This window comes from Oculina patagonica, chromosome 1 (assembly GCF_052425735.1).
Source record: "Oculina patagonica isolate OP01 chromosome 1, crgOcupat, whole genome shotgun sequence".
NCBI classification, from domain to species: Eukaryota; Metazoa; Cnidaria; class Anthozoa; order Scleractinia; family Oculinidae; genus Oculina; species Oculina patagonica.
In genome coordinates this window covers 47023473-47095020 of record NC_135758.1, presented here as the reverse complement: position 1 = coordinate 47095020, position 71548 = coordinate 47023473, and the positions used below count along the sequence as shown (strand labels likewise).

General features: G+C 37.4%; 4 protein-coding genes across 10 annotated transcripts in view; 2 read left to right on the top strand and 2 right to left on the bottom strand.

Annotated features, from left to right (window-relative positions):
• Positions 1-1554: 1554 nt before the first annotated feature.
• On the top strand, positions 1555-27065 carry LOC144634572 (LIM homeobox transcription factor 1-beta-like). 6 transcript variants are annotated; one of them, XR_013567219.1, is made up of 9 exons: positions 13722-14214; positions 14307-14517; positions 21581-21822; positions 22402-22604; positions 23220-23297; positions 23448-23550; positions 24005-24328; positions 26098-26717; positions 26748-27065. XR_013567219.1 is itself a non-coding variant. In XM_078493585.1 (8 exons), the coding sequence occupies exons 1-8, from the start codon at positions 14169-14171 to the stop codon at positions 26139-26141; spliced, it is 1251 nt and encodes a 416-aa protein (XP_078349711.1). In that variant the 5' UTR covers positions 13722-14168; the 3' UTR covers positions 26142-27065. The 6 variants fall into 6 exon arrangements, 5 of the variants coding, with proteins under 5 accessions (XP_078349731.1, XP_078349739.1, XP_078349724.1 ...); XM_078493585.1 differs by having other exon boundaries at positions 26098-27065; XM_078493605.1 differs by lacking the exons at positions 13722-14214; positions 26098-26717; positions 26748-27065 and adding an exon at positions 1555-1837 and having other exon boundaries at positions 24005-24808.
• A 4622-nt stretch (positions 27066-31687) lies between these two features.
• LOC144634565 (serine/threonine-protein phosphatase 1 regulatory subunit 10-like) lies at positions 31688-54312 on the bottom strand. The gene is made up of 29 exons (XM_078493568.1): positions 54244-54312; positions 53950-54170; positions 51402-51460; positions 50309-50412; positions 49695-49805; positions 48599-48692; positions 48418-48459; positions 47990-48038; positions 47319-47390; positions 46452-46520; positions 45674-45719; positions 44991-45133; positions 44195-44292; positions 43724-43774; positions 43054-43169; positions 42667-42722; positions 42034-42068; positions 41591-41621; positions 41051-41206; positions 40427-40491; positions 39931-39984; positions 39642-39716; positions 39087-39136; positions 38661-38742; positions 37312-37417; positions 36063-36133; positions 34882-35080; positions 33790-34067; positions 31688-33062 (listed from the first exon to the last, which is right to left on the bottom strand). The coding sequence occupies exons 3-29, from the start codon at positions 51402-51404 to the stop codon at positions 32811-32813; spliced, it is 2508 nt and encodes an 835-aa protein (XP_078349694.1). The 5' UTR covers positions 51405-51460; positions 53950-54170; positions 54244-54312; the 3' UTR covers positions 31688-32810.
• A 111-nt stretch (positions 54313-54423) lies between these two features.
• On the top strand, positions 54424-60263 carry LOC144651001 (uncharacterized). Its single transcript, XM_078510853.1, has 10 exons — positions 54424-54621; positions 54698-54787; positions 55468-55561; positions 56275-56309; positions 56613-56671; positions 56810-56830; positions 57459-57536; positions 58394-58460; positions 59699-59758; positions 60140-60263. The coding sequence occupies exons 1-10, from the start codon at positions 54453-54455 to the stop codon at positions 60229-60231; spliced, it is 765 nt and encodes a 254-aa protein (XP_078366979.1). The 5' UTR covers positions 54424-54452; the 3' UTR covers positions 60232-60263.
• A 3675-nt stretch (positions 60264-63938) lies between these two features.
• Positions 63939-71548, bottom strand: part of LOC144634499 (uncharacterized) — a 14300-nt gene continuing 6690 nt past the window's right edge. Inside the window, exons 2-7 of one of the 2 annotated variants that reach the window (XM_078493468.1) lie at positions 68954-69142; positions 68136-68288; positions 67137-67415; positions 65556-65870; positions 64972-65286; positions 63939-64699 (exon numbers count right to left, since the gene is read on the bottom strand). In XM_078493468.1, the coding sequence (XP_078349594.1) occupies positions 64227-64699; positions 64972-65286; positions 65556-65870; positions 67137-67415; positions 68136-68288; positions 68954-69142 (1724 nt within the window). In that variant the 3' untranslated portion in view covers positions 63939-64226. The remainder of the gene's footprint in view (positions 64700-64971; positions 65287-65555; positions 65871-67136; positions 67416-68135; positions 68289-68953; positions 69143-71548) is intronic. The other variant, XM_078493475.1, reaches the window with a different exon arrangement.

Below are 71548 nucleotides of genomic sequence, written 5' to 3'. Positions count from 1 at the left end.
GTTATTAGCGAGAAGTCCTTATTTGCTGCCGTATTTACTTGCGTAATGTATCAAATAACTTATTATCTGTTGGACGGAGAGGGACTTGGTGGGGTGTCTGTCTGACAGATTGACGGACGTTTCTACTAAACACGATGTGATTTCGAGGTGTTTTGTAATGCAAAAGTTATAATTTTTTTTTAGAATAAACAGCTTTGGAGACACTTGATTGAATATTGTTTTTTTTTATATTTTATATAAAAGAGAACTTGGTTTATAAATGGCGCCATTCCATAAATAGAATGATTTATCGAATGTCCAGCTTTCATGGTTTGCATGATAAGGGTTTTGCTAATGTCATAGTATTTAAGTTAATATCATAATATGGTATGGTATTTTGAATGAAATGTCATGATGGCAGCTCTGTAGTCCTTATATTTGACAAAGTTTTTAAAACTTTTTTCCTAACTGTTTCAAATTTTTCATAACAAAGCCAAGTTACAACTAAAAGTCAGAGCTTGCAGGTAATGGGATTAAAAGAGCCTGATCATCAAGGATAAAACCGTTTCCATATATTGAGTAGTACTTAAAACTGGTTCCCAATACAAGGACAGGAGTTTATAACCCTAAAATGTTTACTGTGGATATTGCAGTCAAATTAACCCCCCACATTTCCAAATTTCAATTCGACCTGGGAAGAGAACCCGCATGAAAACCAGCTAGAGCTGACAAGGCTTCCTCTCTAAATATTATAATTTAAAGGGTATTAAAGAATATTTGAAGCTTTGGAACACAGAAGCAATCAGACGATGAGGAACTAGATGACAGCCCTTTTGAAAAAGCATTTTTGGCCATAGATGCGAAAGAACTACATAAAGAACAGTAAAAGGAAAACTGGTGAATTGCCTTCATTGTTGGCGAAGCAGTCTTGAATTGAATTTTTATGCAAAATGGTCAAAATGGGCTGGGTGTTCTTCCAGTTTCGCTAACAACAGTCTGGAGGTTTTAAAACGTTTCTTATTCACTGAAACATTTTGTTGATTTGTAAAATTGTCATTATTTTGACTCAAAAGCGAAATGAACAAAAGCCAGCCCGGTCGCTGCTAGCTGAACTGTCAGTTGCAATTTTGTTAATAAGTGATATGAATGAAATGAACGCGATGAACAATTTTTAAGAAACGTATTGTTGAAAATATTTCGTCGATAACACAAAGGAGCTGAACGATGAAACAAAACAGTGTTAATTTTTCGTTAGTAAACTACAATTGCAATAATTTGTAAACTTTTGTTCGCTGCTTTGCTCGTGGAAGGTGTTATCGCCAGCAGGTGCTCCAAGGTGACTTATTCTAAAACCCTGTCAATCACACACCAAAAATTTTATTGTCAAATATTGAAACAAAATTGGATCTGTGGTTGTGATATATTGAAAATTATAACCAAACTGCTAAATAAACCAAAGATGCAAATTATGCGGGACAATTCTTAAAGACAACTGCTAGAAATAAAATGAGAATTCTGTCTGTCAGTTGATTTTCCATCTGCAGTAAGAATGATGGTGACATCTTCAATAAAGGCAGGCTACCTGACCACCTGGAAGGATAATGGCGAAGCGAAGTTATTAAAGAAAAAAAACAGCGTTGGTTCCTTCCGGTTAAAGACAAATAACGTTCAACTAAACAAACGAATAAAAACACGTGTATCTAAGGCAACAGCATTCTCCGGACAAAAATAAAAAGCTCTCTTAAAGTTAAGACAAAAACACCAGCAAGTATTTTGGAAAACAACTGACCAACTGGCTAAGCGAAAATGAAAAATTCAACATCTTTTAAGACTGACATTTCTGCAACAACATGAATTGGTAAGAATGCCATACATTTAAATAGCTTTTTTTTCTTAAATTCTCAAAACAACTGCTTTTATACTTTCAAAATAGTCGATCTGGCGAACATTTACCCAGATATTTTAGCAACTAAGGTCTTCATCTTGCATTATTACTCGTTGGTTAAACGGAAATAACTGTTATTAACAGCAGGAAGCTGTTCAAGAGAGGTTCATGATTTTGAAAGTGTTAACCTACCTTGCTATTCCGTTGACAGATCGTTGTTGAATAGTGTCAGATAATTGGGTCGCGGCACTTAGCTGCGATGTAGATTCGTTCCTCTAAGCTTTCACCTCTAATTTCAAGGTTAATTGCATTGCTTGACTTGGTTGTCATTGAATTTTTAAAAGAAACAACAGTCTAATTCAAGCTCGTAGAATATGCCAGTTCATCAACTAGCTTCTTCTTTATCCTTTAGAATCATTAAAAATTTGAACTGGTGAAATTATCTTTACGTGCCATAAATATTTTCGTGAGGTAAAATTAGGGCACAAACGTACTTAGAAAGACTTATTCAGTTTTTGTATATCAATTGAATATAAAAGTTATCCTAGCTCAAGAAAAGCACTATTCGTAGTGGCTGCGTGTAAAAATATCAACCCTTCACCTGCCAACTCCTTACTGAAGAGTTGACAACACACGACTTTCAAGTTTTCAAACATGAAATACTTGGGGATCGGGAAACGGCAACGCAATAAAACATCGTTGTTAGAAAATTACTCCAAGCAAGGTCCATACCTCCTCTCCAACAACTGAAGCGAAGCTCAACGACTGACTACAAATTTTCCTAAATAACTCGGGCTAGAGACTTCAAAGCCTTGTTGTTAAATGAGATGATTATGTCCTTTTTCGATCGCGATTCTTGTTTGATTTTTCAATCAACTAACGCTTTGTGGTGATAAGCAAAAACCGTATATTAAGCAAAAGGGCTTTCCCTTTTATTTTTCTAGAGAATTTTGTTTTTAAAAAAATATGTAATAATGCGGATAAGTGATGCAAAATTGATCAGACATTAGCAGTGTCTAGCCTGGAACTCCTTTTCATAGCAGAAATAACAATTTGAAAGGAAAGCATCAGTAAAAGCAATCCTACTTAAAAATTTCATTTGAAGACACAGCACGTTGAAAACGAATAAATTATTAATGAAGTTTAAGGTGTGAAAAGGCTGGTTTGATCTCAAAATAGATTTCCTTTGAAAATAAGCGAGTTAAATGGAGGAATATATAAGCAAAATATAAATTTCACGGAGAAACAGTTTGAAAAAAAAATATTAAAGTCAGAACAACGAATCTTTCACTTAATTATGGAGCAAGCCGCGACTAGAATGTCAAGTATTGCGAAGACCTTTTCAGTCAGACAAAAATACATGCCAAAATCTTACAAAACACCTGCGCTTTCAATATTTCGCTTCTCGCACTTTCTTCTTATACCCATCAAGTTTATTGTCTTCTTCGTGATAAAAGGTGGCAACAACTTCTTGTACAAGTTAAGGACATCATCAGAGTAATAGAAATTTGACCATATACAAAACTACGCTCTCTTATTCCGGAAAATACAAACTGCTCTTGTTAAAATACAGTTGTTTTTACAACTGCAAATTAACGATAGCTTTCAAGCTACGATTTCTCGTAATATATATTCCTGTATAGCACCTCGGATTATTCTTTTTAACGACCACAAAAGTTTTGTATATCAACTGTGTTTCAAGTTGCGGAGTGACAAGGAGTTTTTCAGTTGCATGTCGTTGAATCTAGAAGGTGTCAGTTCGACCTGTATTTCGACAAAAGATGTAGTCGCTGCAAAGCAGTTCATAACTCCCATGTTAACTGAAAATCCTTCACTGATAGCCAGATGAAAACTGTCTGAATTTTAACCACAAGAGCGCTGAATAACGCTTTTTAATATTAAGTACATATCGATTTTTTTAAAAGCCATGCAGGCAAACTTAACATTAAGTTTTCTTGTTGTGTTTGTGGTCGCCGCGGCCCTTCAGTTTTTGACTTGTGCAGTTGCTAAATTCTCTCAGTAGTAAAGACAGAAAAACATTGTAAGAAAGAACAAAAAATTCAGAAATTGTGACTTTTTGAAAAGATTATACACAGTATACACTGTTTTTTATTCGAGACCCTTCGTAAGACATTCGAGGATGCTAAAATTATATACCGTGTCGAGAGTTTGGTATTCAACTTTACGTTTTACTAAAGATATTATCATTTGTCCCTGGGTTAGGATTTGATGTTTCAGACACCACAAATCATTTACTCTTCTTTCAAGCTGTCTTTCTCTAAGCTTTGAAGACGGTCAATTGGTTTCAGTTCATGTTTACTTGCTATACCCTTGGAAGTCCTTCATATCTGACACAAACTGCAATCAGCGAAACCCTTTTCTGACCTGACTTGTCAATGTGAGTAGCAATATTGTTTTCGTTTTGCCTTGCTTTAGTTACCCACTTCAAGCCGTCCATAGAAAAGAAACTTTTTTTCTTGAAGCTCGTTCTCAGCACTTAACTCCAAGTGGAAGAGAATAGCTCGAACGACCTTGGTATAAAAACAAAAAATCTTTAGCTTCCATCACCCTTAGTCTGCCATGTGTTATTCAGTACTGTCGAATGTGTTCAGCACGAATTTGTGTGCCTAGTTATGAACCTTGCTGAAGATTTAAAACGTTTGTGTCAAAGACATCCAGTTTTCATTTTAGAAGAAACACAATTTTAGCAAAATTGAAATCATGGAAGTGGGAAGTGTCTGATGTACAATTAATTCCACAAGCACATGCAAGCCGCCATGTTCAGTGCCTTGGTTTTTAAGGTATTTTCATTACCTAAATTTATTCAGTTGAAATTCAATACAAGACACGAATATCCTTGACTGAAACGGCTATTTATTGATAAACTACAAGAGTTGTTTTACATTCTTCGAACTAAAATCAGGGGAGATCTATTGATCGCAGTAAGTATGTAAAAAACATTATACACTTTGATGTCCTTAATGTTACAGAATGGAACTAACTTGGAACCGCTCGATATCTATTGATGTTTACAATTCTTGAGAATTCAAGTTCTGTAAAGCACTTGGAAGATATTCAGGCATATAACTGACTCAAGCAAACTCGTAAGATCTAGTTTAGGGTTACTCATACTGTGAAATCTCACATAAGTCGGATGATAAGATAGTGGTAAAGCAAAATGGCGGATTTACCGCAAAAAGTAGCAGCCGAACTTGATCTTGCCTTTCGTTTACACGTCGAATGAGAAGCCATTATCGCTTAAAAACAGAAAGCTTCACGAGTACTTTCAATATCTAAAATGTTTTCTGTACTTGAGAAAAGAAAGACGAATAAGTTCCGCCGTGTCACCGGCAGTAAACTGTCAGGACCTTCGGCAAGTCAACTATAAGACAAAAACAAGCCATCTATAGATCACACGCTCTCCTTGTGAAATCTGAAAATCTCGAGTAAGCAAGAAAATTAAGCGATAATTCCACGGTTTCCAAGGAAGATGGCAATTCCGCAAACCTTGGCAGGAAAATCAAAGCCAATTGACGTTTCTTGAAATTTTGAAACAAGACTAAAGCAGTCGCTTGTACACTTTTAAATTTGATAGTTCAAGATTCGAGAACTCGATTTTCAAAAAGCCACAAGCTTAATACTGTTTTCAACACGTGGTGTGAAAAGTGCTACTCAACCAAAACTACCTACCTGCGAGTTAAGGATCAATATTTCATCTTCTAGTGAATAAATTCAGTGTTCCATTAACACGTCTTTGGGGGTATTCATGAAAAGTTCAATAACAATTGAAAGCAAGGTTTTCTTCGCTTATCGCAATCAACAGCTCTGCGCTCACGAAAGGAAAACTATCCAAGCTTTAATGTTTTCAGTGGCTTGCTTCTCAACTAAGCAATGTTTGCTTCGCTAATTTGAATAAGTCGAATGAATATGAGAAGTGAATGTCACTCGCGTTTGACGTGGTAACCAAAACCCTTTTTTGAAAAGAAAGAAAACTCGCAATGTTTGCGAATTGTCGTGTCTAGTTAACACCTAACGGTTCCCCGTCAAATCTGTTTCCGCACGAACTCGCGGAAATCTGGCGAAATTTCACCACGGTGTTCAGCTGATAACAAAACTAACTTGGTGTGTTGATTGTGTGATACTACGAAAAAAAATAACGAGTATAGCGGAAATTTTTCATTTATTGTGAAGTCACTTTAGATTCAGCTTTTACATTTTCACGCCTTTTTCCAAATACAACTGTTTGGCAGAGGAAATAGTTCAGGTACTTTAGAACTTTGAAGGAAATTGTTAATTCAGTTTATTGTTAGGCGATCAACTGAAGAAGGCGGTTTTTTTTTCGCTGCAGAAATACAATCAGATCAATCTTTTGGTGGAAAAGAGAGGCAAAACTGGGCGTTTTTGCGGGTAAAAATTGCCTTCTGGTAGCCACATAATTGACAGCTTTTGAAGCGAAGCAGATATGAACGAGAATTAAAATGAGGCATGTCAAATCATTATTTAAGGTTGCTCTCCTAGTTTTTGACAAGTTGCACCACCGACCTACTTAACTATTAAAATATTCACGTAAGCGGCGCCTAAAATAGCTGCCCCTGTAAACAAACTTTCCGGTAACTAGTGAAAAGTGCACGGCGCTTCCTTGCAATTTATGTAATGTTTACTTTGTACAACTGCTGAGCTAGAATAATTTAATCCTTATAAAGGCCCAAGCTGTCACTTCGTGTGTGCTGATTATCCGGCAATGCAAACATCCGAAAGTTCTTTTCACACACAGAAAAATTTACATTCAATGTTTGCTTTTTCGGTTCTCTTTGAGACGTTGACAAGTTTGACTTGCTGTCATTTTCGCCCACACTCGTGGCTTCCCGCCCTGTCAAAACCTACCTTGTGTTCGCCGCCTGACATGGCGTATTTACAGAGCTGAGCGTGTGTTTAATGCTAATTGCCAAGTTACTACAACAAACTAGTTTTATAGCTAGCGGCGCGCGTACATGACGCTTCATCGCGCAAATATTCGAGCTTTTTGAAGTTAGGGCGATTTTAACTACGTCTTTTTCAAAAAACAATTTTCCTGATTTGCTTAATTTGACTCCGCCTTTCGGGAGAAATTGCAAATTTCAACTAGTTTTTTCAACATAATGTTTCCAAGAACGCAAATTTACCTCTTTAACCAGAATGTTTTATGCAGAGGTTATTGTTTATGATATATAATGTTTGTTAGACCAACTTGCTATTTAGTTTGAACTTTTACAAAAATGCCGAACTTTTAACGCTCGATTAAATATGCAGACTCAGTGATGACGCTGGGAATGAACTTGGTTAAAATGTCTGCGGTTAGAGCTAGTCACTGCGCCCTAAAAATACACCATGTACAACAGTGCCGTGAAATAGCGTTGATATAGGGTTTTACTTCATTATATGACTGAACGATTTTCACATCGGAGACTGTAAACTACAAAGTTACGTCAAAAAAATCTCGAGTACTCCTTAACCAGTGTTGGTGACCTCAACGAAAATACTGTCACCACGAAATCATAAACGGGGAATAAGTCTCGTTTCTTTAGTCTTGTGTTCCAGATTTAGAAATACTAGATTTTAATAAATCATCGGTCGTCTTTTTACTGGTTATTGCCGCGGCACCATGTTGCTCGTCAAATATACCCACCCGTACGGTTTATTAACATATGACCGTTATGCATGCTCGTCCAATGTTCGAATTTACTGCTTGCTGTGAATTATTTACTTGCTGGGCAAGATACGAGACCTACTTGCCTTGCTAAGTTCTACAGTTTAAATAACTCCAGGGCATATAATAAGTCGAGGTAGACATGCAATGAGAAACATACACTGATGTGTCGAAACCCGACAAAGACTAAAACAAATTTGGGTGATGAATATTCAAGCGACACAATTGTGGATGTTGGCAGATTTTGGGCCCGCCTCATACGGATATGAATGGCTAAGCTTCGGGGAACTGGACGCGAAGATCCGGTGAGTCTATTGACTCAATACGCTCAAAACTAGGAACTGTGTTCAGTACACAAATCTTTTAACGCTCCGGAAAATCTGGCTTGACCGCGAAACATGAACACGGCGTCCCCTGTAATAGGTACGATGTACTCCACTTTGTTGTTATTTGTACGTAAGGCTGAAAATATTCTCTCTGTTTACGCTGTTTATGATTTAATACAAAGATGAGTTTGGGATGGAATTATTCGTACCGCCGTTTACGTGACCAGAGGAACTTAAATCAGCGATCTTACTCCGAAGAAAACGCTAGCCAAGATTATCATTTAAATAATTTGTGAGTTAAGAGGTCTGGCTCCATGCCTGGCTTTATATCCAACCTTCGAGGTTTTTTTTTTTTGCCGGTTTCCTATATCGTGAGAACAACTTAATTCAAACAGAAGTGGTTACTAATGCCTAAATTGCAAGCGCTTAGAAGTTTTTTTAACCAAGTGTAAGCTTACGTTCTAAAAGGAAAATATTTCAGGCTTACAATTGGCGATGACAAGTGAATTGGAACTCAGACAAATTTACCACCGAAGATGTCAGGGCAAGACATGGAATTGGCACTATACGCCAGTTTAATGAGACCAATTTGTCAGTATGATTTCAGAGCGCTGTTTCTTATTGTTGATCAGCATATTTTGCCACCTTCAATTCGACTGTACCAAAACCCGTACATTTATAAAGAGATCGACTTAACCTTTTTTTCCCTTACCCCTTTATAACAAGCTAGTAATTAGTTTATGTCGTTAAACCGAAAACAAATGCTGTACTGTCGCGCTGTACTCGCCGTCAATTTGAGTCTCAGTTCTCCAGGAAGGCTCGCCGACTATCGCGATCTTAATAAGAACCGAAAAATCGAAGGAAAAATCAACTGTTACAAACGCTTGCAGAAATAGGCAAAGCAATCAATTGGTATATCGAGATACATTTCCTCTGAGAAAATGCTTCTTGCTGTTGTTTCATCAAAACAGTCTGCAGATGTCCCTGAGTTTGATTCATTTACAAGTCATCGACCATAGCTGTCAATCCCAAGAAAACTTTCTCTTTGTTTATTTCAAAAACTGTCTTGATACAATGTTCGGAAAAGGGTCGAAGTTTCTTTCGCGTTAAATGTAGAATCCTGTAAGAAATTTGCCCGCTCTACAGAGTCAATCCAACAGATTGCAACTAAAAAGTAAACAATTTATAACTGTGGCGAAATCTGTTTGAGGAGACGGCTTAAGTTTGTGGAGTTGATCTGATATACAGCTGGCAATATTTTCACCGTTTTCCAAATTTTCTCAGAAAGCGAGATAAAGTTTTGAAAGGTCCGAGATATCGACTCCGCAACTCTTAACCTTTTATCATTTTCACAGCTATAGCCAGGATGGAGAACAGCTAAATCTGTGTGGGGGTTAGCTTAAATATTTCATATAAGAAAACTGCTTTACAGCTTACCTAAAAGGAAAAAAACTTGAATGTCTTTTTCTGCAACTACGTGATGTGTCGAATATTTCAAAGAAAAAGGAAAAAAGTCTTTTGAGCTTTCTTAATTTTATTTCTTTGTTAATGGGGAGCAATGGTTGCAAGCGCCGCCACAAAGGAACACCGATTCATTTCAAAAATGGATTCAAGGAGCATACATACTTGAATTGCGTCTGGCTATTTGGTTGTTGTTTAGAAAGACCTCAGGCACGTGAAACGACCAAAATTAATCTCTTTGAATTTCAAAGAAAGCCTGACTTTCAAGCGGCATATTTGTGGTGAAGATGAATATACGTGTATTGAAAGAAAAGGAAGATGGCATATTAGCCAGCCTTGGGGCATATAGTCAGATTTGTGCACGGTAAAATTGATTTATACCTCAATTTTCCTAAGGGAATACGTTTGTATATGCGGAACTGATTTATTTACAAGCTTTACAGCTTATGAGAATCTCAGTAATGCTGACAAGATCACCCTGTAACATAAAATGCCTGCATATGGGTTTTATTGGAAAACAACCTTAGATTACTGTTACTTGACCTTAGAACACCTGTGAAGAAAGGGTAACTGTGCATTTAGGATAACTACAAGTTAAAAGTCTTCTAGAAATCATAGTTTCACTTGCATTTAGTCTTTATTATTATTCTGCAAAAGTTACAAAGCCTTGATTTGGCATTTTCAACTGACTACACAGAATTTTGTTTTCAGAACTATTAGGAATTAGTCGCACAGTAAGACAAGAATCAAAATATAGCCTTGCCGCATGTATTTTTAAAATTGGACTACTGATATAAGTTCTGTGCATTGAAGACTTGTATTGGAGGTAGCGTTCGCTGTTTCCTTGATCCTCACGTATACAAAAGCTTTTATATTTAGCGATTTTTACTTTAACCGGAATAATTGTATGAATACAGGAAACCACACTGCAACGAAAGACTGACTTCGGTTAGAAGTATGTTGAAAACTTCTGTCAGTAATGAAACAGAAGAATTTGACTTGGCTTGAACTTAGAAGAAAAACGAGAATTAAGCAAAATACACGACCCAAAGGCAGACCAGATGTTTCAAGTCTCAGAGTAAAACTAAACGGAACTTTCTGGCAGTTCACCTACCGAATTCAACGGTAAGGGTGCTCCAAGACCTTCGTCGGTCAAACACTCTTTGCGTACATCTTGCTATGAGAAGTGCTTTGATAAATATAGTATTTTCTATCATGATAGCGAAAAGTGTACTGAAAAACTGGCTAAAAATATTGCGAATATGCGTGTGAGCGAAACGAAGAAAAACTGCTGGCTTCAGCGAGGCCACTTAAGATGAGATATGTCAATAAACGTGTATTGCAAGAGGAAACGTTGAAATTCAATATACCACGAACTCTATTGCAAGGCTCTTTAGCGGTCCTTAGATATACAGTATGGTTTAGTTATGACACTGGTAAAAAATGCTAGTTTCGTTAACAAAAAACATTCTAAAATGAACACATTCTACATGTATCTCAAAACCAAAGTTTCAAATAGTTGTTCGGCATGTTAGGACGCAAATTAGATTTTTTGGGTCTCTGTAAAAGCAGTCAGTCTTATTTATAATTCAGTAATCGCTTAAACGAGAAAAATAGACAAATTCAATCCTACACAGACTTTTAAAAATGAACAACTTTCCACCATCCTTTAGAGTCACAGAGCTTTGGCTTCAAAAGTCTTCAAAAGCAGCTGCAATCGAAAGAGACCTTTTGAAAGATTTTAGCATAACATTACCCTTTGAGGCAGGACGACTTCCGACATCACAGAAAACAGCCTTCAACACATTATTTCCTTTAGCTTTGTGGGTTTGCAGGGTTATCAGGATCATGTAACTTCTGCGCGATTTTCTTTCTCGCAACCCGTTTATTTTACGGCAACAACTGTATGCGTAGTTGAGGAGAGTCAGCGGCGTACTCTTTCAGTGATCCAGTCTTTTTTTTCGGCAGGCGGGCGTTAATCTTCTAAAAGCACACAAAAGGCTTCTAGAATAAAACCTTCTTGAATACCGTCCGTCCTTCCCAGTTGGTAATTACACCCTTGCTGATTTCTCATTTCTTTCTCTCCAGCCTTTGATTTAAACACAAAACGATTTTCAATAATAAAGAGACGAAATAAAGAGAAGTCACGGCAATCCGTGCCTTCCGACACTAAACACAGGTATCACTTACACATTTTGCCTGAAGCGGTGAGCAAACAAATGCGTTTAGAATAGGTTAATAGTTATTTTATTTATTCAAGAAATATAGCTCCCTTAAAAAAGAGAGCATATTCGCTAAGAAATAAGATTGACTCTGAGAATCAGCGTGAAAAATAATAAATAGTGAAGTAGTAACATTTTACCCCCTTGATTATGTACCAACTGTTGGCGGTGACCCAGTTGAGAACTGACAGAGATGAAAGAATTGCCGCCTGAATCACACCCCTTGTTGTGTTATTAAAGGCGTGAGTGTATAAGTGTCTATTTAACCGCAATAATTTGTTCTCTCAAGTAGCTATACACGTATACACAATTTAAAAGACTTTTCTCGTGTGCGGAATATCTAGCTTTTTGGTCAAATCTATGAAAGTTAGGACGAGTGTAACACTAAACCGGGCAGCGCAAAGGCCGATAACGTGGTTATCAGCACGGAAAGGAGACAATGGGGTTGAATACTGATCCGTGTCTAGCCTCTCGAGTATAAAGATTAAAGTTACACAGTGATATATGACTGGAATGCATCAAAATACGAGAAGAGAAAAATAGCGGTGTCGTGCTCAGAACATTAAGGATCGCTCTAGCTGTTGTCAATAATACCTACCCTTCTACAGTATTAACCACTTTAGAAATGAATAGCTTGTAATTATGGCGATGAATATTATGAGAACGTACTTAATTAGAGGCATTCACTTGACCGTAGAGCTCTAGCTAAGAGGTCTGTTTAGCGAGAGTCAAAACATAAAACCACTGTGTAATTCACAAAATGTTTGTTGTTTTTAGAGTTGAATGTTAATATTGCGGAACGAATCTCGGTTTTGTAAGCGTTTATTTGGCAAGCGAGCAGAAAAGGAAGCATTTACAAAAATAGATGACTTACTAGTGTAATTCTTTCTTAAACAATAAATTGCATTAAAGACAAAAAGAGAGTTTGTTAACAAGAAAAAGGAAATTTGGGCTTATTACGCAGCAAACAGAAAAAAGTTTTCGCCGGTTGAAGCTTGTCTTTTCAAGCCGAAAAAAAGCCACACGAAAGAAGAAAACAACAAGCCGAAATCAAAGAACCCGACACCATTGATCCGTGTCGAAACAAAAGCTTGGTTTCAACGGTTAAATGATCATTTTTACGGCAATACCGCAGCGTAACAAAACCAAAGAGACTGAACGCGCGCACACACCAGCCGTGTTCCAGTTTGCCCTCCTTTATACTTGTTCGTGGGTCCGTGCCAATCGATAGATTGTCGTTGAAATCGCCCAAACAGCTTCACTTATTCCTTTGATATGAGTTTTTAGAGGTCTTCGTCGTATCTTCTGCGGTTCAATTGTTCTAGTTGTGGAAAGAATAGCGTGAAAGCGAAGCCAATTGCCCATGAGATTTCACATTGTCTCGAAGCCGCCAAAGTATCTGCAATTGGCGGTATCGAATTTCAAAGGCGTGCTTTCTGTCGCGAACCCACTTGTGAGCGACAGCTTAACCTGTCAACAAGCCGTCAATATAATCACCGCCGTGACACCACAACTTAAGAAATAACGCAACTCCAATCAACACGAATAATTTTCCACTTAAAATTAATCTTCGTTGTTTGGTGCGCTTTTAATGGCAGCTTACTTTGGCAATTCAATAAAAGATTGTAAAAACTCTCTGCGTGTGACCAGGTTGTTATTTCTATCGTCTTCAGCGCGTTTTCCAATTTTTCATTTTTCCATGGTGAAACAATTGGCGATATCTGCAGGTGGTTCGCGCGGATGTAATTCGGTTATTGCACGTGCGTTTTGAGCCCAGCGGTTCAGTGGAAACTTCCTCTCCCCGGTTGTGATTGGACACTTAACATTTTTTCCTGCGAGACTGGAGTCACTGCAAAATGTTTTTGCCTTTCGTCAATTCGGGGAGGCATTATAATAAGCCTTTGTAAATCAATTATTTCGATTCCAAGACCGATTAGGGAAGCTACGCGTTCGGATCTTGGATCTGTCATCTACAGAGCCAGCTAGGTACAGCGTAGAAAGTTGCTCTGCGATTTTACACTTGCGAATTTTCGCCGCGATACTGCTATTTGCCTTTTTATGCACGTGTACACTGTCGATTGTTCAGTCCTGGTTGGTCACAGAACGATCAATCAAACTGTCACATGTCATTACGGAGAAGACAATAAAAAAAGACGCCTGGCCGCCCTTTCTACCAATAGCTTAGTTGTTGAGGTGTCAAATCGATAGAGCAAGGCCTGCTTCGAATCGAAGTGGCTTGCCAGACAACACGACTAAATTTCTACATAATTCAGATTCGCGCGCGAAATGTTCACCGCGCTTGAGCAGAGTGGAAGTCGGGTGTAGAGAGGAAATTAAGCTCGTGTTCCGATTGACCAAGCAGGTGGAATGAAAGGAGCCTCTCGCACAGATCATAGATAGTAAACTACAAAAGCAGCGAAGTCAATCGTATCACAGAAACAATTACACAAACAGCAATATTGTGGCGAGTTTGCAACACAAGTCTAGCTCTGCCAGGCTGAGATTCGCGGGGATAAAAATATCGCGAAATTCGAGCAGCAGCTTGCCTCAGCAAAAGACTCGGTCGAGCCACAGTTTTGTGTATTTGTGACTTCAGCGCGCGTATCCCGATGACTATGGAAGATAGCTCCCACCGGAAGCGCCCCAAAATAATCGGTTAGTTCCACAGCATCTGAAATGAAGCACTTAACGATTGCTACTATATTAAGATTTCAATTTAACAAAGTTGCGTTGTGATCTCTTCGCAGGGAAAGCAAGCTGTGGACAAAATGGTAGCCAGACAAGGAAAATGAGCGTGTGTACGGGCTGCCAGGAACCGATTGAGGACCGATTTGTGATGAAAGTTATGGACGAGCCGTGGCACGAAAGCTGCCTGCAATGCTGTATATGTAGAAACACGTTATCACGGTCATGCTTCAGCAAAGACAGAAAGCTCTACTGTAGAACAGACTATGAGAAGTAAGTAACTCGTAAGCCGCTTGCTTCACTTGGAGGTTGTGAATTGTCGCCTTATTTGACGACCTTTCCATCTCCCTGTTCTCATTAAATATTTTTATAATTAACAATTTTTCTCTAAGTACCTACTAGATTACCGATCTAAAGCAATGTTGCCGATTTCAAGCTATCTGTTATTTATGAAATCGACAAGGCTTCCCCGTCTGTCTTCGACCCAGAAGCTTTGTCACGGCCGTCAGTCGCGTCCACTTGCTTTAGGCGAGAGGTTGTCAAGGATTCCTTTTTATTTAGCGGTAATAATTTTTCTAAACGTCCCAGTTTTATTCACCGAGGTATTTAATGTTCTGAAACGTTTCTCAATAAATTGTGGCGTTCGTTTTGCATCAGTCCATACGGCGATCATCCCGAAATTATATTTACATCACAGTCCTAAACATATACATGTTAACTATGCATCGGTCTCCTTTGAACATCTAAAGCGTAAGGCCGCCTGCCGATCTTGAAAAATATGAATAATAATTACGTTTTCTGACTTATTTCACCTTTTAATATGATTAACGTGTTGAAAGGTACAGAATACAACTTAGATACTTTTAGCTCTTAATTTTCGCGCTCTTGTATAGTAACGCGGCAGTTACTACAACCAACTGTAAACGTACAGGAAGTTCTTTTGAATGTGTTAATCAAACGTGGATCTTGAAGTGATAGATCTCTTCCGTTATTTTTGTAGTACGCATACGACTGCTTTTGCTATCATTTATGTTTTAAATTGCCTAAATGTCCGTCTGAGCTTTTTACGGGTGATTTTTGTGTAGGTAATTATTTTTCGCACTCACGAGTTGTATTTGGATCTTGAACAATCCCTGGGTGATTTTTTTTACCAGTCATATAATTGTCAGTGTTCCATGTGGACGGACATACCGTCTTTAAACGTTAACAAGACAAGAAGTAATAGCAACCTCGAACAGGAAAATATATCTTTTTCCTTTCAACTTTTTAAGAAAGTCGCAAGTCGTTTGACAAAACCGGCGTCTTTTGCTTTATTTTCGAGAAAAAAAAAAACATTTCCGTTAAGAAGGCAGATTGCTTGACCAAAAATTTTCCCTTTAAGTGCACAATTAAGGCTCATTTTATAAGACAGAAAAGTGATGAGACAAATTGCAAAGAAAGATTTCAATTTGGGTCGCGTTTAGTTACTTAGAACGAAGCCTGAATGCAACATTTAAATTATCTTACAATATATTACTTTGCTAATAATAATAGCAGCCTGGAAAATGATTACTTATTATTATTTGAAAAGAGTATACCTTATCTGCATAAAGACATTTTTTTTTTCGATTGACTGAAAGGTTTTTGGTCCATTTGTCCGTGAAATTTGTTCCAAAAATCGGTTAGCGGCGAAGTTTTTATTTTGATAATTGAATGTTTGCCTAAGAGCGGATCTATTACCATTGTCAATCACACAAACCATTAAGTGTTCTAGGCGAAGTGGCTCCTTGCACACCGTTGTTCGTTTTTCTATTTATCTCAGCATAATATTACCGCCTATGCGTTCAAAGACCGGTTTTTTTTGTGCTGCGTTCTTTAAAATAAAATGATGTTGCCGTGGATATACAAAAGTTAAAACGGAGCCGCCTTATGAAGTATTTGTTTAGAATGTGTTAGCATATCCACTGATTTACCTGAAGCAAGAAAATCGCAACGTGGATTTCCCTTTTTATTAGTGATAACTAAGAGATATTTTTACCCAGAAGCGAGTGAATGACTCTCAAGGAGCTAAAAATGACAACAATTGTCGCGCGCGGAAAATAAATCAAACTGCTTAGTGAAACACTTGTCTGGCTTGTGTGCTGTCGTATTCAACATCAAAGCGGCCATATATAATGAGCAAATGAAAACATGGTCGGATGTATTGAAGTTATCTTCCTTGCTAACCTTTCCACACGTTTTGTGCTTGAAGTAGGTGTTGAATCACCCGGAAATATAGAATCGAAAGAAAAACAGTATAATTAACGACAACAAGCAACGGCAAACACCATCGCATGTGTTCACTTGCTTTCCAAAATCGTACTGTTGGTCAGTCAAAAAAACACTGCTTGACAAAAACATCGGCGATTTCTTTGAAGCGCTAAATAACAGTGATGGTTTATTTTAACCGATGTACGAACAAATTACGCAGTTAAAGTTCTATAAACGCAACGAAAGAGTAGCCAAGAACAATGGACATCCAACCTTAAACCCTCCCTCTAAACACGGGTGAAATAAACTTTGAAATTCAGCTTTACGAACGCTACAAAATCTGATCAAAGAAAATGTGAATAATTCATTAGACCTTACACGGCCTTTGCAAACACACCTTAGCGTTTGTAGGTGATTCTTTTGTCATTTTCTTCGAGAATTTAAATCAATCTTTTTTTCTTTTTTCCCTGCATGTAAATGTTCCGTCTTCGTGTGTACAAGATAAAAACATTTTTCATTTACATGTGCATAGCATTGCCGAGTTTTGTTTGAGCGCAAACTCAAGCTGCCCAAAGACAGATTTTTGACTATTTTGAAACACTCGAAAGCAGCTAAAAAAAATTTTGAAATGACCTAAATTCTCAGGGAGAAATCGAACCAGATAATCTGCTTACTACCGAAAAAGTATTTCTTAGATTTAGTCAGCTTAAAGTGCTTGAATTTGACAGTTGTCGATCAAAAATGGCTTACTTGGTGATAAGGTCGTTTCTCGTTCGCAGACTCTTTCTGAGCCATAAAAGGAGATGATGATTTACAGCGCTTAAAAGGATTTACCCATTTTCCGATGCATCCACTAAAATCTGTTTTCATTTTTGCAGTAGAGGGCTTTTTCTCTCTTGCTCTCCGTCATTGAAAACGGACTAGTAATATAAATTAGTGATTTTCTTTAGTTTAAGGTGTTTCAATTTAGGAACAAGTGCTGTTCTAAGTCAAGTAAATCATTCGCTGACAACCGCGCTATAATTCTAATTGTTTCTACCCGTCGCTGTATCTAAATACCGTATCAGGGCAATATTTGTCGCTGTAATTACCTCGATCAAAATCGAACTAAAAAAACCTGCTTAGTTTTTCGAAGTTGGAAAAATGGACAAACTAAACTGATTTGTTCGATTGCATATTCCGTCGTAAATTTAATTTCTAACAAGGGTTATTGTTCAACTTTAAAATATAGAATATATTTTACCAGCAGGTATGTAAGTTAACAGTAAGTTTCGTTATAAATTTGTCTCGTTCAAGTAAGTAAATATGTGCTGTTATCGGCCTTTTTTTCCACTAGCTGGAAGCTGAACTGAAGGCGTTTTCAGTTAAGAATTGACTTCAAAACCGATTTGTAGTTAAGGTCTCTACCTTACTTATAGAGCCATGTCAGGCCAGATCAAAAACTTTCGTTGCATTTTTCTTTGTGCAAGACATTTATCTTCCAAACGGCGTCCGAATACAGATATGGTTCAAACATGAACAATGCCTTTCCCGGTGGCCGGAAATTTAAAACTGTTCTAGTTTTCGAAGGTTATCTCGGCAGCTGGAAATTCACCCTTCTTGGGTATAAGTTACAATGGCCCTATGATACAACAAGGTTATCGGACGGTGTTTTAAAGCTAAAGATAGCTCTCAGTGTTGTAAAATTGAGAATCTAAGTTACATACTAAAGATAGTGTTGATATGGAAACTTCACGCACAGTGGAATTAGGTTATAAGGCTGTGGAAGTTTTGGAAAGAGAGAATTTTAGATGGGTCAGTTTTCGTAAGATTGCTGTATTTTAAGGAAGTGAAATTTAAAACTGATAGCCTAAAAATTTAACGATTTAAGTATGCATGCTTGAAATTGGAGTTCGGTTTTGGTGAATTGACAAGTTGCTCCCATTCATTTGTTTTGGCTTAAAGATAAAACACACCTTGGAGTCAAATAGCCCAGAGCCCAGAGTACTTGGCCTTCGCAGAATTATCTAATGATATACAGCGAAGAAATAGGAGCAGGGGGTTGTTTAGTCTTAAAATGCGGTATTTTGTCTTCGACTGCTGATATGATTTTAATGGAATGCATAGTGGAATTGATAAGTTGTCCCAACCACTCGACATCTTGCCCAAATATACCCATGTTTTTGAAATCGAATCTCTACGCCGCCCAAAAATCTCTAGACCTTGAATGACTCTTTCAGGGGTGAATACATTTCTTATCTGCTGGATGTTAAACGTGCAACGATTTTCACCTCACGGTACACCAACAATAACAGTTTAGATATCTGACAACGAAGCGATACAACACACCAAAAATTTGACCTTGGAAAGCCCTGTTCTGATAACGGGCTATAAAATAGCGTACTGTTTCGCACTATTGCTATAAGGAGGGGATTCTATTTATTGTTTCAATTAATTTAGAATTTATTCGGTACTTGACTAATAATAGCTTCCCTGGTGTGTGATACGACTATCGAAGCGACCTTTGCATGTTTACAGGACTTATATCTATTACCAAGAGCTTTCATCTGTTTAAGTAAATCTATAAAGAGTTTTATATGAAGCAATTTCCGACAGGAAGGGAAACCCATGCAGTATCGATTGTTTTAGTGATGCCAGTGGAAGATTAGATAAAACAGGCTGGCAAAAACGCTAAGTATTTGGCACCTAAACTATGGCAACTTTCACTACATGTATTTCAAGCTTAGCAGATGTGAATTTATTTTGACAATTTGATCAATTCGCAATGATATGATATCAAGCTACTATAGAGGACAACACAGTCATTTTCTACGTACAATACGTGAATGGCTTCTTGCATAAGGCGCACGCCTCAATTTTTCTCGTCGCTTTGTATAGAGTATATTCAGTGACTCATGTTCGTCTGCTGTCTCCTTGGAATTTGTGCGTTGGCTGCCACATAGAAGCTAAATTAAACGTTGAATTATTCAAACTATCGGTCACTGACTAGCGAACAAGAAGTGAGCTATATTTCGATAGCACGTTTAAAATTTGACATATTGAACCTTCAGTCTGCCGAAACCCTGTCACACGTTGGTCTCGCAGCTGAGGTTAGTGCAAAAATAATGGCAAAGTCAGGTAGTTTTTTATAGCGTTTACCTATAAACACCATCATAAGGCGTGACTAGTACAGTTCATTCTTTGTTCCGTAGTCCCTTGTACCTTATGAAATACATTAAAATGAAAAATTCAGCAATGAAAATAAAACTTGTTAAGCTCTCTGTCTTGAAAAAGTCAACTAAATCGTGCTGCTGTTAAAAAAAGTATGAATTATTACAAACAGTCCTCTAATATCATATATTATTCCATTTTGGTCTTGAACTCTGAGAATTGTTTTAATTTATCCTTCGACGCGTAGCATTTTCCGAAGAATTGAGTTTATAAGAGGAAGCGAATGACAATTTTACAGACCTTTTGTTTTTATTCATAAAACAAAGAAAAGTTTGGAAATCTAATGTTTGCAATTAAAGTTAGTCAACAGAGTACTGACTTTTATCAGATAACAAACCATATTTAGAATTATTTAAGAGACGTTTTTTAATTTTGCTAACGGTGGTCTTGCTTACAAAGTTAACAGGAAACAGTGTATAACAATATTAGCATCGATAAGCTGATGGTGGAAAAACATTAATTTATATAAGTTTATTTAAGAGTCAATATGTTAACATAAGGAACAAAGAATCGAAAAGTGATATGGGTTTCATATTTGCTCAATCGCTGGTACTTGCAATTCGCACGAGGTCACAAATAATGAAAAATTGGGGGAACGAAATAAGACTTTAAAGCCTTTAGCTTTTACAGAGCAAGGAAAATATCTTAAAAAACCTTAACTCTTCAATTGCACAAGACAGACACAATTTAGTTAGAATTGTAGATTCTCTCTCTTAAGTAACACCTCCGTTGTTTGTTATTCTCAGCAGGTCAGTAAATACCAGGAAAATGAGATATTTAAACGCAAATAGAACAAGCTGGCGGTTGATATAATATCTAAAGAGCTTGTTTAAGCAGCTGAACCTGCCAGAAATATTACTCATTATCTAAGTTTACCGAAACGTGGTCGGAGACAGGTTTTTTAAACTGAGACGTTAAATGGAACCGTGTTATTTACACGTAAGGAATCGATAAAAAAATAGACATCAATTCGCCAAAGAGTTTTAAAGAAAGCTTGGAACGTAGACTAAAACAAAACTCAACAAAGACGAAGTTACTTTTTTATATCTTAAAAGCGTCTTTTAATCGTATGGTTTTCAGCGCACTTATTTCTTCCATTTCAGTAGAATTGCCATCGGGTATAAAGGGTGTTTTTTTAGTGTTCTTTAAGTTATTAAAAAACGAAGCCCTGATTCTATCTTTCTAGATATCCGGAAGAGGAAAACAGCTCAACAAGTGTTATCAGAATTTCAATTTCCTCTACTAAATGAACAAGCAATCGACCGATATTCGAACGTATTTATTCCTGTCGATCTTTGCATGTCGCTTTTGTAAGGTGAAGTCTGTATTCAAGCTAAGTGGCCCAAACGCCACGAATAGGAGAATTCTACACCGCGCTTGCGTCCATCTAACCCCGGTACCCATCTATAAACCTGGGTGCAGAGAGACACTGTGAGAGAAAAGTTTCCCCTAGCTTTACACTTTCTTCGTTGTAAACATAGATAAACGACAAAATATTTTCCACAAATTTTCTCAATATTTACAATGCAAATGCGATTTTTTTCGAGTTGATCTTTGCCCGAGCACGAAGCGTGCGTACCATAAATCGAACCGTATCTTAAAGTACAGACCGAGAAAACGAAGTTAATTAATAAGATGTCTATTGTATCTCTCGCTCTTTCAAGTCAGGCTCGCAAGAAGCGAGCCGTTCTACGGAAAACGGCCCGTAAAATTGACCAATCACGGCGCACGAACTATTCGAGAGGTCTAATAAGCTCTGAAGTTGTACTGATTTAGATCCGACCAAAAAGGTGCTTGTTCCCGCATGTGGTACAGAACTTATACCGTCCACAAGATACCCTGTGCAAATTCGTCATTGATTATTATTTCTAAAAGTAATGTTATTTTTTGTCCGCAGGATGTATGGAACAAAGTGCAGTGGTTGCAAGACAACAATTCCAGCCAACGAGTTCGTGATGCGAGCATTAGGAAACGTGTATCATATACAATGCTTCGTCTGCACAATGTGTGGACATCGTCTTGAGAAGGGACAGGAATTTGCGTTAAAAGATAACAAATTATACTGTAAGGATGACTATGGAAAACTTCCAAGTAAAGGCTCGTCAAATAGCAGTCCGCCTCACAAGCCACAGCAAGAAAGTAAGTCAACTTTTTTTTAACGCATTTAATCCATTATTGTTAACTGTGTTCCAATATATTCTGTTGTTGTTGTTGCCTAAATCTAATGGTAGGGTTGCCTAGGAAGCATGACATCGTTATGACGACAACCTCACGTGACACATTTCGGTGTGCACGTGCATTTCTTGGATTGGACTGGTTAATTTGATTCGGAGACTCTACGAACTGTGCGCGTTGTTTTATAGAGATTTAGCTACATCGAATTGAACACAAATGTCGGTTTTGTGATAACATGAATTATGACATTGTGAAACCGCGTAGAGCTAATGTTACATGAATGAAATAAAAAATGAGGGGTTTTCTCCAAAATGACACTAACCATTTATTTTCGAAGTGGGGGTGTGGAGAATTAAGCTAAGGAACAGAAAAGGGAGGTTAATGATTTGTAGATTCTCATGGAGTGACTTGTACCGCCATTAATAAATGAATAAATGTTGTTTTTGCCTTAAGACCCTAAACGTGCTTTTCATGGCAGGTATTCCCTTCAAAAGTGCGTCCAGGTTTACTAACATAGTCTTTTTATCTCTTTTTACTTTGCAGACGTTGTTAATAACAGTTTTAAAACTGAAAAAGAAACCAAAACGGAGAAAGGAGACAATTCCGATTCCGACGATTCATCAGTATTAGGTGATGATGAAAATGATGATAAAAAAGGACCGAAAAGACCACGAACAATACTCACAAGTCAACAAAGAAAAATATTCAAATCTGCCTTTGAAATTAGCTCCAAGCCTTGCAGAAAGGTAGGGTACTTAGCCAGATAACTGATGGTTGTTTGTAGTTGGAAATGTTTGTTAAATTTTAAAAAAAATACAGAGAAGTGAGGCCTGGTGGTCTATAGTAGACTAATAGACTCTAATAGACTCTAATAGACTAATAGACTCTGCTCTACTAACTTGGGACACTCAAAAGTCATTGCGTTTGGTTCTACGAACGAAGGCCGAAAGTTCGGGCCTGGTACCCCCCCCCCCCCCCCTCCCCCAATTGTCTTTGTGCAGAGTTCCTGGACAAGACACTTTTCTGTCTTAGCTTTGCATCTATCCAGGAGTATAAATGTGTGTTCTGCAAGGGACCTTGTGATGTACTAACATCCAATCCAAGGGGAAGTGGCCATTTTCCTACTCACTATGTAGACGAGAGGTAACGCCTATTACATGGACACGTTTGGCCTGTTTTTATACGCCGTGTGAGAGTACGTCATCCTGAATGATTAGTGAAAACGTATTGTATCGGGACAAGGAGAGGAGAGGGGCAGTAAATAATAAGAAGAAATCTTCTTCCCCCTGCTATCCTTATTCCTATCAAACACTTTTATCATTGACATCGCTATGTTATTGCTTTGTTTTTCTTAATAACAGGTCAGAGAAGAACTTTCAAGAGAAACAGGTCTTAGTGTTCGTGTTGTTCAAGTCTGGTTTCAAAACCAGAGAGCCAAGGTAACTATAATCGTCGAGATTTTTTCCGCCATAGTCTGTAGGAATGCTTTTGTCTCGTGAGAGAATTTAGCTCTCTGAAGCTGTACCGCACTTTATCCTTTTTATACAGAAGTGTGTAATTAGTCATTGAATTGTTGTATTTATTGACAGATTAAAAAACTCGCGAGAAGAAATAATCCAGAGTCTGACGGGGCTGCAAGCTGTAGAGTTAGTAATCGACAAAGAAGTCTTAAGAAAAGTAAAGACGGAAAATGTAAGTGTCTGATAGCACGACATATAACTACTAATGAAACGTCCCGGTTTTACTTTACATCACCATCATTGGACGTAAACACAAAATTGCAATAAATACAAGAAACCTTTCCTCAGTCTATGGTATAAAACTTATATGAAATTTTAAAAAGTTAAGAAAATCCAAGTCAACCGTTTTCTACTCTTATTGTCTTAGCTTTTTGATGCAGGACATTTTTTAAAGGAAATTGTTAAATTTGTTGAAATGGTACTCAAGTAGTCGACAGTTTTTCTTGTAAAACTGAAACCCCTCTCTTCACATACAGGCATCTACAGTCAGAGGCCCGACATGTAGGATTCTGTAAAGAACTTTTCTTGGCAAAAATGGCACAATTTTTCACCTTTTCCACTCTTTAAAAATAAAGTTTGCAATGGGTGATTCATTCATTTGACGAAACAATTTTTCTTTTGTTTAGCGTCAAGTCCAAGAGATAAACGGCGGGCTGACAGGGACAGTCTGGATCTTCCTCCGTCACTCTCCCCTCCCCCACAACTACCAGGATCTCAACCCCCTCCCTATGGAATGCTTCCGCCTCAATACCAACATTTACAAAATCATATGGGACCAATGATGGCACCACCCCAGTTCCAACCTCCGTACCAAGGACCGCTTAATCACATGGACTCCGGGGAAATTCCTATGGAGCATGGAATACAAGCAATCGATGAATGTATGATGCGACAACAGCAGTTTAACCCGGGGGATATGGGCGGATACCCCACCGCTACAAATCACAATGGTCAGAATCACTTAGAACTTATGCATGACATGATTAATTCATTTTAATTTATTCTAATTTGGACGTTAAAAGTATATCTTGTACAACAATTATTGACAATGCGTTGTCGGCGTCACAAACAATATATTAGATTATTATCGATATTGCTATTCGCTTATGCTATTTATTTATTTTTTGCTGATGCTAGTTTTTAATACATTCCCAGCAAAAGTTTTTAACTATAAAAGAGGATGTGTTTTTTTTGTTGAGAAAATTCAATTATGCCTCGGTCTTATCACACACAAATGGTGTTTTCTGGCATCAAGTCCTGATATACCTAATTTAGTGATATTTTAAAAGAAAATGAATGTTGATCACTTAAAGAGAAAGGAGAGAGAAAGAGAGCCTGTTATCATTCGGAATACTTTTCCAACAGATCTCCGTTTCGTTTAAAAGCATAGAACTATAGACGGGGACCATGTCATGTCTCTCAATGGAAGAAATTTTCCGATTCTGCTTTTTGCCCGTGTTGAAAACAACATAAATATGTCAAAGTTAAAACAAATCAAACTGAGTGAGTGACAGGGGTGTGGCGTGTGTCTCTTTCAATGTTTCCAATTGGCGAATAATATTTTTCCCCGCGCTAGATTCTGCGTTGCATTAACCGAAAAGTTAATTATCTTTTAACAAATTCTGTTTTCCAAGATAACCGAGACCTCTGGAATAAGAAATATCCTTGGAAATTTTTAAAATCCCTCTTTTTGTACTTAGCATACACTAGTTCTTTTTGTTGGAGTTTTGGTCTGTTCTCATTGTTTCAAGTGAACGTTTAATATTTGATGTTGTTGCTTTGAGACTGCGTGAATATTTATAGCGTTATATAAACGACTTTCTTTCAAACAACAGGCCTCGTTACATTTTCCCGCCCTTTTTTCACATACGTCGTGTAATAGTCACGATTTATTGGTGCGGTTACCAAGCTGAACATGAGAAACAATCCGCCATATTCCCATATTGTCATTTTTAACAACAACCTGAAGAAGACCAGTGAAACTAATCGAAACGTCGATTTTTAAATATTCTTACCCTCGGAAAAGATCCCAGAAAACAGTAAACAATTTTTATATAGAGAAAATTCAAACTTCACGAGCTTAAAACTGTATGACAGCGGGAAATGTTTAAAATGGAATTCCATTTTGCGGCAGGGCCGGAGTTAGTAAAATTTCAAGGGATCGATCCAAGCAAAGGTTTTTGAGAGTCCGACATTACCACGTTATTGACATGTTTCTTTCAGTTGTTAAGCGCACTTCTACAAAATAAAACTGTTATTAACTTTGCTAGCCGTGATCTAGGAATGTGTTTCCAAGGTTCTCTAAAGGCAGTAAATATATAGACAAGAGCAGATCTTTGGTTTATTAGCTCCATTATGGGAAGAAAGATTGATAAATTTTATCTTTATCTTTTTGGCCTTTAACCAGTTAGTTGCTTCGTTATCAGCGAGTAAAATGAATGAACCGCTTTTTATTTACTGGCTTTAGGAAAATCAATGAAAACACTATGGCCTCAACAATCCAAAAACACAAAACCTTTAAAGATAATACGATTTTTTATGTGTTTTGGCTTAGCTTATAAATTATATTCCTTTGATGGTAACATAGTCTCAGTCCCATTACGTGAGCAATGTTTTTACGTTTTTTCTTTATTCCAAGTTGTTCATTTGTTTAGCTCAGTTATAAAACACAGGTCTGCTCAAAAACATCAGCCTAATATCAAAAATTATTTTGTTACAGATTCTGACGATGCCTCAACACAATGGTACAACGTGTATTTATAGCAGTTTGCAGACCTTGGCATCAGTCTATAACTCTTTCAGTCCCTCGATCAAAAGATAAACTCTCCTTACTTTTCCAATACATTCTTTAAATGTTAGTTGTGAGAATTTGGTGTTAATCAAGTCAGTATCCAATATTTGATGATTTTCTTTAATCTCATTACATATCTTCTTGACAATGTTGTGGTACTGTAAGGAGATTTCATTTGTTGATCACTGTTGGGGGAATGGAATGGCTAAAAGTGTGTGTTACATTTTTTCACAACTGAATAAGATTTTCTTGAAACTTGAAATATAGAAAGTCAGCGACTTAGCTAGAAATGGTTGAACATTGTATCAACAACTCCATCATCAGTGTAAAAGTCAAGAAACAACAACCTTTAAGTCCCAAGACTGAAACATCAATTCTCTTTCCTATTAACCATACATATCTTTGAATGTTACTTCTAAGAATTTGGAAGTTAATAAAAAAATCCACAGTTGATGATTTTTTTATTAATCTCATTATCTATAGGCTTGACAATGTGTTGAATTTGTAAGGAGAAATTAATTTTTATCGTGCACTCTTGGGAATTAAAGGTTTTATATAAGAGCCCTTAAATCTTTAAGTATCGTCAGCAAATGCTGAGTATCGTATCGTATTAATATACTTATTTATTAACGTTGCATTCTCAAAGGCTTCTTATTATAGGGGCCGGAAAAACCCATTGCATGTTAATTTATAGAGATGTTGGAAAGCTCTGGAAGTAGAGCTTTGCTTCCAAATAAATCTTCCATTCTCATAATTTAAACAGCATTGAACTCCTAGTTGTATTATAAAAAAATATTGTTAAGGTGTAAATATTATTCAAAGGCAATAAGCGAGCCTTAATTTCTTGCTGTCATTATCGTGTACAGAATAATCAGATTCTAAAATAAAATAATTCAAAGTTATTACTGATTGCTGTTCACTGTGTTATATTCTTAGAAGCCCATTAGAGTGATCTATTGCGTCCGCGCACCGTCTCTTGTTATTGCTGCTTTTCCCCGACAGCGCGCGCTCTTATTGGTTAATTCGAGGTCACATGACATCTAACAATGAAAACTGTTTCCCGCCAAAAGTCTCTGAGCGGACAACAATGCAAAATCTCTGACGTCAGAGGGTAACATTGCAATGTTGCCAGCGAATGTTGACTGACGAGCGCCATTTTCCTAAGTCTTCGTCGTGCTACACAACAAAACACTTAGGGCTGATTCCTCGGAAAACCAGTTAATATTGTTTCCCTCGAGTCTCGGGAAACAAAATTAAAAATTAACTGTTTCTCTCGGGAACAGCCGTGTATATTGCGCTGTACACTAAAAACAAAGAATAAAAAGCAAAAAAATACTAACTATAGTGGAATAGAGCAGTTTTCAATTGAGTGTCGTAAACTGAACTAAAAGCAAAGTTATCACTCTGGCCAGTTACAAAGGACACAGACAATCCAGTGAACAGAAGAAAATACATGATGTTGCAAGCACGAAGCGCGGGAAAACTCGCGTAAGCGCGAGTCACATTTGGTTTTTGTTTGAGTTCTGATTGCTAAGAAAGTGGCGCAAGATTTTTAAACCTACCAATAAGTGTAGTAATGCAAAACCAAAGCAAACGCAAATTACTTTTGATCATTCAAGTGAAAACCGCTCTTATAAGAACTAATACGAAGTAGTAGTGTATTATCCCACTATCTATTTCATGGGTTAAGTAAAACTGCTCTATACCCCAGATTATTAAAATCGACGCATTTTTCTACAGCTTTTATTACGCTTTAATTGTTCAACACATACATTTAATTCTTCAAGATACCCCTGGTCATAAAACCTTGGTCGTATTAACAGGGTTTTCGTATTTTCTCTTAAACGCCGGGTCCCGAATAAAAGTCTCCAAGGCGAGGTTTTAAATGAGCCCTTCATGCATTTATTCGAGGTATAATAAGCTGTAGATAAAATGCAAACTGTCATATATATGTCAAAAATAATAATAATGGATAAAACCCTTTTCCATAAATATTGAGCTCGAATTAACTGCAGCAGTCAGCTAAACGCCAGGTCCACCAGGCCAAGTTTGAAAAAAAAAAAAAAAAAAAGCTGAGAGCGTTTAATCGACAAAATACGGTATATGAACGTATTAACGGACAACGCCCCAACAAAAAAAGGGGAAAGATTTTCGCTTCCAATTTCCCGCGCACCGTAATTTTGGACATCATAACGGACCAAGGCGTGTGCTGCTGTATGCTAACGATGAACAAGATAGCTAAGGTAAATTTAAAACAAACAAAGCTATTGGCTTTTGTACAACTCGGGTATTTTGGTTCTAACAGTAACAAAATGTGATTATCTTTATGATTTCCTGACCCTTTCCTGGCTTTATAACTACTAAAGAGTTTGAAAGTATACTTAAGTCTACTGAAAGCCGTGATTTACGTACTTTTGTTGTGTTCTTTTCAGTCCCCACTGAGGAAGGGTACTAAACGGAAACTGGATTGGTGTGGCTTTTGGACCATGAGACTCTTACTCTTCTCTTTAAAGACCAAGTTCAACTAGAAAAGTGGTAGACTTGATTTAGCAAAGAGATCCACTATTCCAGGTTATTTTCAGCAATTTTAACTCTTTGATTTGATGAACCTTTCAAATTTTAATGAGTAACGCCTTGACCCCCCCCCCCCCCCTTTAAGGATCGATTTAGGTTTCTGGGAAACTGCTCACCTACCCCTCCCCAAACCTAACATTTTGCCCAAAGCGATAAGTAAGGGTTAATGTTAGGTTTGGGGAGGGGTAGGTGAGCAGTTTCCCCCCCTTTAATAGGTACCCTTGGATTATGGAATATATTTTATCGTGAAAGTTGGGCCACATGGTACACTTACCGCCTAAGGAGGGTGTTGATTGGTAGATGGGTACTAGCGCTATCAAAATAAAGGACATTTGCATTTTTTTCGAAAACTGGCTACTCATAAATGATCATGTTCTGACGGTTAAAAAAGAGGAGTTCCTAATGACTCTCGTCGCATTAATAATGATAACGATGACGAAGAAGATGACGATGTCGATGACGACGATGATAATGACGATGATGATGATGATGATGATCCTTCATGTTAACACGATCAGTATCAAAGCACTACATGCATGTAGGGTCATGTGCATTTAATTTAGGAATTTTCTACGTCGTTAAACTTAATCAATCGATCCCAGTGAAGTGCGCATGCCCTACGAACCCAAAATTAAATATCCGTATGTCATAACTGATCTGGAAACTTCTTTACCTCCACTATCATGAAGAGGTCTAAAGACAGTTGACACCGGCTAAGCAGCGAATCCATTCTTCCCACTTCAAGGTTTAAAGTCTCTTAGAATTACCCATCGATACCTAGCATTGAAAACAGGAACGAGGTAAGGCTTGTGGGGTCCAAAACCATGCTGATCTGTAAAGACCAACTAAAAAACCTCGAGAAGTAATGAAACACATCCGTGCTCCCCAGCTAGCAGCTCCAATCCTGGATCCAGCTCAAAGAAGTCCTCAGGAGGAACCATGGCAGCCAGTTTCGGCCCCTACTCCTCAATTGCCTTCTGCAGGCTTGTAGCGTCAAAACCATGCTGATCTGTAAAGAAATTGTAGTCGCAGTAGAAGGACCGTGGACCGGGGAGATTGGCCGAGGCAGAGAAGGCTCGTTTTCAGCTGTCGTTTTGGCTTACTGCATCTAGCTGCATCCTGACAGTTGACTCCGTGCGTATACGACGCGCACTTAGCGAAGAGAATTGTAGTGAACTCTTAATGGTTTTTAAACTGCGAAGGTCAGCAATCGCTCAATGAAGCTAGGCGTAGTTCTTTAAAAAAATGCGCGTCTACATTTTTTCTGGGACGTCTTCTCAGTCTCGATTTCTTTTTCAAGGCTAAAAAAGTCTTGGGCTCGGAGAAAAGATGTCCGTTTCGCCGTCTTGCAGTGTCGAATTTATCATTCAACACCCCTAAGATAGGAATAAGCACAAACAAGGGAGGACCAAAGCGGCACAAGTGTAAACGTCCGTGTAAACCGGGATAACGTAGTCACAAGCAGTCGTTCATCAAGCTTCTCAATGGCCTCTCAACTGCACCTGGGTATGTCGCCTTGTGCTTATGCTGTTTAGTGTCAATACCCTCAATATTCCGCTGTACGTGTAAACCAGCCTGTAAGGGAAGACTTCCAGACAGGGCTGTTTTCAGAAACTAATCTTCTCTTTTCTGACGATTATCGACAAAGAAAAAAAAAAAAAATACAAAAAGAGAACTCGTGAATAAAATGTAGAGCCAAAACATCACACAATCAAAGTAATTTTAATGAAAGAATTACATCAACAATGTTATACCAAATATAATTTCATTTAAGTAAGTCCTTTAATACTGAATTTTTTCACAATGGCGTAATTTCCAAGGACCATCTAAAGCTAAAGTAATCTTTCAGATCTTTGCATATGTAATGAAAGAAAATAATGCGTTACAATGTTGCAATACACTATACCGTTTACCTGATATGGCAACCTTGAAATGGAAACGAATTCATTATTGTAATAATTGCCCAATGAAGTAGTATTTTGAAACATAGGTACAATAGATTATGAAAAACTACTAGGCTCAATGTTATTCACTGTGTTCATTCCAGATGTGCGGAACTTAATCCAAACACCACGAAAACGTCATCTATACCGTTCCAGCTACAATACTTTAACAGCACTACGCCTTGAACATTTATTTCAACTTGTCGTACCTGCCAATCTTGCAGAGAACGAACATGTAACCATAGAAACTGATTCCGTACCACTACTTAGACGAGTTTGAAGGCTAGTTGCCTTTTTTCGATACCTTTTTTCATTGCAACTTTCTAGGCGTGAAACATTAGACATTTCCGTGGTGCTTGGTTCGAATCCCTTCTTTCAATAATCAACTGTTTCGCCACGAACCCTGCCGGCTCCGTTTCTTGTGGCATTATTATTTACCTGTTACGATTTCAGGTCATCACCGGGCAGTTCCAGTAAATTTTGCAATATATTATAGGGCTCTTAAAAATGATTAAATTAGTAGCCCCTGCCGGTTAAACCTATCTGAAGTATTTCCTTCAATCAAACAATTGGATCAAATTGATGTCAAAACTAAAGAATAACTTAAACAAACCTGCCAGTTGAATGGTTGCTAAGACGACGGTTCAACGTTGCTTTCCAGCGCTATCGATTATTAAATTTTCTCAACGGAACTTGCTCCTTTCTAGATGAAGTAAGTTTTAAATTTCAGTGGAAAATAAAGGAATATGTAACAAGGGAGCGAATGTAACAATCAATAGGAAATACAATAGTTCATCTTGCATTATATTGAAGGCAACCTCCAACACACCTTACTAATCAAACGGAACCAACGGAAAACTAGTGCGATTCCCTAACCGTGTAGGTCAATATTGGAAGAATTAATTTATTTTTCCTTTAAATTAAGGAGAAAACGTCATTTCTACGCCAAGCGAAGGATTCTGACCATTAAGGTCTGAAATATGCTGTCGAAAACAGGCTGATTAAAATAAGAAATATTTATTCTTTAGTTCTGTGACAAAATATTTTCAAATATTAAAAATCATTTCTACCTAGTATTTTACATACGTTGTATTCCACACTTTATACAATTTGTACAAAGATAAATCGAATAAGGAACGCTTCGATACTACACGAAATAACTCTGTGACATGAAGTAGTGCCCAGTCTTGCTAGTTAAACTTTAGTTCTTTACATAAATTATCCCTAGTAGTTGTGGACAGTGTGTTAAGAGTGCTTAAGAGAATTTAGCTTCAGATATCAAGACTCGAACCAAAACAGAACCAAAACAGGGTACCAAGTCAACTACTTCGGACCGAAAATTGTCTGCGTTGTAAGGGAAGTTCGTTAGATTTGTAAGTCGTGTTTTTGACCAGTTGTTGTCTCAGAAATAGTCAGTTACCAAATTTTTGTTCGTTATATCGGAATAGCGCTGTATTCAAAGTGATGGAATTAATCTGGTATAATTAACCAGAAGAAACAAGACCTCAACAGGCGATACATGTTACTTCCATCTTCATAAGACTCTCTGTAGGTTATTTTTTCCAGGAAGGAAGATCCTCAGATATAACGAACAAACATTTGGTACGAAAGCATGTTAGTTTTTCAGGGGTTGTACTGAAATTCAAATCAGTGGACTACCACCGCATTGGAACTGAATCCTAGTTACGTTTCAGTTTGCAGAAAAGAATTAGTTTTAGTACCAGAAACGTTGGAATTGAATCTTAAACAAGGATCGAGTTAACATATGACCGTTTATATCAGACCTAGACGAGTCACAAGTTAAACTGTTAGAAAACTTCAGAACAGTTTAGCATCTTGTTATGGATATGGAAAGCTCCCCTTTCTTACTTTCCCTGAAATATCGATACGTCCCTTTGATTTATTGTTTTTTTCTTCTTAAAATATTTAATGCAAAATATAGTGGCTTGAAGTCAGCCAGCAGTAAATTGCAGGGAATGTACTCGAATGATTTGCCCAGATGATAATAATAGTATAATATGAATTATAAAACACGTCTGGCCAAAAAAAAATACAATATAAATTTCGAGAGCACGTATTCCTGGAATTTACTGCCACTATCTTCAAACGCTCTATAATTTATTCTCAGACTGGAGGTCCATTTATTCCCGGATGTAAAAAATGACACGTGCTTCCTCGTAAACAGCCTCGTTTTGAAACAAAGTGCCGACAAATTGGAGCTCCTCTGCCCCGGGCCCTTCCACGAGCTCGACCGCGCGGCATTCCTCGACCTCTACCGCGCATGTTCATATTATCTCCGAGTTCGCCTTCTTCATTGTCGTCCCCATACTCCCCTCCGTCGTCAAACTGATCTGAGTGGAAGTCGTCTCGTTGGGCCTGAGTGAAGAGCAAAGTTAATCAGAATTTGACTTTCACTTTATGCCTCTTACACCTACAAGTTTACGGATTTTGTTAGATAAAAAAACTGATTACAATTTGATAACTCGACGGCAATTTAACCTCAAAACTGAAATTTAAGTTCGGAATCATTTAATGAGAACATCTACACTTTCAAATCGTACTAGAGGAACTAGTGAAGAATATTAGTCTACATGACACGAGCGTGGGACAAAGAAAAAATCTGAGTCCCCGACGGGAATCGAACCCATGGCCTCCCAGAATACCGGTTGGGCGCTCGAACCCATGGCCTCCCAGAATACCGGTTGGGCGCTCTAACCGGTATTCTGGGAGGCCATGGGTTCGATTCCCGTCGGGGACTCAGATTTTTTCTTTGTCCCACGCTCGTGTCATGTAGAATAATATTCTTCACTATTTATCACCGAGCTTAAAATCCCCCATCTTTATTATTTACTAGAGGAACTATTTAGAGAAACAGCACCTCGTCTTATCTCATACAAAAGGGGAAACTTTGGGGTCACGCTTCGCATTATCGCGAGCCCACGAGTTTGATCCGTGTTTGGCCTGTCAAAACTTTATATAACATCCTCTTTGGTGTCACTTCCAGTAAATAAATTATATTATATGAACAATTTAAGCAAATTAGAGTAACGATAATAAAAGCAGTAGTTAACTGAAATACAAAGAAGCTTCAGTCATAGCTTACCATCTCTGGAAGAAGAGGCCGGGGACCAGTTGGCATGCCTCTTCCAACACCTGGCCCACCCTGCATTCGAAGTGGCATATGTCCCCTCATACGAGGTCCCATCATTGGGCCCTCAGGACCTGGGAACAGAGGTCCAATAGGGGGTCCTTGCCTAGGCCCTCCTGGGCCTTGAAAATGTGGAGGCATATCAGGTCTTAGATGAGGGCCCTGCACTCCTCTGGGGCCCATAGGACCAGGGGGCCTGAAAACATTTAGTGACCCCATTGGATCACCAGGCGCTATAACAAGAACAAAGAAAACAAATCATCATCACTTTAACGTGCATTTGCATTAAGCTACCAGTGCAAATATCACATATTAGTGTTTTACAGTGAGGTAAATAGAACAAGGCTGCCCGTGTAGTGGAATTATGTGAGTCATGAACATTGTCACGTGATAGAGCACATTGAACTTAGTCCAGCGAGCGAAGCTAGGTCTTGTTATTGAGTCTTGTCAATGCTTTCTCGTTTACAGTTTGCGTTATAAAGTTTGCTTTTAAACTTCATTCTCGTCTTTGTCACTTTTATTTCTCCCGTAAATACATCTACACCCAGGGGAGGGGAGAGGGGAGTCACCTATAAAAATGATGGCTTGCTCGGGAAGCGGGAAGGCTGCTATCAGTGTTAATGCCAGGTACCAAACACAAGATTGTGATAATTTGTAATAATGAGACATAACACCCTGTTTGTTGGCTGTTTACGCTTTTGGTGGTAGATTCACTCATAATGAGAAAAGAAATGGGATGCTGAAGGTTTGACTGGCCACATCGTGCATTGCCATCGCATTTGATGTGAACATTGCCACTGTAATAGGGGTGTAGGAAGGGATAATTGTACTGTTTGTGACAAATAAGGCCGAAATCAACAGTGATCTCCCACAAGGTGTGGCAAGCGCTTTGTTTTTTGCTGTGCTGCAATGCGCTCCAACTGTAAGGGACACCCATACTTCTTATGGCCAGCAAAGTTAAACCTGACTGGTTATATGCAATGACAAACCACTGAGTATCCTACCAACAATGTACAAAACACGTGTGTCTTAAGCACGTGCACTTACCAGCTCCAAGTAATCCTGCCCCTTGACCCATGCCAGGTCCCGGTCCAGGCCCTTGCATCCGTGGAGGGCCCATTTTATTTTGTTGTAGAGGTTCAAGGATTTGTTGCAGGGCAGTGGGTAGGGAGGAACTTCCAGGTTCGTTCTGTTGGGATTGAGAATTGGGTCCAATCAACGCTGGTCCACCCTGCTGAGACGGTTTCTGAAATAAAAGCAATGAATTAACAGTAACAAATATATATAAATAAACTCATGTATTTACACAAGATCAAAAAATGCAGCAAGCGTCAGTCCACAGTATCAATCAATCAATCTACAGGCTGTAATCAGGATACTTTAAAAACTCACTTATCTAATAAAACTCAGTTTTCTAATTAAAGGCGCATTTTAGTTTGAGTTTTTAGGTGTGTTGATTTAGTATTCCATGAACATGTATTCGATGTGAAGTTTTATTTCATGACTAAAACACTTGACACAAAGAAGCAAGAAATAATAATTTTTATTTTTTTACAACAACAACAACAACAACAACATGAAACAATGTAGGTCGAAAAGTGTGATCGTTTGGTTGAGAGTAGTTCTGAAAAGAACTGCTGTTGGTGACGGACATTTCGACAACTTGAGTCGAAGTCATCTTCATAGTCTGAAGATGACTTCTGTTAGGGCTCAAGTTGTCAACAGGTCAGTCACCAACAACAGAACTTCTTTTCACAGGGTTCGTACATTTTTTCAGGCCAAAAATTCAAGGACTTTTCAAGGACTTTCCAGGACCCTTCTTGAAAATTTCAAGGACTTTTTTTTTATGAAATTTACTTCAAACCAAGCAAAATGTTTGTGTCAAAACCTACCTTTTTGGTAAACAGGTAGTGTAGAACATGACCAGTTTTTTTTATAGTGACCTTTTAACTTGTAACTTATTTTACCCACTGGCTTTCATTTACTTCAACGCCTTTAAAGCAATGAATAGTGATATTTTTTCAATCTCGTTCAATAAAAAAATCAAGGACTTTCAAGGACCCAAAACCAATTTTAAGTACTTTCAAGGCCTTGAAATCAAACGCCTGAAATTCAAGGGTTTTCAAGACGCGTACAAACCCTGTTATCAGAACAACTCTCACTGGACGATCACACTATACAACCTGGGTTAAAACTATTAACTATAAAACAATGTTCTGGCTACTCACCATAAGTTTATCAAGCAGAGACTGGACAGTCATCGGTGAACTGTTAGTAGTCCCCTGGGGAGCTGACCCTACTAATCATCACAGAAAAGGACTAAATGTCAGTGGGTAAATCGTTTTCCATAACCCAGCAGGCACCATGTCTTTTCTTAATCCTGTACAATAAAACCTTTGGCAAGTCACCATCTACAATGTCAAGCTTAGGTGGTTGATTACATTGTATGTGAGGTGGCCGTACATGGATATTTGTTGCACATCTTGTCTTTTTTTATTGTGTAATGTTTTAAACTATTTTTTTACCCTGTTTATTCTGTTTCACCGAGTATTATTGTGAAGTCCCAAACTCTGAACAGCTCAAGAAAAAAAGAAAATTTGTCTTTCTGTATCTTGAAAGCATAATTCTTTCCGTATCTTGTGCATAATTCTTGTCTTATTTTTTGCTGTCATTTGTATCAATTTTGTTTCAATTTGTTGTCATTTTGTTTCAATTCCTTACAGGAAACAGAACTTGATCTTTCATTGATCCAAAATGCTGATCTGGGAAGAAACCGATTTGGCTTGTGCAATCTGTGGCCGACACTGACTGTAAAAAGAAAGTTATATGATTTCTAAACTACAAATGTTACATGTAGCCATACCAAGCCTTTAGTGGGTAGGCACAGCTACGCAGAAACCACTGCAGTTTGACAGGTTGTCATTTAAGGAAACACTGTTCACAAAAAAAAATTCAGGGGTCATGCTACTTTTTTGGAGATACTAGAAGAGCCTCAAAACTGAGCTTCATGCTGGGTTAGGTTTATGGCAGCAACGGCAGGGATCCATATTCCCGTCGTCCGGTCGTCCGCCTCATCGTTGCCCTGTCCTTCCGCGCGACTGTGACTGCATTGCTGGGCTCCCCCTTCCCCTCTTCCGTCTCCGCCTCCTGTGCGGTCCTCTCTCGCTCCCTCTCTTTTTTCTCCCCCTCGCTCCTGTGTCCGTCTTCCCCATGTCATTCGCCCATGGGAGCAGCCTCCCGCGTCGGGCCCGCTTTCATTGTGCCCCATCTCCTTCGCACATCGCGCCGCTTGGGGGCGTGATGTTGGTCGGCAGCCAGGTGACAGTGTCTCCCGGTCCTATTGATTCCGTCTGTTCACGTCCTGCGTCCTTTTCTCGTCAGTCGCCATTCTTCACTTTTCGGCAGTTCGGGCAGTGTATCTTCCGCGCGGGAAGATCCCTGCAAGGCCAAATTGATTTTTGTGATTGAGCAACAAACCTGTATTTGCTGACGACAGGAGGGTCATCAGTGCTGGCGGCAGCTGCACACCACTGTTGTTAGCTGGGACGGCTGCAGCCTTGGCCGGAACATGGGTGGTTCCTTTCTGCAGAAAGGAAGTTAACAAAAAACATTAAGACCTGATTCAAAGTAGGAAGGATGGCTAAGATATAACTTTGTACAGATAATTTATGGCAGGTTTGCTTTGTAAAGGGCCTTGATCAATTGTGAACATCATGTTTGTATGCTTAATACATTATATGACATAATTATGCATCTAAAATATCTCTACATTCAAATAAAAGAGAATTTTGATGAATAAAAAAAAAATATAAATATGTGTTTATAGTGGTCATGCACTTAGCTTCTTATCTCAATGAGATAGCTAGTTTACAGGCATGCCACTGAACCAGAGGAAACAATTTATAAATGAACATAACAAGGTTAAAAATCCCAACTGGCAGGAGGCAGACCAGTTGGCTATATACAAAGCGTGATTGAGGATTTGAGCTTGGGACAACCGAGAAACAAATCCAGCTAGTGGCAAGGGCAGGCCTCGAACCGGTGACCTCCGGATTACAACACCAGCGCCCTGAACCACTCGGCCACGCTTGCCTCCCATACTCGGCCACGCTTGCCTCCCATAAATATATCGCTAAAGTAAACAGAACTCTGCATTTAAATATATTATAATAATTTACCATTAACTGACCAACTATATCAATGAATGCAATGCTATTCTTTACATTCTTTAAATACCAGTAAGTAAAAAGAATATTAACCCTCGAAGGTACAAGCAAGCTCACACCTCCAACATCGTCACAGGGGGGGGGGGGTGGATGGAACCCCTCCCTGGCGTTTTTGTTACATTAAGGCTGGCAAACATTTTTTGCACTGAGAAGAAAGCCCTTAGCAAACTCTACAAGATGACATAATTTTAATTGGCTGTGATGTCATATGATGTCACGTGACCTCATTAGATCCGCCATCTTGGATTTCAACATTTTCTTAGAAAGTCAGAAAATAAGAGAAATTGATGCAGAATCAAGCCAGAATGCTTATGGAATGTAAAAATAAACAAATCTTGCACTTCTGTTTCAAAAAACTGGAAAAAATAAAGAAAAATGTTAAAAATTACGATTTTTGGTAAGACCTGCTTGTATCTGTGTTGCCATGGCAACGTCAAATATCATGGCCACATGGTAGACATATCAAAATTTCCGCAAAGGATGAATGAACAGCTACTAAAAGTTTCAGCATTGTAGAGTAAATATTCTTTTCAAAATTTGGAAAAAAATCTGTACGTCCGAGGGTTAAGTACTAAACTGTTGAGTGAACAGTATTTGTACCTCATCGTGCGGGATTATTCTGGGTTCGTCTGAATTTCCTTTCTGGTTCTCCGTTTCAGGTTCAGCCGGGCTGTCTGGGAGACTGGAACAGATATACAAAACAACTCAGATAAGAAACAATATAAATGATAAACAAACATCAAAAGGCAACTACTGAAACAACAACAAGAGAATTAATAAACTTTATGCAAGTGCCAGGAGTATCTAGCCAAGGGTATAAACACTTTACTTATATGGGATGTAATACAAGGGAAAAAAACAGTTAATAATTCAGACAACCTAAAGCAAAAAACTTCAAACAACCACAAACCAGACACACAAATTAAGGGTATTCAGTGTGACAAGTTCACTCTCTGGAGTTCTAAAACCAAAAATGCCATCTTCTGGATTATAACTTGAGTGGAACAATACATAACCAGAACTTACCTTTGCTTGTTTAAAAATAGGTATGCAAGTATGCTTTCTTCTCTAGTTTTCTGTCATAAACAAATCATATAACAATGAATAACTATTGACTGGTGCCTTTTGTTGCCTTTGGGATGGGGGAGTGGGGAATAAATATTATGGTTTGGCTTAAACAGTTGCTTACTGTTTGTTCAATAGGTCTTGGGCAAACTTTGAACTGCATACAAGCAGCTTCTGAGCAAACATCTAGGTGCCACAACTAAGTTTTCATTTTCACTTAAACCTGTAGCTCCTTACACTTGTGAGGCAGAGGGTGTCACTAGGAAGTTGTTACAGCTGTACAATACAGTGCTGTAACACAAAGTAAAAAAGGCCTGTGTGCCATGTGCCACCTTAGCTTGTTATATCTGCATGCACTGAAATGCAATGGCTGGTAAAAAAACATATTGAGAACCCTGTTAAGGGAAATGGTTTTACGCTCAACTGATGCAAACTATGGATCACCCATGACTATAAACAAATTCCCACATAAATAAACAACAACCTCAGTGTGCATTACTTCCGTAAGTGACATACCTGAATTTGCCTCTGTGTGCTTTTCGCTCCTCTCTCTGCCTGATTTTCTACTGTTAAGGGTTTAGGTCTGTACCACTAAAAAAACAAAGACCAACAATTTTAAAGAAATGTATGAAATTTAACTGGAATTTCCAGAGGGGTGGGGGGTTCTTTAAAAAATCCCTTCCATGGGGGAGGTGTGGATATTTTATGGATTCGAACTACCAGGTACCCATTGTATCTAGTTTTTCATTTTGATATCTCTTCTTTCACCATGTAACTCGTTATTATACTTGGTACACATATGTACCTTAAGTCTCTCTGCCATGATGTCTTCACTCAATCGTTTGGCTTGTTCCACAAGCTGAAACAAAAAAGTAAGAATTCTGTATGAATATAATAATGATGAACTAGATGAATGAGCAGAAAAAAGATGAGAATCCAAAATTGTACTTTTAAATGTAAATGGTATTTACAAAATACAGTAAGATAATGGTGTGAGCATTGACTAAAGCCTGGTAAAAACACAAAGGGAAAGTATGGGAGAATTCAAACTTAACAATCACGCTTGACCAAAAGCTTCCAGCAAGCTATAAAAACAAGAAGCAGCTAATTTCATTTTCATGTACTCATAAGCCAACAAAATACAGAACTTCAGTTGAAAGGAAAAATACTGCTAATTTTTGTAGCTGAAATACAATACTTTAGTCACTTGAAATGACTGGAAACAGCTAGCACACAAGTAGATCCCCCACCTCCAAACAAGGTAAGGAGGTTTTTTAAATCCACCTGTGGGATGAACATACCTGTCTTTCTCTGACCATCTCATTATGTGCTGCATCAAGAAAGTTCACAGGATGCCTCACTAGGGCTGAAAGCAAACACAATTCAATAAATAAGCACTTGAAAATTCTCAATTAAAACAGCTTGACACTTCTCTACTAGATAGGTGTTTGTACTATTTGTTTACTTTCAATTTGCCCTGTATTGAAAAATTCACCTTCACATTATCTATGAACAAATTTTCTAAGTCAAACAATTTTTAATCTTGAATTTGAGAAATATTACATTTAAGGACAGGGGTTTTGAGGATCATTCTCATCACCCATCCATGCGCAGCTCAAGGAAGCAAATGCTGTTATAATATTCAACCACTGGAATTTGAACTTCAGGTGTATCACTAAAACTCTCCCGGACTGTTCTTTCACGAGTATTTCACTGGCCTCACATAAACAAAATGCATTTGGCTTGCTTTGAAACAAATTAAGACATTTCTGCAATACTTAAGATTGTTCAAACCTGTTTAATGCTGTTTTAGAACTTGGGATTGTTACTTTTTGAACAAGGGCTACTCTGACAGGAGAAAATTACTGACCCCTGAAATGCTTTTTTTTGCCAATTATTTTCAATAAAACAAAGAATAAACTGACCTCTTTCATCTTCATCCATCTCAAAGAAATGAAAGATAGCAAGGTTTGCATCATCAGAAGGCCACTGGACCTTTTTGCCTTTCTTTGACTTCTTAGCTGGTTTCTCTTCTAATGAAGCATCGTCTCCTGTTGTTGTATCTGATGAAGTCTGTGATGCTGTAACATGAACAAAAATCATCAACACTCATAACTGATTTATAACAGTGGTAACAGTGCAACAGCCATTCCCTCTATCCGCCCTGCAGGTCACGGTAGTGTTTCATCCCATGCGCGGACTCACACGCGCATGTATTGGTGCAATGTTCACTTTAGAATATTGATTGGCAGTTTGCTCAAGCAACTTGCGAATTCCATTCAAATTTGCTAGAAACATTATTTGTCCAAAATTGTGTGGAAAAGAACATCCAGTTTGACTGTAAGAGTTTGTGATGTTTCTTTTATACATCCCCTTAGTCTTGAGATCTTCAAAGCTGAATGTCCCAATGTTTAGTTAAGGAGAAAATAGTTTCTGGTCAGTATTAAGATTGGGAATACACTAACCTGAGTTGGGAGAATTCTCTTTTTCAGATGGCTGCCAATAAAAAAATAAATTAATTTAGAAATAGAAACCAACAGATTCAAACAACATATCAGGGTTTTTAAGGAAGTCAGATTGCCCCAATTAGGAACGATTGGAATAAGAGCAACAAGTTCAAGCACTGAGCTTCTTTTCATACAACGTTAGCTTTGTCTATAATTTGAAACTGTTTGAAAAACCACACCTTTTAAAAATTAGCATTAACGTTTAACAAAATTAGCTGCCTACATGTAAGTTGTATATCATCACATACAATCCAAAACATAAAAAATAATTTTTTCTTTGTAATCAACATTGAAAGCTTCTCTATTTAATTAATTGCTCTTACTCCAAGGAACAGATAAGTAAGTACGTGTATAATATTTTAATAGTAAGTATTGTCTTGCGATGTAAGTCAGTTGTTTACCTCAGATCCTTTGCTGAAATCTCCAATATCTCCACCTAAACAATCAAGACAAAAACAACAATTTTTCACAACTCAGTCCCTTCTGTGAAATGAAGGCCTTCCACAGAGAACAAAGGTCCAAGACAACTTGATTGTAGGGCATGACATTGTTGTACAATGTTTCAATAATAGTGTTATTTACATGTATTAGCATTACTGTTTTTGTCTTAAGGCGCTCAAAGCTAAGAATAAACTAATGCAAATCATCCTTGATGGGATAAGGGAATATCTGACAAACTAGTTACTGAATCAAATAATCTTAGTGTCTACCTTTCTATCAAGTGCTGCTTTACATTAGGAATAAACAAAATAATTGATTGATCAACCATTGGATTAGGAGATGGAGCAACAACAAACCCCAGCATGTACAAACAAAGCCGTGTCTGATAGCCAGAAAGAAGCAATTTTTTGGTAGGCCAGTATTTCCTTAAGTAGCAAGTAACATTGTTGGACCTTTTACATGAAGTTGGTGAATGAAGGCCATCAGGCCAGCACACAAATAATGCACAAAGAGCAACCAGGAAAATCTATTTTCTTTACACAACAATACCCCATACCCTCTATAGAGGAAAAAATTCTGACAGGTTTACTTACTTGGAGCTGACGATGAGTTCTCTGGTGACCCATTTGGAGAGGAACCTGACTTGTTGCTACAATAAGTGAAGCCGAAAAAATTAATTAATGATGCAATCTCATTATAATATCTCATTATAATTTATGTGCATTATTTCACTGCACTGAGCTATATCCTTTAACTGTTATGACATATATAGCAGTATGGATAAATGTTACTTAAATAAGTTTCCATTTGTCAGCATCAAACTGTTTTTCATACATCTTCTTTACTTTTCCTTGGCTGAATGTGGTTCTTATTCTATGAATTACTTTATTTAATTTCATTCTTTCTCTTCCTATTTCATTTCCTTAATATGTAATGGACGACGTGGCTTTATATAATAGAGTGATCAGACCCCAAGTTACCTTGTACTGTCAGCATCTTTATCTTTGCTTTCCTTTTCCTTCTCTCGTCCATCCTCTTGGCCATGTGTCTGTGATTGGCTGTCTAATATGGCGTCAAGAATGCCTGTATATGATGGCTAAAGACATAAACCCAGCTTACAGTTAGTTTACAAGGAAACAGTTTGTATACCCAGTGCTCGACACTACTTTTTGGATCTCGCTCATCACTCCACAGCAGTCACGCCCCCCCCCCTTTAAAAAGCGGGCAATCTCTGCATTTTTTGGTCCCGGCCGGCTCCTCGGGTTCTGCGTGGTCACACTTCTCCCTGTGGTCCTCTGGTGACATTGCTCCGCGGCCCGGTGGTTCTGTGGTACGCTCCCCGCGGTCCGCCCCGTCCCTTCTCTCCCCGTCCCTTTTGGGTGTCTGGAGCGGGACATGGGCGGTCGTCCTTTCCGTTGCGTGTGGGTCGCAGCTCTCTGGTTTTCTCGCTTGTCTGTCCTGTGGGCGGGGTTCCCAGTGGGTTGTGTTGTTTTTTCCTCTTCTGTCTTGGGCTGTGGGAGTACTTTCTCGCGTGTCTTCCTGGGCTGTGTACTGCGTTAGTGTCGAGCACTGATACCTCAAATGACACTACCATTTAGCAAAAAGTTACAGGACTGAGGTAAAATGGCAGTGTCTTGATTGCCTGCCTACCTTGGTAGTCGCTGTAGAAGAGGTTGTCGTCGTAGTGTTAGTTGTCCCAGTCTGTAAAATACAAAGAAAATTATTCCAAAGATCATACATTGTACCCTTCAAAAATGGCATAAATGTTAGAAACCAGAAAAAGTTAGTGAATCCATAAATGTTGTGGTTTAATTTTATCATATTTGGTTTAACGTTTTTCAAACCAGTTGTAATTGTAAACCAAAGATAAAATTAATCCACAACACATACACAGCTCACATTATTAAAACAGATCATGAAACATGCCATAGCAGGGCTGTCATTAGTTTTTATGCAGCCGTAACATTGAATCACCCGTAGCATTTCGTTCTGATGCAAGTATAGTCACAATCAACATTTTCACCCGTAACATTGGGGCTCAGCGTACAGGTGTCGGGCGGCCTTAATACAGCCCTGCATAGCACAGATTTAAGACCACTAAATGTAACACAAACAAACTACCTTTGCAGCTGTAAACACACGTTTTCTCTTCCTAACAGGAGCAGCAGACGCGGCAGACGTTAATGCATCCATGAACCCAGCACTTTCCATGGCTACCGCTAATGACAATAACAAAACAAAAAATTTATAGCACACAACTTTGGACAAAATAGAAGGCTAGGGAACACTTCTGACATGGTACACTACATATCTACATGTATAGCCAAAGACCAGATACTAATAGCCAGTTCAAGTTGATGTCTAAGTGCTGATCTGTAGTTTAGAAGTTGTGGTCTTATATCATTCTGCTAAGGGCTTTATGAGACAACACTACCAAGCCATTGATGACACAATTTAACCACAGAATGATAATGATTGATTCATACCACTACAGAAGTAAAAACTTTATTTCTATGCTGCAGGAGCCACATGATAGTCTAGCTAATTACAGATGACCCAGCAAAGACGATATGTTCTTCCACCATTGATTTGAGTTCCCTGCAGGGCTGCAAATAACCGTTGGTCATCGGACATTGTCTGACCAAAATTTGCTCATGTCCGATGAAATCCCAAGTGTGGTCGGACATGATGTCTGGACAATTCTTTTATTGTAATTTATTTCACGGCAACAATGAATAAAATTTAACCTTTTGTTTTTGGTGATGTCCAACCACAATTTTGTTTTGTCCGACCAAGATGGTGTCTTAGTAGGACATATGTCCTTTCAAGTGAAAAAAAAATATTTGCAGCCCTGCCCTGAACTGCCACTTTGCAGCCTGGCATCCTACCAACAGAGCTAACAAGGCAAGCTACTTACGTTTAGGTTGTGGTGGGATCACTTTTGTCTTAGAGACATTCTTCTGTGCCAGGCTCTGTTTGACATCACTCTTAACTTCACTTAGTGTTTTAGATTTCTTCTCGGGTTTAGGTGACCTGTTCGAATCTGTGGAGCTGTTGTCCCTACAGAAATGAAAAAAGGATCAAAAAACTATAATTCCAATTTGTTAGCTTCTGAAACTGAGAGTATCCATATGAAATATATTGGAGACACACAGTCAATTTTAATTATTATAATAAGTCACTTTTCCAGCCCCCTTGATCTGGCTTTAAATTGTAAATTACATGTGAGCCAAGTTATATTCAAGAAAGACCTCATATATCGGCGATAGCCAAGGGCAACTCTTGCTTCTTGAGTACTCTCCAAACTTCCCAAGTGCAATATATGCATAACTCCATAGTGCATAGCCAAGAGCATGAACCAATTGCTTTAATTATAACGTTGCCAGTAGAATTTTACATTGACGGGGCAAAACCCACACCAAAAACTCGCGGGAGAAAAAAATTTTCTGGTGAAGTAATCTGCTAACACTATCAGTGTGCACTATTGGATTTTGTGCATGCTAATGTATACTGAATTTAATTGTGCGGCTTTTCTAGCTATGTTATAAATGTAGGTGGTGCAACTATTCTTGCATGTATGCTCAGACAATAAATTCTCACCTCATTCTCTTGGCAGGCTTCCCTTCAGTTAAAGGCAGTGATACAGCTGTTCACAAACAAATAAAAGCTATTAAATAACCTCTCAGGATTTTTTTTACAGTTTTCCATAAACAAATCACAACACACCAAGCATCTATTTTAATATATTAGCCTATTAATTTTTTTTTTTTATTTTTTTTTTTTTTTTTTTTTTTCGCCCCCCCGTTTTTTGCTTTATCGGCGGGGGGGGCCGTGGTGTGCCCGATTTAGTATAATTTGCAAATTTAAAATAGATTACTTTTATTTGACCATAAAAATTTATTGGTTAACCCGCCCAAAAAAAAGGGTTTTTTTTTTTTTTTTTCCCTCTTTTTTTTCCACCTTTTTTTATTAAAATTTTTTTTTTAATAAAAAAAATTATATTCTCCTTCCCCACAAATTTTTTTTTTAATAAAAAAAATAAAAACCCCCTGAAAAAAAAAAAAAAAACGTGCTCATAATTTCAAAACATCCTCGCTGCGCGCTCTACCGATTTTGAAATTACTCGCCCGATTACTCCCTGAATTGTTCTCCACTCAGTCCAATTACTATTACTAATTCTTTAGGTGTTAGTCAACCAAACAATGGACAATATGATATATCACCAACAATATCTAACAATAACAGTGTCATTTAGACTCAGTTACTAACAGTATTTACTTTGAATTGATAACAGAATGTAATAATATGAAACAAGACACTCGTTACTATGGCCGTATCAACTAAGGTAACATGTTCAGTTCTACAAACACACACTCACCCTGCTTAGATCCTTGTACAGTGTCCTCACCATCAGCTGACCCATTCTGCTTGGGCTTGTCTACTTTGTCTAAAATCAACAAACATGAAGTGAGTACAATACGGTATAATACAACCATAGCAGAAAATCCCACAAAAAAAAAAAAAACATATTTAAAAAAAAACCAAAACAAACTCTAACTTTATTATGTATAACAAATCCTCTGTTCAGTTTTGGTGGGTTTCCTATATACGAAAAATATATAAGAAAGAAAAAAAAAAAAAAAAAAAAAAAAAAATAAAAAAAAAATAAAAAAAAATAAAAAAAAAATCTAAAAATTTAAAAGAAAAAAAAAAAAATATACGTCCGTGAAAATCCACCATAAGTGTCAGAGCCACTCTAATTCTCTTATACCAACACTCTAAAGTTCCACCTCACTATGTGGCGCTAGCACATTACCACAAACACAAAGCACTTTTCTCTTCCATAACCAAGGGAAGTAAAGGATCACTAATATAAGGGACCAGATATTTTTTGAGTTGTGGACCTGAGAGTCACATATCTCTCCCAGGCTCTAAGATAGCAAGATGGCCTGAAAAGGCAAATGTAAAAATGAAACAGGCAAGGAGGGACGAGGGAAGCCAGCGTTGACACTCAACGACTCACATTCTTCCCACACCCATTATAATTATAACATTGTGTTACACAGAAGATATTTATACTACCCCTTCAATACAGTTTTTTTGCTTGGAGCCTCTCTCACTCCCGCTCCCCCAACAAACCCCCTCTGAAAATTATATCCCAGGGGTGTTTGTTGAACTCCTCCTGTTTCCTGGAATTTCAAAATGATGTTTAATGCCTGTTACACTGTATGGTACGTGTAAATACCTGCAACTCCAGTTTGATTCCTTACAATACTCATCCATTGCTTGACAATAGCTGAGGAAAGTTTTTTGACATCTGAAAAGAAAAGGGAAACATTTGAACAACCGATATATAAAAAGTTTTATGCTTCAACTTACCCACAAACTCTCAAATTGTTAAACAGAATGAAATGTGTGTTGTACTCCGTTCGTAAATGTAATGCAAACAACGAGATGGAGATGGCTATGTGAAATTGACACTGCCGGTTTATTAACTCTGAATAGCCATATGTTGTGAACTCAATTTTGTAACAAATGTGCCGTCTAAGGTGAGGGCAATAAACCAATAATAGCAATATAACAACATAATTACAAGAAAGAGGCAGGAATGGGGAGGAGGAGGGTTGGTAAGTTGTGTGTCAACGAAATAAAAACACGACATCCATTATACGACAACTCTAAATGCGACATTAGTTGGCGCCATCTGAATTAAAATTAATCATCCCTTCCTCCCCTCTCTCTGATTGGCTAGATCGCGCATAAAATTTTATTTGCGACAAATAAGGTATTAAAAGTATAACTGCCTGACCAAACTCCTATGCATAAAATCCAGTGAGAAGAGTAAATTTACTTTTGAGCTGCAACAAGTGTCAGTTTGCTAAACTTGTGAGAAACCGAAAATAACTTAAAGTTTACCTTGATTCTCCAATTTTGTGAGATGTTTGATGATTTTGCCTGTGTTACCCTAGAAAGGGAACAAATTAATACCTTGTTAGTAAATATGATTTATAAAAACTGGATGATGTTAAACACAATTATCAGTTAGATTGTTTGTTGAGGGCAGTAATTGTCATTTTGTCAAGATTGTTTTTATTTTTTTTTTCTCAACACTCGATCTTGTTTAGTGTACTCTAGGTTTGCTGGAAGCAGAAGGATGGAAGTAAGGAAAGAACCAACAGGAAAAAGCAGTTGTCAGAACAAGTCAAATTTGACATTATCTATAAAAGCATGACTGCAGTTGTAATATTTCACACAAACCGATTAATGGTTTCTTCTCCAACTGTACTATATAGCTAGTTAGTATCAATCGTAAAAGTAGAGACACTAAAAATTACAGAACTTACTTGTTTTAATGTGTCTATGTTTACAGGGAGATCTCTCAGGACCTAAATAATGGGGAAAGGACAATATTGTGTGTTAGATTTAACCAGTTTATATACATGTAAAATGTCATGCAGCATTTTACTGTTAGTAGTACTGACAATAAATTTCAAAGCAGGGATTGTTACCGGTAATTTTCCATACCTCAAGAAGCTCTACTAGGACTGGAAAATTTTCATTTTTCTTTGCTTCTACAAGCCATCTATTCAGTATACTCCAGCCCCCTATACTCATGAACCTGTTGAATAATAACAAGGAAATTACAGTTTGTTGAGAAAGTGTAATTCATCCATAAATTATGACAAACTTATCATTACTCAGATGAGTATCAAAAAAAAAAGGATAAATCTACATGACACATGAACACTGCTTTGAAAATCGACGTCACATCAACTCGTGCACGTAGTCCAAGCTGAAGCTGTCGCTACTTATCATGAGTATCAAATAAATCTACATGCACATGAACACTGCTTTGATCACGTCACATCACCATGCACTTATCCAAGCTAGCTGTGCTACATGTGTACAGGCCAAATGAATGTTACTGTGTTTGGATGCACTGCAAGACTGACTTCTGTGTTGCAGTTTGAATTCCCTCAAGTGAAGGTTTGAAAATTTAAACCTGTTTTATTTGATTTTTAATTAATTTTAAAATTTTGTTATCCTAATTAATCTAAAGGAAAAGATAACACAAATTTTAACTGATTCACAAATTTCAAACTAAAAAAATAAACTGTAGCATACATTTCTTGGCAAGTATTACATACAAATGTTGAAGGAGTGATGACCTCATGGTAAGATTAAGTGGTCAGCTGGGTTTGTGCCCAACAAGTGAAGCTAGACCATTTGGATTCTTGACTGAGTATTAATGGTTAATAAAACCCATGCAAATTTTATGTAATGCATAACTGACTGTCTGTAAAGAGATTGACCCAAATGATGGCTAGGAATGAGTCCTCACCTTGCATGCTGCTGTCATGATAAATGTTGGTTTAAATCTATCTTTGGATTAAAATTTTTCAACCCAGTTTGATTAACAGAATGCGATAATGAACTTGAAACAATAAAAAGTAAAAATCAAACTGGTTTGACAAATTTTACAAGCCAAAGACAAATTTAAACCACAACATAAATATCATTTTGAGTGATCTATTGGATGTGCGCCAATAATCTAAACCTAAACATGATTGATGTTCGAGGGGAAAGGGCAGGGGATGTTGATAAGACTAAGAATCCATACTTTTCTAATGTTTCACTTGATATTTCATTTTCCTTTGCAGCTGAGATTGTAGCTTTCAGAATATTCAGGTAAATACAACGACTCATCAGCTTCTCAGCATCTCGCATTAAACTACAAAAGTAGAAGAAAGACAAGATAAAAAATGTACATTAAATTAACATTATAAACAACCATACAAATACAAATGTATATAAATAGCATTTAAAATTTGTGATTTAGGCAAAATCTATAACTGCTTCATTTGAAGTTAAGCTGTTGGCCTAAAACTTTGCATAATCTTAATATCACTTAGTACCTACAATGCACAAAGATTGCAAAACATAACTTCTCTTGAAAATGTTGATGAAGCAATTTGTACAATGTACAATGTAACTTACAACAGTCAACTCTTGCCTTATACCCTCGCTATTATGGACAACCCGTTATTACGGACAGGAGTTGAAGTCCAGGCAATAATAATTACTGATCATAACTCTCGATACTACTGACTTACTGTATAACTGACACCAAATGGTGGTCATGAAGGAGTCTGTTATAGAGGGAGAGGACTGTACTTAGAGCTTTGGAAATGATCATAATTTTATATATATATTAACAATAGTTGACTGGGTTACCTTACTAAACGTACAACTTCTTGTGGTGTCTTGATATCTCCCAGAGAACCTAGCATGGGTCTGAGTGCATTAAGCAAAGTGCGAGGTTCTCCACCTGATGTGCTCTGCAACAAGAAAAAATGTTGTTTTCATGTTGTTAGAATAATGCTCACCTGAAACAGTTATGGAATCTTCAGTATTATATTGCTAAAATTTTGCATATACCGCATTTTCTCGATTAAACGCCAGGCCCCGAATAAACGCCGGGTCTCCAAGCTGTATTTGAAAATACCCCTTAAACAAATTAAAGGTTTAACATGCTTTTAAAATAATGTCTAAATATATTGCTGTAAAAAATAATGAATAAAAATCATTTCTGAGAAACATAGGGCTTGAACAAACTCCTGTCATCAAATAAATGCCGGCTCTATTGGGCTCAGTTTGAAATAAACGCCAGGGGCGTTTAAACGAGAAAATACGATACTAATGCAAACGGACATGTAAATCTTGTTTTTTTTTATTTTTTAATTTTTTTTGGGAACAAGGGAACATTGATCTCCCCTCCCCTCCCCTGGGTGGGGCTCATGATCAGTAATACCCCAATAAAACAGTTGAAGGTTAATCCCACTGCCTTAGTTTAAAAACAGTTGCATGTTGAAAATCAGACAGATCCACATGTGCAGGATGTCCCTGCTTTATTAGGAATTTTCTACACTTTTTCGGGTGAACTATAAATGACTGCATGTAGTCTTTTGATGATCTCTGATTGAAGAGGTTCCATGTACCCACCCCTAAAAAATCTCAATAACATATGTACCTCCCCTCTCTCTTCTCCCCCTCTCTCTTCCCTTTCTCTCCTTTTTTTTTTTTTTTTTTTCTTTTCTTTTGTCGTTTTTTCCCTTTCCCGCCCTTTTTCATCCTTTCTTTGCCCGGTTTTGATAAATTCAGAAATATTAAAAACAAAATTTAGCCCCAGTTTTCAAACCAACAGGAGACTCAAGAACAAGTCCTAATAGAGTCGCCACAGGGTTCTTTCAGCTCATTTTCTTTTCTTTGAGATGGAGCACTTTAATTATTAAATTTGTCACCATGCAACTGTTGACTATTTACTTACCATGTTTCTTTTCCAATTCTGATCTTTGGGGCTTAGCTATTTCATATCAGTCATATAACCTGAAAAAAAAAATTTAAATTAGCTGTTAACAGTTGTAACTAAGAAAAATTAAATTTCTCTAAAATTATTCCAAGAAATGAGGTGTGAATAATTATTTTACTACCAAATATAGAGCCTTTTTTTAGAAAATTCATGTTATAATAAATACTAACTAAAGACACTGAGGTTTGTCAAAGAGCCGTTTTCAACCGAGTAATGTACATGTAGAACCAAAACCAAAGAAATCACTCTGGCCAATCACAAAGGGCACAAAACAATACAGTGAACCAATCAAAACTCATAGCAAGTACATATAACTGGTGTGAAGTGCTGGAAAGCTTGTGCAAGCAAGCCACAATTGATTTTGGTTTTACTTCTGATTGGTTGAGAAATAGGGGCAAATTATCTAAACCAATAACCAAGCGTAGTAATGCAAAACCAAAGCAAATGCGAATTACCAGTACATTCAGCACTCAATTAAAAACCGCTCTACAATTGATATCTTTTGTTAACTTATTTACCACAGATTTATCTATTTCACTCATCTTCTAATACATATATCTGCTAGCTAATCGGATGTTGTGAACATCGTCTTAATGCCCAGTGTTTTAAGCATCAATACAGAATAAAAAATATCTGAGAGTTGACTCAATGATACAAAAGTCACACTTTGCCTAACAGATAATTTAACAGTCAAAACCCAAAATTTTCAAGACGGTTTAAAGAAGTTACAATATATCTATTTAGACATGTCATTCTTATTTTAAAAACAATTTTGCGTGCGATACCTTTATTTTTTTTTAATATTTTAAGATGCTTTGTTCCACAGCTGGACACAAATCATAACTTGAAAGAATCAAATGTTCATAAACAGGCATTTAATTGTTTTTCATCACACAGGTTAAAGTCCCGAAGAAAAAAAACTTACGAAAGTAGAAACATTTCTTTTGTTATTCTACATGATTTAATTTTATTGAAAAAACCCTTGCATACTTTTGTCTTGGGAACATATTAACAATATAACTAAATTCTACCAAAGTTGCCGAGTCTAGAAAACAAAACTTCCCCTAAATAATAATTTAATGATGTTAATATTTTGCAATAATTAAATAACAGAAATAATAAACTAATAATTTTATAATAAATGTAGTTGACTCCACTCAAAGTTTATCTGTTCCTAATAACACAGAATGTGAAACAAGCTTGCAATTTTGCTATTGGTAAACAAGTGGTACAAAATCTCCAAAAAATTTCAATGGATTGAATGACTATGCTCACACATTTTTAAGCTCTACAAACTTTGTTTGCAACATTTTTTTGCTTGGAAACCTTTTTTGAATTAATTTCTCTTAAACAGCCACATGACAGGTTTGCATCAAAATCAATGCTTATGAAGGTAAGAAATTGTGTATAATTATTTTTTACGATTTACATTCACAGGAGTTCTAAATGAAGTTTATCAAGAAAATTTGAGTTTATGGTATGTTTGAAGTTGAGAAATTAAATGTACAAATTTATCATTTTCAGTGCCATTCATTCCTCATCCAAAAGATTTGCAACCACCACCCAGGAAGTAAAACAGGAAGTTAGACAAGAAAGTAGACAAAGCTTTCTGATTTGTCCAAATTTACAGATCCCAAACAAAAATTAATATATTTATACTTCAAGGAAGGTTTTCTATTTTGACATATATTTTTCAAGAACAATTTTAAGAGTGAAATTCTTAACATGGTTGAAGCAAATATATTTCACTTCTATTCAATATAAATTTGGACCACAAAGTGAATGATTTCTGTGGTCGTTTTTAAACAATTTCATGAACAGCTAAATTTCCAATAAATCACCTCAGATCACTCATGAATATTAATAACCACATGTTTAGTATTTTTTCCTTCGCGTCCTCCTCGACTTATATTATATCACTTTTGTAATTCTTGTTTCCAAAGCGTTTATATATCAAAGATCTACAGTTAGTAAACTCATAAAGGAAGGAAAACTATCAAAACCCAACATTCCACAAAAGCCAATATGAAATTACACACCATCACACACGCTTTGATCGTGCAACTTTTCGTTTCATATACGCAAAACTAACACACACATTTCAGTAAGTCAGAGAATTTGAAAAGCCCCAAAAGAGTATTAAAAGATACGTATAAATGTTAAGACAAAACTTTCCTAAACCGGACCCAGGAGTTAATTTCCCACCAATATAACAAATTTAGGCTTCATTGCAGTATGGATCGTGTATGTACGTGCACCGAAGTCTTATCCTTCTTCAAAACCTTTAAGTCTTTGATCGTCTTTTTACATTTTTCCTTTCAGTGACAGTCTTTATTTCAGACTGCTTATTTCAGACCAACAAGGTTTTTCTAGATTACGTGAGAAAGAAAGAAGAAAGGACGCAATTCATCTTGAACCACCGCGCGAAGACCGCTTTATTTGCAGCAACGTGGATGGTGGTTTTATACGATAAGTGAAAGAGAAAGGCTCAATTCAACCAACTTACTCTTGGCTACTGCGTCACTTCGATAACCCTTTCCTCAAAGAACTTTCTTTCGTCAATAAATGCACGTTTTTAAGCGTGTACATGTATTTTGAAAAGATTTTGGGGCGACTTAATTTCACGTATAACACGCAAACTACTAAGAGCGGCCATTTCACATGGCCGCTCGCTCAACTTCAAACAGTCTGTTGATCGTTTCCTCTTCAAAATTGAATGACTTCACCCTGAAAATCATAGAAAAAGAACACTATTAGTCCAAGATTGTTACCACATCGAAATTTCCACTTCATATCGTACTTGTGAGGAAGAAAACAGCGCAAATTTCAGGCGGGAATTTTCCAAACAACATGGCTTACCAATTTTCACTTTGGAGTCATACCCCACCCCAAAAGGACGATGGACATATGAGAGCCTAACAATGATACTGCGTTCTGATTGGTCAACTTCCCATCAATCAAATTAACAACGAGGACTGCAACGGAGTAGAGACTGGACCGAAAATCAAAATGGCGGCTTCATTTCGAGTTTTACCAAGGGAGCTGAATGTGGCTTCGTTCAATAGTTGTGGACAAACCTTTGGTCAAAAATTGTTGAGTTTCTGTTTAAAAGCTAGAGCTTTACACAGCTGCAGCTCAGGTCATCGATCATGGCTCGTGCGACGTTCTTTGGTCAGAGGTATATAAAGTAAATTCATGCAGCTCTAAGATTAAAATGATCTTAATATAAGACCATTAAGCTTAATGTTTTGCAGGAGTTACCGATTCTAGAAAGGTTTCAAGCAAGTCAGCAAGCAGAGTCATCTCTCCTGTTATGGCTGAACTTCTCAAAAGTATACAATATGGTAAAAGTTCCTGAGCAATTCTCTTACAATGATCTTACATCTCTGTAAAAACTAAAATCTTAATTTAAGAATTTTTGTCTTACCTCAGCACCAGAACAATAGCTGATGTAACTTCTCAGCTATTGTTCTGGTGCTGAGTTAAGACGAAACATCTTAATTTAAGATTTTAGGTTAACGAAGATTTTATATCCACCCCCTCATAACTAACCTGATTTTTCTAAACCCCTACAGAAAAAAGTGAACTTTTCCCTTACCTCTTCAGAAATATTCTAAAGATAAAAGAATATACGACAGGACTACCCAGTGATAATAAACCTGCAGTCAGGGCTCTTTACACGGCTCCAGGTTGGCTTCTTATGTGGGCTGAATCACTGCAGTGGGTAACCTTTTTCAGTTAAACTTTTGTAAGTGTTTACAGGGAAAAAGCTTCAATTCCAACCCTGGGTCAACCCCCCTTGAAGTTAACCCTTTTTTAGACTTGGCTGGCCCAGATAGAAGGGTTGTTGTATTCCATGTAAAAGGTCGATAATAGCCGGGATGGTATTTTGGTGCAAATAGTTATGTATCTTTGTTGTCTTCTTTCATTATTTAGTAGCCACTACTACTAGGGCTATTATTAAGTTTTTAAGCAGCCATTATATTAAAGTTATCACCCCACCCATTTGGTTTTTTTTACCCAGGAAAAGAACAATGGATGGAACAATCAAGACGTAACACTCTTGCTAAAAAATTTGATGAGGGGATCATTGATCTTCATTCTACTGAATATGACAAGTAAGGGAAGATACAAAGCTGTGCTCTTAGTATAAGTACAGGGTGCCTAAAAGCTCTTATGTAAGAAATCTTGGGTTCCTAGTTCTTAAAAGCTTTTATGAGAGCAAAGTGCAACTGTAAAACAAGTCGCCCAAAGACAAACGTCAGTTGCCTGTGGCACTAGGGCTTTGCTAGAGCACAGCTCTGAGATATGAAAAACCAGCTGATACAATTCATTTAGAAAGTGAAAACATATTTTACCCATAACATTAGGCTTAGCAATTCACTAATGCTTGTTACCTAACATTTGGGTCTTGTCCTTTACTGCATGCAGGGAATTTGATTGATTCTGATCTTAGTTTCCTTTCAACGCAATCATCTTGTATTCTTGATGATGACAGCCAAATAGATTAGAAGAGATTATATAAAGAAATCTTCAGAAGAAAATTCTGTCTTGCTCACTTATCTTCATCTTTCTATCAAATTTCTTCTTGGGACTCCCCTTTCCCTCAACCAATGTCTGCACAGGCAGGTGGGCATGTGCTGAAGTCAGAACCAGAATTTTTCAGCTTGATGGGTTTACCAAATTTTCTTTGGTATGGGTTCCGATCACACAAACCTATGGCATCTACTGAAGTTATGCTATGATTTGTACATGCAAATGTCACTGCACTGAATCGAGCAAATGGCAACATGTGCCTAACATAAGTGGGTTTATTGTCTTTTTCATTCAGGTTGACACTGGAACACTTTCAAGTTTTTTGGCCAGGTTTGTGTCAAATTTGCTTTGTAACTGTAAAATTCTGGTATAGTTTAAGAGACTTCTTTTTATACTTTGTTTTCTCATTTTCATATTGCTACCCACAGGTGTTGAATGAGATCATAGTGGTTTCCGATAGCATTTTGTAGAATTTTTAGCAGTTTTGGGAAGCCTTCAACAAATCTTTAGAAATTCTAAAAGTATTTACAAACCTCAGTTAACTTTTCCAAATTTTATAGAGGCCTCTGAGCAATATATTAATCGCCTGATCAGCAGTTGCGAGTCACTAACTTCCTGTTTTGTTCTGTTAAGATGGAAAGCCAATCTGGACAAATTACAGAAGAAACTTCAAAGGCCAGTTTCCACCCCAGGTAATAATTAACACAAAAAAGTCATGTAGTTCAGAGATGTCATCTGTTTGTGTAAAGCAGTTTTCAATATTTAGTGCTACACAGTACACATGCTGGCGAACCTGTCGTGAACACTTTCTTTTCTGCTTCTTTTTTCAGAGAACCCGTCGGAATTGCTTTGTAAGTAAAATTCATTCACTTCGATTATTTACAGGTGGATTCAGGTTGAGCGTTTAATGGCCTCAGTTGTCGCATTTGTTGTCGTGGTTGAATTGATTGCGTTATAAGGCAGAATGACAGACGTTGCTGAGCAGGAATGCCAACGTTTTGCCTGGGAAAACCACAACGTGCTTTTTCCTTCAGACAGAACGTCGTCATTCCCATCTAGGGGCCAACGTCTAAGTAAAAGTTATTGTCATTGTATTTGGTACTAAGTGTTATGTGACCTATGCATTAATGACCATTATGCATGATAAATTGTTGTTGAGTTTTCTTTTCTTTTCTTTTTTTTTTGCACAACCACTTGTGAGAAAATCACTTATTTACACCATAATTTTTATTTACACCAATAATTTTTTGGCTAGTTCAGATATTTTGTGAGGGTGAAAATTGATGTCTAAAGAAGCTTGAAGTCAGATGGATGAATTTTTGCACAAGATTGGTCAAACCTTCCCTGCTTGTAGCTGCCCTTATTCCTGTTTGGTTTATAACGACCTGTTTGCTATTTTCGCCCCTTGGTCAACTGTAATTGATCATTAAGTTTTTTTATAAATATTATTAAATGTACTTTTAACAACTTCTGTTCTAGAGGGGAACCAACATTTGCAGTAATCCCTGCCCAATTTGTCGACTGATTGCAGAGAAAAACTATGAGTTGGTTTACACAGTGAGTAAAAGTAGCATGGCAGTAATGTAGCATTCTTTTTAAGCTAGTCCAGTTTCTGATTTAGATTGTAGTCTGTAGTTTATTCCATTTGGTAAACACATTGTCAAACCAGATTCCACTATTAAAATAGAAATGATTAATCTTTGATCATGGATCACTAGATTGGAAATATCTAACGTTTCCATCAAAATCTGAATTTAGATGAGTTGAAAAAATGAATTTACTTAAGGGTACATTTGTTTGAGAGGCAGTTCATACATCCAAAATTTTCCAGCATTAGCAACCCTCCAAGGTAAGACCATTTTAGTCGCCATGGCGACTAAAATTTTGGAGCTGGCAACTACATTGAAACCGAACTCACCAGCCTGGCGACTAAAATCGAGAAGAAGGATTGAAAGCGTGAGCGCAACTAAAATGTTTCTCTGGCGACCAAACTTGAGCAGGTGGTGGCCAAATGGCCACCAAGGAAAAAAATAAACTTAGAGGGTTGATTAGAAGTTAACTTTAACATTATCTGCTAGCTGATAACAGTACATGTGTGAGATTTTTTCAAAGGCTCAAGGAAAAAAATTGGCATTGACCTTCTAGCTCACAAATAAACGGTAGGAAATCTCTTATCAAATCAGGTGAGTTGACCTTCTAGCTCACAAATAAACAGTAAGAAATCTCTTATCAAATCTGGTGAGGTTGCTTGCCACGCCTGCCGCAAAATTAAGTTCATGCTTTAAATTCTTCCTCTCAATTTTAGTCACCAGGCTGGCAACTTCGGTTCCAATATTTTTGTTGCCGTGGCGACTAAAATGGTCTTACCCTGGAGGGTTGTTCAGACTTTTTTTTAAATTTTAACTTCTTTTCAGGATGTTGGTTTGCTGTCTCAGTTCATCTGCCCCCATACTGGAATGGTTCTTGAAACAGCGAAAACAGGTGATAATATGACTTTTAATAAAAGAACTAGTCAGCTGACATAAAATTTTGTCGTATGTCACTTGTAGCATCTTGAGGATAAAAATTAATGTCTTATGGTTGAATAATGCCCAACATTTTGATTTGATCAGTGGAACGCTCATTGAACTATGAATAATCCTGACACCATGGATACATTTTATACAGTGTTCCAAACCTAGATCATAACAATATTCACTGGTTGACAGTTCTCCATTTTCTCAGTTCTCATTTTCTCAGTTGGTATTGTTTAGAGAAATTGGATGATGGTGTTGGATAAGATGGTGTAAAATTTAGAAATACGCCGGAGTTGTTGATTTTAGTTTTGTAAACTGGAGAAAAAATTTCAACAGTCATTTCCCTTTGCCATGGTAGGTAGGTAAATTCTTCATTGGAGCCTAGTGGCCCATCAGACCAGTGTTATTTCCAGTTACATGCCATGAAGCGATGAGGAGTATTTCTACTCCCCCCTGGGTAGGATGCTAGTCCAATGCTGGGTTACCCCAAAGCATTAATCCGCCTGTACCTATTTATACACCTGAGTGAAAAGAGGCACTGTGAGAGTAAAGTGTCTTGCCCAGGAACACAACATGATGATCCCAACCAAGTCTTGAAGCCGGACTACTCAATCTGGAGCGTTAGGCCACTGTACCTCCCTTTGCCATACCAGTCCATTATACTGGGGGAGCAGGGGTGGCGCAGTGGTGAGAGCGCTCGCCTCCCACCACTGTGGCCCAGGTTCGATTCCGGTCCGGTGTCATATGTGGGTTGAGTTTGTTGTTGGTTCTCGTCCTTTCTCTGAGGGTTTTTCTCCGGGTTCTCCGATTTTCCTCCCTCCACAAAAACCAACACTACCAATTCCAATTCGATCGATGCACGTACACGTCTCGACGAGCTCTAAGCTCTTCGGTGCTACGTGGGTAAATAAATTACATTTACATTTTTTTTACTGATAAATTTTAGTTTGCAAGTTTTGATTGTTTTGCACTTTATAATGTATAGCCATACAATAAAGCAAAATGCCGTGCAGAAATTTGTCTGAGTATAGGTACATACATACATAAGTTTATTTACCCTCAGGCTGCTGAGGCTTAGCCTGGGAATGCAGACGTATTTCCGGCTGTCGTTTCTCTCCGCCAAAAAGCCAGAAATACGTCTTCGTTCGCAAGATAATGTTAATTTTGCCGAGGTCTCAACCTTTCACGCGCTTTTTATTTCAGGTGTGTGTCAAAAACAACAAAAACTCCTAATAAAAGCAATCCAGGAAGCTCAAGATAAAGGTATTTATTCTAACTCTTATGCGAAACTATCTAAAAAAATTAGGGAGGCATCGTCTTTAGCCGTTTTTAAAAGAAACATTCGTAAAATGGACTTAACTTTACTGGAATCTAGTGGCTGCCACTCGTGTGTTTATGTAACAGCTAGCCATTTAAACTCTAATGTACACAGTTTTAGGATTTTGTAACATGTTTAAGCTATTTTTATATATTATTAAGTGTTAGTTTTAGCTATTTATTTTATCTACTCAATTTTAATTAGCGCCACCCCGCGCTAGAACGTATTGGACACCATAATAAAATTACTGAAAAAACTCTTGTGCTTCACGATGTATTGCGCGTTTTATCTACTGACTGATTGATTACATTTGATTTCTCTGACAGGTCTTCTTCCCTTCACGATTCCTGGTCCAAGAGATCCCCCACGCGTCTTCCAGCCTGTAGGAGTACCGTCAATGTTTAAAAATAGAAAATGAAATTACATTTATACATATTAAATAAAATGAAACATCTGAATGAAAAGCACCTCTATCTTTGTCTTTAGATTGCGAACCTACAAGGAAACAGCGGTTATCTTATCTAGTCTTAACTACTTTTTTGATTAAATAAATTGTAACTGAAATGATGACTATTTCCCATCCCCATACGTCATTATTCGTTTATTTAAGTAAACCCCCTGATGAAGGCCTTGTTTGGTTTCTACCAATATAATTTACAGTGAGTCAACTCTCACTATAACGGACACCTTCGGGACCATAATTTGGTGTCCGCAATAGTGAAAGTCCGTAGTAGCGGGAGTTATTTTCAGTTATTCTTATTTGCTGGGACTTTAGCCTGCGCCGCTGACGAAACTAAATCCTGACCGGGGTTAGGTTACGTCTGCGACGCAGGCTACCGGGACTTCAACTCCTGTCCGTAATAACGGGGTGCCCGTAATAGCGAGGTGTCTGCAAGGCGGGAATTGACTGTAGTCAGCACCACTAATATTTTGGCTTTTGTCCACTGGTCGCGCACCATTTTCCATGCATTTCAACTGTAAAAGTTGGCGCGGACTTTTAAACGCACATTTTCAAATGCAAGGAAAACTGAAAATACAACTAAAATAGTCAAATACGCCGCCCTCTAAATATTTCGTTTTCTTTTCAAGTATCAATACCTATCAACTGCAGTTTGAAGATAAGTCAAAAAGTGGTGACAAATGAGTTGTGATCATGTTTGAACCAGTGAAAGGTTCCGGCAATTCTACTTTTTCATAAAAAGGTTAACTCTCATTGTTGAAACCAGCAGAAAAATCAAGTTTCTGAATTTAGTTCATACAGTACAAATGCGAAAATGTCGTCTTTTTTGTTAATGCTAGTCTGAAAGGTTGAAAGTTGAAAAAGGGTACCCTTTTTTTCAAAAAATGCTGGTATTGTTAGCTTTTGATTGAAAATATTTGCACGTCAACATTATCTGCTTTTTATGCATTTCCCACTTTCCAAAGAAAAAGCTACAGATAGAAATGTCCATCTTTTCATTGCTAAGAAGCAATGTAATGGTTACTACAAAAAGGTACCCTTTTTAAGTTAACAAGCAATCTTATCAAAAGCGCGAAAAAGGTACCATTTTCTTACTTAGCAATAATCTCATCGAAAGTGCGAAAAAGGTACCTTTTTCGCTGCATTTAGAAATGACGTTTTTTCATGCTATTGGGATTGGTAAGACATTAAAAATCCTTCCGGTTGACAGGTGTCAACTGTTGACGCCATTTGATGAATATATTAGGAGCCCATCATAGCCTAGCTTTCTCGGTACGGAGGTGTTTTTAGGGGATTCTTATGCCCTTGAGACTCCCCTGAAAATGCCTAAGCTTTGGGCTGTTCACGGCCTAACAAAATCCGTATCTGCTATTTAACAGAAATGGAAGTTCAATATTGTTATAATTATTGCATCGTGATTTAATAGTAGCGTATTTTCCGGTCCTCTCTCTTCCGCAGAGGCTTTTAGTAATTTTTTCCTACTGCTGAGAAATAACTGACGAGGAGTAAAATATTTTAGCTCGCTCCTTGGAGCCGGTCAAAAGCACGAAAAAAAGTTCGAAAATACTGGGAATACCTAAAATTTTAAGTTGTCAGACAAATTTCCGTAAGGGAAACTGTTTTATAGATACAAAAACTACAAAGATTACAAGTTTACTTTGTTCACGCAATCTTGAACAATTGAATCCACTTCGTATTCGTTTATGCGTCTTAACCCATATTTAGAACAAAACAATGAAAAGCCTCTTGTTACTCTGGAAAGTTTTGCCTGAGAATTTTAATTTACTGACTTGTCTCTAATAAGATTTGTTATTAAAGCGACGTTGCTTTCCATATATTTCGCCATATTTGTCTTTTGACTACTTAGTGAATAAACTTTTGGGAGTCGATTCAAGTAGAAAAATTACTCAAATGGCGTCAACAGTTGACACCTGTCAATCAGAAGGATTTTTAATGTCTTTCCAATCCCAATAGCATGAAAATACGTCATTTTTTAAATGCAGCAAAAAAGGTATCTTTTTCGCACTTTCGATGAGATTATTGCTAATAAGTAAGAAAATGGTACCTTTTTCGCGCTTTTGATAAGATTGCTTGTTAACTTAAAAAGGGTACCTTTTTGTAGTAACCATAACATTGCTTCTTTAAATAGAAATGAAAAGATGGACATTTCTATCTGTAGCTTTTTTTTTTTTTGGAACAGTGGGAAATGCATAAAAATCGGACAATGTTGACGTGCAAATATTTTCAATCAAAAGCTAACAATACCAGCATTTTTGGGAGAAAGGGTACCCTTTTTCAACTTTCAACCTTTTAGACTAACATTAACAAAAAAGACAACAATTTTGCATTTGTACTGTGTGAACTAAATTCAGAAACTGATTTTTTTGCTGTTTTCAACAATAAGAATTAACCTTTTTATAAAAAAAGTAGAATTGCCGGAACCTGTCCTTTCACTGATTTGAGGAGGAGGGACAATCATCACACGTGATATGCGCGTGCCGATCGAAGTTCGCTTTCACTGTAAAAGCGCGCGAAATGTAGACGCGGGTGGCCGGTAGATGGACGAAAAATCTGTCAAAGTCAAAGTCAAAGATGGAACAGTTAGTTCTTCATCATTTAGTTGGCGCGTCACATCATTATGACATCAAGGAATAAAGGTAAGTTCTCTTTGCGTTGCTCTTCGTGGTAAAAAGATTCGACCACACGGTTTTGGCGTATATTTTGTTCCCCGACGAAACCTCGGCTTTTATAAAATACAGCCAGAACGTGATTTCTGTAGGGCTCAATTTGTACGAAAACATGGTGATAGATAAATAATGAGTTAGTACTCAGACTGACTTTGTCGTTCTTGTTTCAATTGGTTTGCTTTGCGCAGCTAGTAAAGTTATAAGTTAGCGAGTTTTGACGGGACAGTGTCTGTAGATTATCTGTGTAGAAAAATAAAAGGATAGAGCGGGGGCGTGGTGGTTGTTGGAGGTGAGGCACGGACAGGCCTTTAAACCTAGCCCGCTGAGAGTTTCTATTTTGATGGCCTTTAGAATGGTCAAAATACTCCAATACGGGCAGATAAACAAATATAGTTTTTATATTTACTATTGTTCACTCGTTTAATTAACGGTGAGTAATAATAGTGAAAACGTTTACTGCGGTATAAGTACATAGAAACGGTACAGGAATTTGTATATTTACCATAAAAATATTAGCTGGCTATGCACAAGTGAACACGTAAAAAAGAAACACCATAGTATTAATCTTGTTGTTAAAAAATAAATCAAAAATAAATACAAAGACGCTAAGTCTGGATTGACAGTTTATAGTAGTACATACTGTAGTAAATTCCATTGTAAAATTCATTAAATATTCATGCGGTTGCAAACCAATCCCAGTACCATATTCAGATCACATGTACACAACTGTAAACCCCAATACAAATCAAACAAAAGAATTAACTTTTGATACAAACTCCTGCTCAACTAATTAGTATTCATTAACTTTTGATACAGATCTGTACTGATTCGCATAACAATACTTTGCATTCAATTTATTGTTTTCATTTCACAAGTAGAATAAAATATTCGCGTCCGATCTGTATGGGCGTTTACGATGGCTCGCCATTGTAAACGCCCATACAGATCTCCCGCTCATATTTTATCTACTACTTAAAATTGCTCTTCTTACAAAACTATTGGTAGGTCGGATACATGCTAAGTTAAGAATGATTAACAAACTTGAAATTTTTTTATAGTTTGACAAAAATTAAAATTCGACCGATACTTGATATAAAATTGTTCCACTTTGGCAATTCTGTCTTTTTTAGGCAATGTATACATTTCATAATATGAAAACTATTCAAGATTCTAAAAAGTCACTATATTTTGAATCCAATTTAAAAAATAATCCTAGCCATCTGGAGGTAAAAATATTAATGATACAACAGTTGGCACCCTGAAATCTCATTGGTCAACCCAATTTTTAAGAATCTCTATGACATCATGTCTTTCCAATCCCTCCTCACTCAGGACATCCATAAACTTCTTGACAGTTGCTTGACCAGTTGAAGACCATTTCTTTAGGATATGATCAGTTGGATTATCCTGCTGTCCTAGATATTCCACCTCATCTCTTGTAAGTCCAACTTTTTCTCCAAGCATTCTAAAGTCATCAAAAAGCAACCTGCGTATGTTCAACTTTACACAAATTTTAGCATGCACTCGGTAAGGTATCGCAGTGACTGCAGTCATCAGGCGTGCTTCTTGTTGGTTTTTACTGGGAGAAAGATCCGGGACAGGGTGACTGTGTAATCCAATGTCTACCTCATCACTTTCTGTCAGAAGACTCTTTGCTTCGGTTTTTCGCTTCTGCTCATTGGGTGTGCTCTCAAGAGAGACAAACTGTTCACCACTAGAGGATGCCTCATTTCTGGTACCTTGTAAACAAAAGTATTGATAGTCTAATGTAAGTGAATAGGAATTAAATAGACGTGTTATAAATTGTATAAAGCTATGTGCTGGCACATAGTTCTATGTATATGTTTTCTACCTTAGATAAATGATTGCCAAAGCAGTAACTTTCATTGTTGGACCAAATTGCTATTCAGAACTTTGTTTAAAAAGTAGACATTTAAATGACTATAAAAAGTTTAAGACTCATTCTATCTGAGACCACTGTATATGTACAATTACAAAGAAACTGTAGTGCCTTGTGAATTGAAAAGGTAGCCATCAAGAATCTCCAAAGCATCAGCACGGTCAATCTTCTTCACTGCTGTTCTCAGCTCATCAACAGTCATGTCAGGACGTTCAGATCTCAGCCATTCAAGCATCATTTTGGTTGGGCGGGGCCTTGGCCTGTCTCCAACAGGATCAAATTCTTGATACACTTTGCTTGGCACACCAAGTTTGTTAGCAAGATTTCTCCAATTTCTAACTCCTGGGGATTTTTTGTTAAGCAGAGTGCTTACACTGTTCAGAAGATCCGAGTCAGGACTAAAGGTATCGGCAAGAAGTTCACTATCTGTAAGTAATAAAACAAAAAAAATGTTTTGTATTAACTACTTCATACAGTTGAGCCCCTGCTTTATGTACAACCCATTATATGGACAGTTATGTTTTTGAAGTCCTGATGGAAAGCTAGTATGTAGTTTCTCCTACACAAGCCTGCTTAATAAGGACACTGGGTACGCAGGTAGGTGGATGGGTACATTGAAGGTATGATTTTAAGAATAAAATAAATAGGAACCACTACATACATGTAACAATACCTAGTTGTACACATCTACAAACCTTGCACATCAGCAAGGACCTTCAAAACATCTTTCCTTGACAAGTTTTCCAAGTGCCCCTTTAGGTCACCAACAGTTAGCTGACGGAACTTTTCAGTTGAACGTAAGTAACGAAACAGAAGTGCAGTAGGGTTTTCTGAAGAATGCAACTGTGCCTCAAATTCCTTTAACGACTGACCAGTTAAATTCAGTTTTACAGCCAGGTTTCTCCAATTCCCCACTGGTCTTTTTGCTGAGTCAAGCTTAAGTGCAATATCATCTAATAAGGATGGCTTGTTGTCAAACACATCAACCACCACGGCTGTCTCACTGAAATCTACAAAAATATATTATAAAATTATAACTGAGCTAACAAATGTAGCAAAAATCCCTCCAGGGCTGTAGGAGTTAGAAACAGAAGGTTGCAGCTCCAATATTTAAGTAAATGAAAGATTGCTACCTCAAGCACTTATAAATGCCATAATAATTTGATCATTAGCAAGGTGTGTGCAAAAACTGCCAAATTTACCAAAAACAACCAAAAAAAATCACAAGAGTGTCAAGGGAAATCAGCAGATTTTTTTGAGAGTCCACGGAAGGACCTCAGTCCTGGACATTACTTGCCATCAGTTATGTTAACTTCATTTGTGGACTGAATACCTACAGATATGCCTACTCCTTAATAATAATAATAATAATAATAATAATAATAATAATAATAATAATAATAATAATAATAATAATAATAATAGTAATGGTTTATTTGCATTCCAAATAACAACTTTGGCTCTTCTATGCAAATTATAAAAACTAAGATATGAGACTAAGATATATAATAAAAAATGATAAAAAGTTATGATATAATGTACAATAATTTGCTAAAAAATGTTATTAGGCTATAGTAAAAATATACAATGTGTTAAGATAATATGAAAAATTGTTCAGTGCAATTATTGCTTAGTGACGTTTCTTTTAAAAACCAGAAGGGTCAGGTTAATCGGGGGGGACAGGGGGGTCTGAACCTCCCGCCGCCCGTACCTTTTACTCCCGCTTCCCATACCAATTGCTCCCGCCTCCCGCCCTTTCCGTATCTGTTCTCTCCTGTTTGTTCCATGTCTATTGCAAAATATACTGAAATGTTACGAAATTTCACTCGTTTTCTCCCGGTTCCCGCCACCTTAAGAATCCTGCTTCCCGCCCTCTCTCCTCCCGCTTCCTGCCCCTTTTCTCCCGGGCTCTCGCCCGCCTGTCCCCCTCCACTTAATCCTAAAGCCCTGTCCCCACTAGCAATGCCAGCATTATAAGCACAAGCATAAGAAGAACGCAAGGTTTGATATTCCTATGCTTATGCTTGCATTGCTAGTGGGGACTGGGCTTAAGAGGTGAGATTTCAACCAGAAAGGTTCTTATTCCCCTGGCTGACAGGGTGCAATGTACCGATGTTTATATACTAAATAGCTAATTACAAGAACTGGTCAAGTCTGAATATGATGTTTCTGGATATGAATCCACTTGAAGGGAAAAACTTGCATACATGTGCATTCCCGATTTAAACCAACCAGACTCAATCATTACATGAAAAATATTTGAAGACAGGACAAACCTTTCAACTCTTGGATTAAATCATTCCTGTGGATATCTTTCAATGCGAGTCGTAGTTTTCCAACAGTGAGATGTGGGTCATTTGTCGACAAAAACTGAAACAGATGCACTGTGGGACTCAACTCAAAATAAATTTCAAATCCTGTTTGGACGTCATGTGGAATATTAAGTTCATATGCCAAGTGTTTCCAGTGCTTTATCACTCTGTACTCTCTGTCCAAGCACTGTGCTAACTCATCCATCAGGGTAACATTGTCAACAACATCACCAATATAGAGAACTGTATTAAAAAGAGTTGTACTTAGTGTCAATTATCAACTACTGAGTAAAAACTCAAGCTGTCAACAGATAAATGCAAACAATACACAATTTCTGGGTTTGAATATATTAGTTAAGCTAGGTCACTCTATAATTTTGTGGATTAATTTTTCCAAAAAATTATACAATTGTTTCAACAAAATTTCATTAATTTTTTTGAGGTTACATTTTTAGAAAAAAGTTAGAAAATTTTGAAAGGCAAAAAAACTTAATTGAGTTATTACAAAGTTAGCAAACTACACAGTGTTACATATGTAAGGTTTTGTCGCACTCTTTCTTGTCTGCCAAGAATGTTTTACGTTAAAGTTCATTCACTATCAACAACTTTAACTTTACCAATCCTCTTGATGTTACTTTAACTCACTCATCCCAATCTTTTCAGTATATCTATTTTTTTTTTTTGCTATAAGCTTTGTCACCCATTCACTTCAGGGCCGTACCTAGGATTATTTAATTTGTCTGTGGGGGCAAACTCTGCACACCTTTCGTTTTTTTTTTTAAGTTTTGTCTCTTTTTCTTTAGTTTAATTTCTTAGTTTTTTAGTTATCCTGGCGGAAGCAACTGCCCCCCCCCCCCCCCCCCCCAGCCCCATGCTATGTGCGGCCCTGCACTTTTTGTTCTCAATGGAATGATTACCATAATGGTCTACAAGAATAAAATTGTGTTTAACCATTTTACCTACCTTGGCCATTATTTGTCTCACTTCTGAATTTGCTGGAAACTCCTGCTTGCACATGAATACCTCCATTCAAAGTGTTGACTTCAGGTGTGTGAGGTTCGTTTTGCTCTTCCTCACTTGAACTCAAATTCACTACATCTCTTGACAGCCTTTGTTCTGTGTAAAACAATCAATCACATCTTATTCATTTCATGATATAAAAGAAATGTTTAAATTCATTTAGGGTCTGATGGTGAATTTTAGCCTGGGCTGAAATTTCAACCTGGTTTGCAGGGCTGAGATTTCAGCTCAGCTTCCGAAACAAACCTTCTTGAAAAGACGTTTGCGATTACATGAAGGAAGTTTCATCCCGGGACGAATTACAGTCAGGGATCAAAAATTTTCAGCCCAGTTTGGGAAACCGGGCTGAGAAACTGTTCAAATTTCAGCCAGGGCTGAAAGTGAGCTTAGGGATGCACAGTGGTGGTTTTCAATGAAAGAAAATGGCAGCCACGACAATAATTCATTTTTAAAAGTATTTGTAACCTGGGCTGAAATTCGCCATGCAATTGCAACAAAATTTCAGCCTGGCAAATTGGGCTGAAATTCGTCATGTACTCATGCAGGCCCTTAGACTAGAGTGAGAATTTCAAATAAATGTTATGAGTGATTATTTTCAGTGATATATTATATCAGACAATGATTGACATGGTAAAACTCTAAAACATCATCATCATCATCATCAAAACCATTATTAATAAAGTTTTTATCATTATTTTATCTAGAGCAATGCACAAATTAACATTATTTTTCAGTTACTGTAAAAAAATAACTTTTCTTACCTTGGCTGACATGCAGACCATTTGTGGATTGGTCCAAGATTGTAGAATTTTCCCTGTCCCCAGTTTGGTTTTCATTCAATACTGGGCTTACCACAGAGTCAGCTGGAGCTGTTTGTAGGGATTCTACTGTATTGCTTTGCTCTGAATACACAACAGCATCAACTTCACTGGAAGTAATTGTCACTTCTCCTGATTACAAAAGTAATAATGATAATAATAATAATAATAATTAATGTCACAGTTCCTACGAAGTTTTACTTTAAAATACTTAAAATAATCAGACACAAAACCACACCGTATATGGCGTAAAGGGGGGAACACCGCTCCGCAATCGGCGTGACAGACGAACTTCCGTTGCGTGACCAAAAGCCAAACTTATCTCCCCAGCGGTAAAACCCGCGCTGGATCGGACAAGTCGGCAAGGCCAAAAGCTTACGCGCCCTAGAAGTCTAACTCTAAACGGCACTACGAGCTGACCTCCGGTCAGCATCGTGCTAGAGTGTAGACAGTTGTCAAGCCTTACTTATCTCCCCAGCACTACGAGCCGACTCCGCCGGCACATGCTGGATCGGACAAGAAGAGGCATAAGAGCGTAAAATAGCGCCACTAAAATAGCGAAAACGAAGCTTGGGGAAGTCGCTGCGAGACTTAACCGATAGCGTCATGCAAGAGGTGAACCCCAGTTTATTCAATTAAATACAACAACAATCAAGCCTCAAAAGGGAGGGAGGGTGGGATTTACAAATTTCGAACTAGGTTACAGTAACAAGCGATACAACTAGCGAATGATGCTAAAGTTCATTCTATAAACTTTTATAGCCAGACAGTTGTCTGGATTTAGGCCAATGGCAAATAGTGTACCATGGAAAGCAAGGATCTCATGCAGGCTTAAATGAGACATGAATAGAGATATTTAAAACACTAGCCACACAAAATGCATGATATAATTGTGCTAGACAGTGTTGCAACATTTGTATCTAAACGGCCATTGTAATCATTGTCCTTTTGAGACAAGAAAAGCGTACAGTTTCATTGCGTTACATTACACAATCAAAATAAACATTAACGACCCTGCAGGGGCCACGAGCGTCTCGCTCCATTAACTGCGCTTTAATGTTTGGCCTTAAAGCTTAATTTACACATAATCCACATGTTGATGATATGTACTTTGCAAGTTTAAATACTCATAGCAAAACTTACAAGCTTCATGTAACAAATTGAAATGTACCAGATTGAAATAAATTTACAACTTATTGCGGTTTTCAGTGAAATGCGAACTCTGATATTCAAAATCCAACCAACGATTGCGTTTTTGACCCATTTGAAATGCGCTCCTGTTTCCTAATAATAATAATAATAATAATAATTTTATTCAGCTCATATTAAAGTTTACAGGGTTTTTTTCCGTATTCTTAATAAAATAGAAATAAGGTTTTACAGAGAGGTTTTCCCGAGACGTCCACTAATATGATTGACGGCAGCAAAAAGCGTAAACCATTGATTGATGAGGATTGAATTTCAAAGTTCGCATTTCACTGAAAACCGCAATAAGACCTGATTTTAAAAAGTTGAGTTAAATTTAAGTACTTTAAAAAGATATGTTTTGGTAATCCAGGACGTTACAAATCGATCGAAATCGATCATCGAAAACGTAATCGATTAATCGATATTACTCGATAGTATTCGATACTGATCAATCGATTAGTTAAAATAATCGATAAAAATCGATAATCACACGATTTGGTATCGGAGTATCGATTTTGATCGATTACTAGAGCGAAACTTAAATTCATTGGCATCTCGGAATGAAAAAGACGATCCGAAATCAAACGAAAAATAACCACTGTGTCTTACCGTGACCGCCGGTTTTGATTGGATAACCCAGTGTCATATGTGTAATTCACAAGGACAGAATGCCAAACCAAAAATCCAAGTAAATCACACGGGGTAGAGAAGTGCGTGACGTAAACGAACTCGACAAGAAATTCTGACTACGACAATAACAGAGTTTAATTGACAGAGTTCAATGTTCCATACAAAGATGATTGATTCAAACCACGTGCTAGTGTTGTTGAAATGATCGCCGTAAACCGTATGTCGGTTCGAACTGAAATATAATAGCGGAATAGAACTAATGTGACTAATAAATCTAAGCATACAAGCTAAACAATTCGTGAGATATATAATTATAGCTAACATTCACAATAACGTCCGAATGAAGAAACGTAACATAATCTGCACATATACTAATCTTATAGAAAGCTAACAAACGATAAAGTCTCATATGACGGCTAATTTTGGATAGGAGTTTATGACAATTAACCTTATAATAAGATAAAACTTAGCCTAGCGAGATAGTTTCTTAATGGATCGAGTATAATATGCCAACTAAACTAACTCGATATAAACGGTATAGAAGCTATCCTAATAGTCGAGAAAAACGAAACTTAACGCAAAACAAATAACAAGGAAAACTAAGGATAAGCCTACAAATAAGGAATAGATTACTCACTTTGGTTTGCACACGCACTGAATTAGACTTGATAGAGTAGGTGACCACGAGTGTAGAGAGAAATCTATGGCCCAATGCCGAGT

Excerpts from the sequence above, each read along its gene's own strand:
- LOC144634565 (XM_078493568.1), bottom strand. Across the intron at positions 42,723-43,053 it reads AAAGATGCTGACAGTACAAG|CAACAAGTCAGGTTCCTCTC; the intron begins GTAACTTGGGGT and ends CACTTATTGTAG. Across the intron at positions 38,743-39,086 it reads CTATTTTTAAACAAGCAAAG|TCTCCCAGACAGCCCGGCTG; the intron begins GTAAGTTCTGGT and ends TATCTGTTCCAG.
- LOC144651001 (XM_078510853.1), top strand. The coding sequence starts at position 54,453 with ATGGCGGCTTCATTTCGAGTTTTACCAAGGGAGCTGAATGTGGCTTCG. Across the intron at positions 54,622-54,697 it reads GCGACGTTCTTTGGTCAGAG|GAGTTACCGATTCTAGAAAG; the intron begins GTATATAAAGTA and ends AATGTTTTGCAG. Across the intron at positions 58,461-59,698 it reads TCTTGAAACAGCGAAAACAG|GTGTGTGTCAAAAACAACAA; the intron begins GTGATAATATGA and ends TTTTTATTTCAG.
- LOC144634572 (XM_078493579.1), top strand. The coding sequence starts at position 14,169 with ATGACTATGGAAGATAGCTCCCACCGGAAGCGCCCCAAAATAATCG. Across the intron at positions 21,823-22,401 it reads TCACAAGCCACAGCAAGAAA|ACGTTGTTAATAACAGTTTT; the intron begins GTAAGTCAACTT and ends TTTACTTTGCAG. Across the intron at positions 23,551-24,004 it reads GAAAAGTAAAGACGGAAAAT|CGTCAAGTCCAAGAGATAAA; the intron begins GTAAGTGTCTGA and ends TCTTTTGTTTAG.